Source organism: Bos taurus, chromosome X (genome assembly GCF_002263795.3).
Source record: "Bos taurus isolate L1 Dominette 01449 registration number 42190680 breed Hereford chromosome X, ARS-UCD2.0, whole genome shotgun sequence".
NCBI classification, from domain to species: domain Eukaryota; kingdom Metazoa; phylum Chordata; class Mammalia; order Artiodactyla; family Bovidae; genus Bos; species Bos taurus.
The window spans coordinates 121,424,551-121,485,034 of NC_037357.1; the positions used below are offsets into that span (position 1 = coordinate 121,424,551).

At 39.8% G+C, this 60,484-nt stretch overlaps 1 protein-coding gene across 2 annotated transcripts; it reads right to left on the reverse strand.

Moving 5' to 3' along the window:
• Nucleotides 1-1,586: 1,586 nt before the first annotated feature.
• MBTPS2 (membrane bound transcription factor peptidase, site 2) lies at nucleotides 1,587-45,622 on the reverse strand. Of its 2 annotated transcripts, NM_001075981.1 has the most exons (11): nucleotides 45,453-45,604; nucleotides 42,235-42,383; nucleotides 40,068-40,272; nucleotides 29,609-29,712; nucleotides 27,529-27,656; nucleotides 18,735-18,853; nucleotides 17,648-17,828; nucleotides 9,530-9,624; nucleotides 8,979-9,174; nucleotides 3,001-3,076; nucleotides 1,587-1,903 (listed from the first exon to the last, which is right to left on the reverse strand). In NM_001075981.1, the coding sequence occupies exons 1-11, from the start codon at nucleotides 45,525-45,527 to the stop codon at nucleotides 1,681-1,683; spliced, it is 1,551 nt and encodes a 516-aa protein (NP_001069449.1). In that variant the 5' UTR covers nucleotides 45,528-45,604; the 3' UTR covers nucleotides 1,587-1,680. The 2 variants fall into 2 exon arrangements, with proteins under 2 accessions (NP_001069449.1, XP_010820447.1); XM_010822145.4 differs by lacking the exons at nucleotides 1,587-1,903; nucleotides 3,001-3,076; nucleotides 8,979-9,174; ... (1 more) ...; nucleotides 17,648-17,828; nucleotides 18,735-18,853 and adding an exon at nucleotides 21,982-24,401 and having other exon boundaries at nucleotides 45,453-45,622.
• Nucleotides 45,623-60,484: the final 14,862 nt, after the last annotated feature.

Here is a 60,484-nt window from a genome sequence, read left to right on the forward strand (position 1 = left end):
ATTATATTCAATACACAATTTCTCTTCAAGAAGGCAGGCAGATTTATAACACAATCTAAAGTTTCCTTAAAAATGATTAAAAAGTTTTATTGCCTAAGAGCAATAAATCTGAAAGAGGTGAACCCCATGAATATCTCACTTAGTGAAAAAGTTGGATACATGACTATTGATGTTTTTGCGCATATGAGAACACAGATTTTTCATCATAAAAACAGCATGCTCATATAGTTTTAATACCAATAGCTTCACACTGGCCTACTGACTTCCTAGATCCTCCAGGGCTGCATCACCAGTCTGAAAGATCTCAAACTAGGCAGGGCTCTTTCAGGCTTGAGTCAGTTACCAGGCTCCAGCAAATCCACATTTGTTCTCACATGTAGCCATTCTCACTCTACTACCAAGTCTCTTGTGGACCCACAGAGGTAGCTTAGGGGAAAGGCAGAAAGGAAGAACTACGTATTTAATTCCCCAACAGAGAGAAATATGGAAGACACTGGTGAGGACAGAGTATGCTTCATGGCTTAGAGTAATTGCTTCTTGAAGACAGGGGCCTAGGAGCTAGGTCCAAGGTAGCCCCAGCAGCACAAGAGAAAATGTCTATTCTGGAGCGGTTCCAAGCTTTCAAGCTCGTAGAGAAAGGTAACCAGGACTGCAGAAGGTTCTGTGATCTGTCTTGTGATCTGCCGCAAGAGCCAGCTGGCTCAGTTTTGAGGTTTGCCCCTAACTGTTTCAAGCTCACATGCTGCAGGTAGGAAATACTTCCTACAGCTCATTCTGAATGTCAAGGCTGCTGCTGCTTTATGAGGATATTGGGGCATATTATCAAAGAGGCAACTCTTGGGTGGCAAGACACGTCTCATGATATTATTGAGTCTACTTCTGAGGTGTTCATTTACTGGGATCATTTAACAAAGATGTTCCCTTTTGCGTCGGCAGTTTCTTTTATAGAATTTTATTAATTGTAATCAGACTTCAGTTGTCAAGAGTACAAAACAATGTGTGTGTTAGTTGCTCAGTCGTGTCTGACTCATTGCAACCCCATGGACTGTAGCCCGCCAGGCTCCTCTGTCCATGGGATTTCCCAGGCAAGAATACTGGAGTGGGTAGCCTTTCCCTTCTCCAAGAGATCTTCCCGACCCGGGGATTGAACCCAGGTCTCCAGCATTGCAGGCGAATTCTTTAATATCTGAGCCACTGAATTTTTTTTTATCACTGAATTTTAAAATACTTTTCCAACAAGATTAAAGACAAGAAATATAGACCAAGAAAATGCTCACCTTCCCACTTGGCCAAAGTCTGGTCTTCTTCAAATCTGGATTAATGATGCTTTTTCAGGAAGTTTTTTCTCAATTAATCCTACCCAATTCTGTTTTCCTTTACAGTATTTCAATACAGTATATAGCCACACAAAAATGGTTTAACATGAATTTGCACTTGTTTCAATTGTTCCACAAGCATCTGAAGTTTGTAGGTTCAGTCTATAAAACTAGAATGTAATCACGGAATATGTCTTTCATTTCTTCTGTTTCTCCCCCGTCCCAGAGTTTGGATACGCTGAATAAAGAACTTAAAGTTGTTGGCTAAAATGCAATTTTAAGGAATCACTTTTTATTTCATACCAAGTAAGGTTTTCAGTATTATATATTGTAACTCAGAGATTCTATCAGATGAGTCCAAATATTACCGTGCTGTAACCATCCAGAGGCCCAGGGCCACATTGGCAGCCAAAAGTATACTGCCACCAAGCAAGATGAAAAATCCTATCAGATCTTTGACATCATTGTCTCCAATCACTGAGGTAAGAGTAGCATCTAGGAAAGAGTTTAAAATCCACTGTCCGTCCAAAGCAAAGCAGGGCACTGCATTAACAATTGCCAGAGCTCCCGAGAGGGAAATCAGGTACCTGGTTGCAATCAGTTAAGGAGCCTACTCAGGTCTGCATGCAAAGCCATTTCTGGGAGTCAGAAGTGTGTATTTTACGAGGAGTCGATTTGAGATTACAGGGGACTTCTCTCCTTTTTTTAAAATCTCTGCCCACCAGTAAATGCTATTGATTCTTAGATCTCTATTTAAAACAAATGATTTGTATTATTTCAAAGTTAGAAAAACTTGACAAAAAATGAAAGCCAACCACCTGTAAACTAAGGCAGTTTGTAACGAATTCCTTGAAAGACTTTCTCTTTAATGATACAAGAGAAAGGAATATGGAAAGAATAAGAAATGAGGGAAAATTTCTCTTCAATCCTTACAAAGTATTGCTTAGATTTATAAAGATTTTAGTCCCTTGAACTCTATTTTACTATCATCTGTAAGGTCATAGTGTAAATATCTCTGAGATAAAGCTGCAGTCTACAAGGTATAATTTTGACTATCCTTTTTTCAGTAACTCATTTGTTAACTAATATTTGCTCATTTACTTTCTGTCTCTGTTTTTTTGCAAATCATTAAAAAAGAAATTAAAGATTTAAAAGTGACAAAATAAAGAACCTTTTCAAACTGTTCAAATATATTCAAATTCTATATAATAACCAATTAAAAATCTCTTTATATGCAAACATAATATGCTAAAGAACACATGAGATTCTGTGGAGTGCTATTTCAGTAGCAGAAATCAGTTTGATGTCCCTTATGCATTCCTCCATTTGGTCAGAGTCAACAGGCTCAGGAGGGGTGGAACACATCGCCTCATTTAGTAGCTGAATACTTCATCCTTTATAAACATACTCAAAGGTTTTAGACCTCTAAACTTCAACTCTCAATTTGTCTTCTAGGTTCTTTCTCTTCCACACCTTAACCTTTCTCTCTTCCCAATCAATCTCTCTTTTCTGGCTTCTTCCTTCCTAGGTACAATCTGATCTTTCTCAATTTTAAAGTCCATTTTTTTGTGTGTGTTAGCAGTAGATTGATACTTCTAAGGTCTGTTCAAGCTCTCTAGTCAATGTAAAACTGATCAAGTTCCAAGTAGCACACTTTTAAAATCTTTCACATCAGAAAGGATACTTGACAAATGTCTCCACAACCACAGGCAGATCTATGCTTAGAAACTTGAAACGTGGGATAAAACTGGTGATGCTCACTAAAAAAGAAAAATAAGAAATAATTAATATTATTTATACAGGTAAGCAACAGAAAAATGAATTTTACTATGTGGGTATAGACTGGACTAGCCTATTAAACTGATTTGAGAAAGCCCTACTCAAACATATGCAAACAGGCTCGATGGCCCAACTATAAAAGTAAATCAACAATTCTAGAACATCTAATAAAAAGAGTGGGATACAGAAATTCATGTCTCAATGTACATTTATATTGTGAGGTGAGACTAAAATAAAAACTGATTATATACCAACTATGACTACCAAATACAGAGAATGACTTTACACTAGAATTTATATCAAGAGTCCTTATCTTTTCAAAGAGGTATAACCTTAAAATCATGTTCACTCCAACCATTATGTGACTTAATCTTTTTTGGTCTCAGTGTTTTCTTCATTGCTAAAACAAGGATTAACACTAGAGGATTTTTAAGATTTCCTTCACTTTGTGGATTCCATTACTCTGTTTTTGTTAAAACACTTAAAAACTCTGTTATAATTAAATAGAACTCATAGCACACATTTCTTGAAAATTACCTTGAAGAGGGTTATTTCTACATTTGTTGAGGATGTATATAATATCTGTACTCCAGAGACACCTAGTGTCAAAACAATAAATGAGAGAAATGACCCAAGTTGTATCTTAGGATATGACTGCAGAGCAATGAGAGAGCCTTTTAAAGAGTAACATAAAACCCACATGTCCATCAACTGATGGATAAATACAGAAAAGTAATATATCCATACAATGGAATATTCAGTTCAGTTCAGTTCAGTTCAGTCGCTCAGTCATGCCCGACTCTTTGCGACCCTGTGAATCGCAGCACGCCAGGCCTCCCTGTCCATCACCAACTCCCGGAGTTCACTCAAACTCATGTCCATTGAGTCGGTAATGCCATCCAGCCATCTCATCCTCTGTCGTCCCCTTCTCCTCCTGCCCCCAATCCCTCCCAACATCAGAGTCTTTTCAAATCAGTCAACTCTTCACATGACGTGGCCAAAGTACTGGAGTTTCAGCTTTAGCATCAGTCCTTCCAAAGAACACCCAGGGCTGATCTCCTTCAGAATGGACTGGTTGGATCTCCTTGCAGTCCAAGGGACTCTCAAGGGTCTTCTCCAACACCACAGTTCAAAAGCATCAATTCTTCGGCACTCAGCCTTCTTCACAGTCCAACTCTCACATCCATACATGACCACAGGAAAAACCATAGCCTTAACTAGACGGACCTTTGTTGGCAAAATAATGTCTCTGCTTTTCAATATGGAATATTACTTCACCATAAAAAAGGAATAATGCACCAACACAAACTACAACATGGATGAACCTTGAAAACATTATGCTAAGGGGAAGAAGCCAATCACAAAATATTCTATTTATAGGAAATGTGTGGAAACAGGCAAATTTGCAGAAACAGAAAGTAGATTAAGTGGTTGCCAAGGGATGGGGTAGGTGGGTGTTGAGAAGTAGAATAGGTTCCTAATGGGTATAGGCTTTTTGGAGTGATGAAAAAATACTGGAACTAGACTGTGGTGATGGTTCCACAACTCTGAATATATTAAACACTACTGAATTGTATATTGTAAAAGGGTAAATTATATGATATGTTAATTATATTTCAGTGAAAGTTATTAAAAAGGGAACATATAAAATCTTATACAACAAAATAAGTTAGACTATATGATCTTGTTCAGTTCAGTTGCTCAGTCATGTCCGACTCTTTGCAACCCCATGGACTGCAGCACGCCAGGCTTCCCTGTCCATCACCAACTCTCAGAGCTTGCTCAAACTCACATGTCCATCAAGTTGGTGATGCCATCTAACCCTCTCATCCTCTGTCATCCCCTTCTCCTCCTGCCTTCAATCCTTCCCAGCATCAGGGTCTTCTCAAATGAGTCATTTCTTTGCATCAGGTGGCCATAGTATTAGAGCTTTAGCATCAGCATCAGTCCTTCAAATGAATATTCTGGACTGATTTCCCTCAGGATGGACTGGTTGGATCTCCTCGCAGTCCAGTTCAGTTAGTTCAGATCAGTCGCTCAGTCATGTCCGACTCTTTGCGGCCCCATGAACCAGAGCATGCCAGGCTTCCCTGTCCATCACCAACTCCCTGTGAACTCTGGGTTCACACAAACCCATGTCCATTGAGTCAATGAAGCCATCTAACCATCTCATCCTCTGTTGTCCTCTTCTCCTCCTGCCCTCAATCTTTCTCAGCATCAGGGTCTTTTCCAATAAGTCAGCTCTTTGCATCAGGTGGCCAAAGTATTGGAGTTTCAGCTTCAACATCAGTCCTTCCAATGAATACCCAGGACTGATCTCCTTTAAGATGGATTGGTTGGATTTCCTTGCAGTCCAAGGGACTCTCAGGAGTCTTCTCCAACACCACAGTTCAAAAGCATCAATTCTTCGGTGCTCAGCTTTCTCCACAGTCCAACTCTGACATTCATACATGACCACCGGAAAAACCATAGCCTTGACTAGATGGACCTTTGTTGGCAAGGTAATGTCTCTGCTTTTGAATATGCTGTCTAGGTTGGTCATAACTTTCCTTCCAAGGAGTTCAGTTCAGTTCAGGTGCTCAGTCATGTCTGACTCTTTGCAACCCCATGAATCACAGGTGCCAGGCCTCCCTGTCCATCACCAATTCCTGGAGTTCACTTAAACACATGTCCATCGAGTCAGGGATGCCATCCAGCCATCTCATCCTCTGTCGTCCCCTTCTCCTCCTGCCCGCAATCCCTCCCAGCATCAGAGTCTTTTCCAATGAGTCAACTCTTCACATGAGGTGGTCAAAGTATTGGAGTTTCAGCTTTAGCATCAGTCCTTCCAATGAACACCCAGGACTGATCTCCTTTAGGATGGACTGGTTGGACCTCCTTGCAGTCCAAGGGATTCTCAAGAGTCTTCTCCAACACCACAGTTCAAAAGCATCAATTCTTTGGCTCTCAGCTTTCTTCACAGTCCAACTCTCACATCCATACACGATGACTGGAAAAACCATAGCCTTGACTAGACGGACCTTTGTTGGCAAAGCAACATCTCTGCTTTTTAATATGCTATCTAGGTTGGTCATAACTTTCCTTCCAAGGAATAAGCGTCTTTTAATTTCATGGCTGCAATCACCATCTAGCATGTGAGATGAGTGCAAGTGTGCAGTAGTTTGAGCATTCTGTGGTATTGCCTTTCTTTGGGTTTGGAATGAAAACTGACCTTTTCCAGTCCTGTGGCCACTGCTGAGTTTTCTAAATTCCAAGGAGTAAGCGTCTTTTAATTTCATGGATGCAGTCACAATCTGCAGTGATTTTGGAGCCAAGAAAAATAAAGTCAGTCACTGTTTCCCCATCTATTTTGCCACGAAGTGATGGGACCAGATGCCATGATCTTAGTTTTCTGAATATTGAGCTTTAAGCCAACTTTTTCACTCTCTTCTTTCACTTTCATCAAGAGACTTTTTAGTTCTTCTTCACTTTCTGCCATAAGGGTGGTGTCATCTGCATATCTGAGGTTATTGATATTTCTCCCTGCAATCTTGATTCCAGCTTGTGCTTCCTCCAGCCCAGTGTTTCTCATGATGTATTCTACATATAAATTAAATAAGCAGGGTGATAATATACAGCCTTGATGTACTCCTTTACCTATTTGGAACCAGTCTGTTGTTCCATGTCCAGTTCTAACTGTTGCTTCCTGACCTGCATACAGGTTTCTCAAGAGGAAGGTCAGGTGGTCTTGTTCTCCCATCTCTTTTAGAATTTTCCACAGTTTATTGTGATCCACACAGTCAAAGGCTTTGGCATAGTCAATAAAGCAGAAATGGATTTTTTCTGGAACTCTCTTGCTTTTTCGATGATCCAGCAGATGTTGGCAATTTGATCTCTGGTTCCTCTGCCTTTTCTAAAACCAGCTTGAACATCTGGAAGTTCATGGTTCATGTATTGCTGAAGCCTGGCTTCGAGAATTTTGAGCATTACTTTAATAGCATGTGAAATGAGTGCAATTGTGCGGTAGTTTGAGCATTCTTTGGCATTGCCTTTTTTTGGGATTGGAATGAAAACTGACCTTTTCCAGTCCTGTGGCCACTGCTGAGTTTTCCAAATTTGCTGGCATATTGAGTGCAGCACTTTCACAGCATCATCTTTCAGGATTTGAAATAGCTCTACTGGTATTCCACGCTTGCAGTCCAAGGGACTCTCAAGAGTCTTCTCCAACACCACTATTCAAAAGAATCAATTCTTTGGCGCTTAGCTGTCTTTATGGTCCAACTCTCACATGCATACATAACTACTGGAAAAACCACAGCCTTGACTATACGGATCTTTGTTGGCAAAGTGATGTCTCTGCTATGCTGTCTAGGTTTGTCATAGCTTTTCTTCCAAGGAGTAAGCGTCTTTTAATTTCATGGCTGCAGTCACTATCTGCAGTGATTTTGGAGCCCCCCAAAATAAAGTCTTGTCACTGCTTCCATTGTTTCCCCATCTATTTCCATGAAGTGATGGGACCGGATGCCATGATCTTCGTTTTTGGAATGTTGCATTTTAAGCCAGCTATTTCACTCTCCTCATTCACTCTCATCAAGAGGCTCTTCAGTTCCTCTTCCCTTTCTGCCATAAGGGTGGTATCATCTGTGTATCTGAGGTTATTGATATTTCTCCCTGCAATCCTGATTCCAGCTTGTGCTTCATCCAGCCCAGCATTTCACATGATGTACTCTGCATAGAAGGATGACAATAAACAGCCTTGACATACTCCTTTCCCAAGTTGGAACCAGTCTGTTTTTCCATGCCTGGTTCTAACTGTTGCTTCTTGATCTGCATACACGTTTCTCAGGAGGCAGGTAAGGTGATCTGGTATTACTATCTCTTGAAGAATAGTTTGTTGTGATCCACACAGTCAAAGGCTTTGACGTAGTCAATGAAGCAGATGTTTTTCTGGAACTCTCTTGCTTTTTCTATGATCCAACAGATGTTGGCAATTTGATCTCTGGTTCCTCTGCCTTTTCTAAATCCAGCTTGAACATCTGGAAGTTCTTGGTTCATGTACTGTTGAAGCCTGGCTTGGAGAATTTTGAGCATTACTTTGCTAGCGTTTGAGATGAGTGCAAATGTGCAGTAGTTTGAACATCCTTTGGCATTACCTTTCTTTGGGATTGGAATGAAAACGGACCTCTTCTAGTCCTCTGGCCACCGCTGAGTTTTCCAAACTTGCTGGTGTATTGAGTGCAGCACTTTCATAGCATCATCTTTTAGGATTTGAAATAGCTCAGCTGGAATTCCATCACCGCCACTTGACTTTGCACTCCAGGATGTCTGGCTCTAGATGAGTGATCACAGCATCGTGGTTATCTGGGCCATTAGCCCAGATAACTTTTTTGCATAGTTCTTCTGTATGATCTTGAGCCATATGGACAAGCTATATGTTTAATCCAATCATGTTGTCACTGTTAAAGCGTTTACGCTGGTCTGATTCTGAAATTATATTCATATAAAATTCATGTGTTATTCACAAATTACTTTATCATCATTATCACTATGATTACTGGCATTCTCTGGCATATGCTACTCTTGCTACTGATTTGGGAGCTTGGAGAAATTTAATAAACACTCAGAGAATATCTGAGAGGTCATCTATGTGACTTGGACATAAATGGTAGTGAAGAAAAAATGTCTTTCTCCATAAGTAGACATGGGGTTAAGCTTCATCTTGCTTTATAAATTCAGATTATTTTCCTACTGCTTAAATTTCATTTAATGCTTAAGAACAAGTTAACAAGATTTTAAAAAGTGATCAAACAAATGAAATTAATGCAAGGTGTGTACTGAGTCTCTACCAGTGAGAATATAGGCCATTATAGCAATGTTCTGAGGGTCTACCACAATAAAACCCACCTGTGTAGTGAAGGTGCAGCGGATGTCCTACATATAACATATCAATTTGAGGTGGGTGTTTCACTTTTATTAAGCGCGTATGAGTTTCCAAAGAAGGTATTATACAGAAACTTGAACTTGAGCTTTTCTTACAGTCTTTATTGGTTCTACAAACTTGGGTGGCTTCAACTGCTTTCCGGGCAGGTAGACATGTATGCTAGGGACAGAACATCAATTAGTCCATACTAAAAATGATTCATTAACAAGCAAAACACCAAGTTAAATTCTTTCAATATCTTTCATGTCACCAACCATATTAGGAATGAAGTTCAATAAAGGAAATGCCATTCATGTATATCTACTATAAATTAGATTCAATTATTCTACTCTGGCCAAATAAGATATTATTATAAATGTTTTAAAGATTCTCAGATGAAATATGACATGTGAAATGTAGAGATCTTAATAAAATGGTATAAACCAAAAGGGCAATGTTTTCAAGGATTCCATTTTAGTTCTACATGATTATATAATTATATCAGGCAATCAAGACTGTTTCAAGGACAACTTACCAAACGCTTATTAAAATTATTTCTATAGGAAAAGCAAACATCTGTAAGGCTGTGATTGTTACAGCATTCAGTCGAACCGTCTAGCCGTTTGTACGCTTAAAGAGAAATGGTTTATTAAAATCTGTTATTAAAAGAAGTACACAATGCACAGAAGTACATTTGCTTCCAAGACAAAAAGAATTAAGTAAAATGCATATGAACTCAGAAACAACTGTATAACTGACAGTCCAGACTGTTGGCTACTTGCTGCAGAGTTTGATTTTACATTACAAAAAGAGATACATCCAATTTGAATCAAGAAGCAGCAATGACCACAGCTTAGTTGTCTTCACATAAACTTACCCACTCATAAAGCTGGAGTTTCAGGGTCTCAGTAGGTTTTGCAGTAACTCCAGCCGGTCAAGCACAAATACTTAATGAGCTACTTTTAGATGACCTAATGCTGTTGATCCAGTATCACTATAGAACTCCTGCACTGTGGTGTTAGCAGAGTGAGCAAGAGGAACCTAAGAGACTCTCATCCTGAAGGACATCTCTATCATATCAAATATCTATTCCACCTCCACGCTTATCTTCAGGTTTTCCCCACAGAACCGGGGCAGTCCAAATTGACCACACAGATGTGCACATATTTGCCCGCATACTAGTAACCCAGTTATTCTTGGAAGGCAATGGAAAAAGGGCAACCATTCCCATTAATCATTTATTTTTTCAAGTTCTTTGGTAGGCTGCTTCACTGTATCTAGGGGAGAATAAGGAAGTTAAATCACTCATACAGCTGGGACAGAATTTTTTTTCCTATCCATTTATTTTGGAAGGTTTCCTGCATTCAGCACATCAAACTTGTAGAGCAAAACTGATGTGTGGCAAGGGCCAATTAAGGGCTCCCCAGGTGGTTCAGTGGTAAAGAATTTGCCTGCAATGCAGGAGACGTGGGTTCGATCCCGTGGGGTTGGGATGATCCCCTGGAGAAGAAAATGGCAACCCACTTCAGTATTCTTGGCTGGAGAATCCCATGGACAGAGAAGCCTGGTGGCCTACAGTCCATGGGGTCACAAAGAGTCAGACATGACATAGCAACTAAACAACCACGAGGACCAATTAAACTCAGATTTTTATATACATACGACCATACTCAGATATGCTGAAGAAGAGAGAGTAATGTTATGTGATTTCCAATACTACAAAAAGCTTTCCTATTAACAAGTGTGTCTTCAGGAGTACTAGCATGAAAATGGTTGTTGATATGCAATTTGACTTTATAAGGATTTTTTATTTCAGGCAAAGATTTTTTGTTTTTAAATCTTTCTTTTCTAGATTATTTGATTAGATTGGATCTCCTTAAACATGAATTGTTGCCAACACCAAGAGCAAAACACAGGTGAAGTAAACTAACAGATGCACCAATTTCTCCTCTGCAATGGCCGGCTGTGCGGGTGGTTTTGCTTTGTCTTCTTACCATAACTGAATGGGTATTTAAATTCTGGGTGATGAGTAATATTTAAAATATGAAAGCAAACTATGAGCATCTAATGGCACAAACTCGTGCCTATAATCACTCATCAGCCCTAATGGTAAACTCTAAGGTAAAAAGGTGTTTAGAATTAAAAAAAGAAATCAATCCAGGCAAAAGTCCTCAGTATGCTCTCTAATCAGTTGCCAAGTCACACCAATATTTACCTCATTATTCTTCTCTTTATCTATTCCCACTAAAGGGTAGACTTCAATTCTTTCTCACTTGACCCATTTGAAGAGAATTTTAATGCAACTATTTTACCACCTACTTCATTTATAAACTTGTCCTAGATACTGAATGCTTCAGATTAACCTTCCAATGTAAAACTCTGAGAATGTAGCTCTTCTATTTAATAATTTAAATTTTCAAAGACCCTGCATTGCTTCCAAATAAAGTCTAAACTTCATAGCCTAAAACAAAGAATTCTACTTTTTTTTTTTTTGATCACCTTATCTCATACTCTTCTCTTGCTGAACCAAATCATTAGCAGTTCCCTGATCTGTGGTGCCAAGATTAATTTATAACAGTCTCTTGAAATTAAACTCACTGTTGAGGACCAGCTTAAGAGTTGCTGCTATGAAACCTGTCCTCATCTTTTCAGTCAAGACCAAATGCCATCAACTCTCACAACTCCCAATATCTCTCATCATTCTTTATATTTAACCTTGTACTGTAATGTGCACATGGTCTATTTCTTTGACTAGACTGTAAGGTCTATGAAGGAAAGGTTTCTCAGTATTTTATGTAAGGTGGACAGCTCAATATGCACTGAATACATAGATGATGTTCTATACTACTTGCCTTTGTATCAGTAATGATTTTTAAAAATTTACCTCTGATGCTTGATACTTAGCTTTTCATGGAGGAGTGTCAGCAATAGAGAATTGAAAGTCAATAATTTGATATCACTGTTGATATGGCATGTCTAATAACAAGCTTAAAGGGGCCAAGCAAGTATCAAATATATTAAGTGGATAGTATGTGGAAAAAATTGGAAATGGTGGGGACTGTGATGAATTAGAGAATACATACCCTGTTCTAAGTAGGGTACGGAGACAGGCCACTTCACTTGGGACTGAGGGTCAAGAGATGATCCATTTTATTTCAAGAGAAATACAAAGTCTGGACTTTCATGAGAAACTTCTTTCTTTTTTTGGCTGGGCTTCAAGGCATGTGAGATCTTAGTTCCCTGACCAGGGATTGAACCCATGCCCCCTGCAGTGGTAGTGTGGAGTCTTAACCACTGGACTGCCAAGGAAGTCAAATCATACACATTTGCCAAGGCTGGATTTGGCCTCTACGGTATCACTAATATGTGACCTCTGGGTTAAGGCTTCTTCTTATGGTGATTAATCCAATCAAAACACAAATCAATGGCTGTGGCTGCCCTGACAAGATGAAGTACCTCCTGAAATATGGAATTTTCCATTTAAAGAGTTTAATAGTTTGTTATCATGTGAGAAGTAAACTGTGACATATCTGTTTATTAATTTAAAAAATACATATGTTTAAAAATATTTTTTATTTTACAATCTTTTCTACTGGGTCACATTAAAGGACAAGTCACTTAATTTTTGTGACTCAATTCTTAACCTATACGACAGGGATGCCAAAGGTAATTTTCACATTACTATACTGCTATCAACATGAGGGGCCTTCCAGGTGGCTTAGTGGTAAAAAATCTGCTTGCCAAGCAGGAGACATGGGTTCGATCCCTGGGTTGGGAAGATCCCCTGGAGAAGGAAATGGCAACCCACTCCAGTATTCTTGTCTGGGAACTCCCATGGACAGAAGAGCCTGGCAGGTTATACTCCATGGGGTCGCAAAGAGTCAAACACCACTGAGCATGCACACACACATCAACACGAGAGACTTATTCAATTCTACATTGGAAGGCACATTCAAGACTGCAGTGGGGGGACTTCCTTGGTGATCCAGTGGTTAAGATTCCGTGCTTCCGTTGTGGGCGGCTCAGGTTCAATCCCTGACTGGGGAACTAAGATTCCATAAGCCATGCAGCGCCCGCCCCCCCCACCCCCCGCCAAAAAAAAAACGAGAGAGAGAATGCAATGGGAAGTCCCAGAAGCTTTCTTGGCTTCAATTTAACTCTAGGAGATTAGAATTGTCCCTTAAATCTCCCCAGATGGGGAAACAACTAGGAAAATTAAGTCCAGATTAGTTTCACAATTCCACTACAGGGAGAACCTGTATATTTTGAATGTACCCTAAGATACTTGTAGATATAGTCTAGTCTTCAAAGGATGGTCTAAACCAGAGGTTATTTTGGAATAAGGTTGGAAGGAAGAAACTTTTCCAGTCTATAGTTAACAGTCTTCACTACTTTCTACATCACTAAAATGAACTGAACAATTTTCTTACCCTAGTTTAATAAATATTTAACTGTAACTAGAGTTCCAATATAGGCAGGCAAACCTATTTATTCTTAGTTTTATAGTAGAATTTATACCAGCACCACCTAGTAAAAAACAGTTAAAAAAATTATAAACACACATACACACACTCTCTCTTTTCAATGGATAAGAGCAAAGAAACCTTGACCCTACCTTGATACTCACAATGGGAGAACATATACTTTTTCTCCGAACATGAGAGATTTGGGCATAAAAACAATCTGGGTACTCAAATTGTATGGAAAAGATTTCCAGAGTTTTCCTTACATTATCTTAAACCAGGTCAGGAATGGTCTTTTCTCACTTCAGTTAAAGATGCATAATACAGGACAACACTCCCTTTGCCAGGCAGTTATACGTATATGCCCTCACCTCCTCTGAACAGGAATATAGGTTATTCAAAGAGGCTGCAGGAGTCTGGGCTCATAGATTAATTTTAGGTAGTAGTTGCCTTTAGTATTCAATCTCACGCTTTTTAAAAATGCAGCTCAAATGCTGGACTTAGTAGCCTTTCTTACTCAAGACAACACTTACAAAAAAGAAAAAATGAACTTAGCTTTAGGCATATATGAAGAGTGTCCCCTCAAACTAAACAAAGAGAATGTAAGCTACTTGTTAGAAAATAGTCCAAAGGGACTTCCCCGGTGGTCCAGTGGTGAAGACTCTGTGCTTCTACTGTAGACAGTGCGGGTACAACTCCCGCTTGTGGAACTAACATGCCATAGAGTGAGGCCAAAAAATATGTCCCCCAAAAGAACCAAACTAGTTCTTGTCTGTAACTTTTAGTTCCATTCAAATGGAACTAATGGCATATGGATACATGGCAATCCTAAATTAAGCAGAGGTTTGAACATGAATTGGAGAAGGCAATGGCACCCCACTCCAGTACTCTTGCCTGGAAAATCCCACGGACAGAAGAGCCTGGAAGGCTGCAGTCCATGGGGTCGCTGAGGGTTGGACACGACTGAGCGACTTCACTTTCACTTTTCACTTTCATGCATTGGAGAAGGCAATGGCAACCCACTCCAGTACTATTGCCTGGAAAATCCCATGGATGGAGCCGCCTGGTAGTCTGAGTCCATGGGGTCGCTGAGGGTCGGACACAACTGAGGGACTTCACTTTCACTTTGAATATGAATAGGGGAAAAGTTTGTTCTGTTCTGACTCAGAATGAAAGAAGAGATCTATTCTAGGTACAAAGATCTCCAAGCCCTCACCCAGTGTCCTTTCTGGGGCTTCCTGGAAAGGCCATTCAATCTCTAAGGAGTGTATGGGACAAGCTCATTAGGCTTACTCCATGCACCAAGGGCAGATGTAGAATAAAACCAGCCTTGGCTCTGTTGATGCCGCTCCTAGGTTAGCAGGTTAATGTTTAAAAATAAAAAAGGAAAGGATCGACCGAAGAAAAACAGAAGGTCCCAACAATTTCATAAAATGAATGGTCATTTCATGTAGGTTAACCACGTTTTTAAAAATTTGCCAGAAATCCACCTGTTAACATTTAAAGGAGAACATTTAGTATGCTTAATATCTTAGGGAATAGCTTTAAAAATCTAATAATACACCTAGGAAAGTCAGGGTATGAAGTAAGGCCAGAAATGATTGGCTGGGACAGCTTATGGGCACTTTTAGGGTCAGATCTTTTCCAAGTGGCTTTACTGTTTTGAAGTGGTATAAATTCTTAACATTTTAATTGTGCATACCTAATTTTATTCTAAATTGAGTATCAATTACTTTTGGAATATAGGTTATCTTATATTACCATATTTGGCTATATTTATGCTCTCAATTATAATGTATGGTAACAAATGTACCTAGATACATGTAAAACAATATCAATCCATAGCTTTCTTAAATGTCCATAGCTCCAGGGGTCAAACCTGTCATTTAAATTAATCTAGTATATTATTTTAAGTTATATTTACAGTCATTAAGATTTCTACAATCTGGCTAAGTATAGGCACTCCATTAAAAAATGATTAAATGAAGGTACAGGTTTATCAGATACAGTCACAATATAAAATCAACAAGTATCCTAATACAGTCACTTCTAAGGAGATGAAATATATACTGAAGAACTATTATTTGGGGATTGATTTTTTTTTTTATTAGTGTGGGAGTGTGGTAAGAGTAATACCTGCTTTGGGTTTTTAAGTAAATACCTCCAAAATGTAGCATAGGATCCATAATAGTGAAATACTCAAAAAATTAATAAGGAAAGAACTCTGGAGTATTTCAAGAAAAATTTCACTTCCATTCTGTCTGCCAGGAAAAGACTAACTATAAACATTGAAACACAGATATCCTAAATAAAACGATTCTATTGGAGAGAAATTTTATTTGATAACAATGTCATTTTGGCTTTGGTAATTCAATACTAGTTATACCAAATTTAGACAAACTTGAGGAAAATGATAAAGGACTTAAGTATGAAATAATGGATTCGTCTCTTACAGAAGAAGATACTGTGGATTACATACCCATTTGAAAAGATGCAATACATGGAAAAACATGAGATGCAATTTGAAGTACTGAGTGCTACCTAGGTATTTTTGCCCTTGTCAAAAATGGATGCTGAGTCTAATCAAGTCTCTAGACCTAACTACCTCCTATAGGAAATGTGGGGGATACTTGAACATGTTAATGATAAATTTGACAAAACAAATGACTCAGTTTCTTTAACAAATGATTTTTTTTAAAGTGTCAGAGGGAATTGTTATAACTTAAAAGACATACCATCCAACCGAAACCAACTGTAAAAAAGAAAAAAAAAACAGGGAAGAGTGAATACCAATTAGATATTAGGAATTATTGTTAATTTTGTTAGGTGTAATAATAGTACTGTGGTCATGTCTAAAAGGTCATCATCTATTAAAGATATGCTAAGGTTTATGAATGAAATCACAGGATACCTGGAATGTGCTTTCAAATATTTCCTTTAAAGGTGGACAGGCTGGATGAAAAAATTGGCAAAGTGTTGATAATTGCTGAAGCTGGGAGAAGGATGCATGAGGTTTCATTTATATTACTCTCCCTCTTTCTTTTTGCCCTTACAGCAAGACATGCAGGATCTTGGTTTCCCCAACAGGGATTGAACCCACATCCTCAGCAGTGAAAGCATGGAGTCCTAACCACTGGACCTCCAGGGAATTCCCTATACTACTTTCTTAACATTTATTTATGTGTGAAAAGTTTTTGCAATAAAAAGAGCTCTTAAAAATGGGTAGAGGGACTTGGTGTTTCAGTGGCTAAGAGTCCAAGCTCCCAGTGAAGGGGTCCCGAGTTCAATCTCTGGTGGGGAAACTAGATCCCACATGCTCCAACTGAGTTTGCATGCAGCAACTAAAGATATTGTGTGCCACAACTAAGACCCAGTGTGCCAAACAAATAAAAATTAATCTTAAATAATAGGTTATACATGGAAGATTACATATGAAAAAAAATTTAAACCAGTTCTTACTACTTTGCCACTTTGCACATGGCACTTTAATAAAATTATTTTAAATAATTAATCATATTTCTTAACCCCAGTAGATATGTAAAAGTACTCAAGCATTTCTTGATTTAAAAATGTGAGTATAATTTGTGCTTTCCAACACTTTCAATGATTTGGATCCCCAGGGTTTTGTATTAAGAGTTGGGAGACTGATTTTCCAGAGATGGAAGAGCTAAAAATACATTTGGCAGCTTCTGAAAGTAAACTTGCTTCACCCTGTTGCCTATTAGACAGAACAACAGATCTGACTTCAGGAAGTATTTTTGGACATCAAGATGATTTTCTCTGGACACCTGCCACACGAAAAAACCATATCCCAAATAGCTTTGGACATGCCACCATCCACATAGCACAAGGGTATTTAATTACTGAAATTTAGTTAATTGGTTATGTTTGAGCTTGAATGCTGACTAAACACAAGTGTTATCTAAATGCTGAATTAGATCCTAGAGTTCTGAAAATCAAAGATGAAATTCGTTAGAAGTTCAACAACAAAATATAATAGACAAAACATACATATTATTATCTAATTTACCAAGAAGGATGTTTACTCGTTTAGGCCTATTATTACTTTACTGATTTGTTTTAAGGAAGTTAGAACAAAATAAATCTACACATATAATCTAAGAATTAATGAATGGCAAGGACTACTGCTTGCAGTCCTAAATTATATCATACTGAGAAAATATACATACCTCTAACTGGGAAGCTTAACTGCTGCAAAGTTGATGCACTTATACAGTAACCAATTTGGGGCTCATAGGTGATGGTATCCAGACATTCATTCCAGTCTTGTACATTGGTAACAGGACAATCCTGTAGATGGGTGACAAGGTCTCCCACAAAAAGGCCTCTAGGTCCAATTGCAGGTGAGTCCTTGGTAAGAGGGCAGAACCAAATCAGAAAATGTGTGAAGACAAGCTATGATTAATCTGAGCAAATAATAAAGACACTGAATTAAGTAGAAAGTTTTGAATAATGCAAAAACAATCCAGCTTTGAATCCATGATGCATAGTCCTAGAAAAATAACAAAATAAAACCCAACAATTATACTTTTCGTACTTGACTAAGATTTTGAATTTTTTGCAACTGAAAAAACAAACAAACCTCACTCACCAACAGTTAAGATTAAAATGACAGTTTTTCCCAAGCTGCTAATTAAAATTTTTTGTGAAAGTGGTTGCCAGAATGCCTTCATTTTCCTATGTCACCAAGGGAGAAAATGATAAGACAAGACCTTATCTAAACAGTCCCAAATATGCAGACAATACTGTCAGCACAGTGAGTATATCAGTATGTGAGTCAGTTGCTCACAAACGTAATTTTTCTCTTCCCAAAGTGTGAAGAGATGACTTGATACCATCATAGTAGTCTAAGGGAGTGAAAGACAGAGTTGAAGACATTAATAACTTAAAACCCCCATGAAATGTTCTGGCTGGCTAGCTTAGGTTTCATCTTTCTTACTTTTTAGGAGTAAAGACATTTGACTCAAAAGCACAATTATGAAACAAACAGTAAAGGTAAATGATGCATTTTATCAACAAATTACAGGTAGAAAATCTTGATATCATTCTTGTAACTCAGAACAGAAACAATTTTCAGTATTTTAAAAGAGCCAGTGTGTTTCACAAAACTATTTCTTCGAAAGGATTACCGTAATTTCTTTAGGAAAAACTGAACATTCTGTGCATGAGAGGAATTTGAATAAAAGTTCCTGACATAAAATGCTAAGTGTTACTTCACAAAATCTGGTGGAATACCCCAGACAACTTATCATTTACCTCAGCAACTTCAGTGATAAGCACCCCAACTCCAGTGTAGTAAAACGGCAAGAGAATTACAGGAAGGAGAATAAGAGCTAAAATACCCAGGAGTGCAAGGATGAAATTATGCCAGATACCTGAAAAGAGGGAACAAAAAGAGTAAGTTCAACCAGGGGCAGGGTAGTTGTATTTCATTACACCTAGGCATTCTGATATATTAGGAAAGTCACCAGAAGCAGCTGTGAGGCAGATAGATCAATTTATTAGTACAGAAGACATGTTCAGTTATAAGCTTCTTTAATTTCAAATACTGAAATCTAAAATGACTATGTTAATTCAACACTAGGAAGACCACATGCTAATACGATTTAACACTGTTAGAGTCTACATTCTCTCTCAATATATATACATTTATTACCTATGTAAAGGGGTGTGTATGTGCATATACTGAATAGAGTATCTTCTACTTACCATAGCTTTTTTTCAGAAAATGTTATGTATTCATTTAAACATACTTGTGATCTTTGAAAGGAACTTTAGAGCTATCAAATAAAAGTTATGATGCAGTAAAAAACATTCTTGCTGAACTGGGGTATGTATCTTACATCAAGACTATAAACTATCTCCACCATCTCTATAGAGATCGGAGAATTGAGTGTTGTGCTGGAGCCTGCTCCTACCAGCTTGCCACAGCTGACGGGGCCTCTTTAACCAATTCCTCCACTAGGAGGCACCACTTGGTGCCTTCGAATTGGCCATGGTGGGAGTATTTATACTACAGACATGAGCAAATGCTGGTTTATCAGAGGTTTCCACCCTTCCCTCCGGGGCTTCCCTGGTGGCTCAGACGGTGAAGCGTCTGCCCGCAGTGCGAGAGACCCTGGTTCGATTCCTGGGTCGGGAAGATCCCCTGGAGAAAGAAATGGCGATCCACTCCAGCACTCTTGCCTTGAAAGTCCCATGGACGGAGGAGCCTGACAGGCTACAGTCCATGGGGTTGCAAAAGTCGGACACGACTGAGCGACTTCACTTTCCACCCTTTCCTTTGGGCTATATGCTAAACATTCACTAGCATACCACCGGGTAACAGCCCCTCCCATACCAATCCTCGCTCTCTAGTACAGTTTTTCTTATGGGGCAGGGTGGAGGAAATATCAGCTCTCTGGGCAGTGTGATTCTTAGGTGTGCAGGTCTTGCCCCTTACAATACAGGATATATATCATATATATGTCACCGAGACAACCAAACAACGTCCCCCACCCCACACATTCCAAACATCCCTAGGAGGCTGACAGCACCAGTGTCCTGTAATGATAGAAATGTAACTTAAAGATATCGCCCAGATCTAAGGGGACTGTGGCCATATGACTGTACTTCAGCAAAAGGATGCGAGCAGAGGTGATGGGAATTGTCTTACTGGCTGGAATGTAGCTATAATGGAGCTAAACTTGAGTGTACGACATAGAAGCTGCACACGGGAAATCGTAAAGCTAAGATAGAAAGCGCTTCGGTCCTCCAGATCATAGAATTACCATTAGCAGCATTGAACTACTTACATCTCTAATGTTTTATGAGTGTTTAAGTCACTGTTATTTTTAGGTATTACAGCAGCCAGATTTCTAGCTAATAATATATGTTTCATGTACATTTCAAGATGTTCCTCTAGCCCAAGACATAATTGGGTAAACAATCCTTTCTGTTTTATACACAGAGATGTTTTAAAAACACCAATGAAAAAAAAAAAAGAAAATAAATAAAAAATAAAAACACCAATGGTATCAAGCTATTTATCTGAAACTGTGTTTTGCTTTTTCATTTATATACTTTTGACTTTTCCCTTATCTGCACATTCATATCTAACCTATTCCTTATATCCACTACAGAGTAATCTATTTTTTAAAAAACATATTGACTTATTAATAAGGTTCCCTACTAATGATCACTTAGGCTATCTTAACTTTTTCACACAGTGTTGCAACAACTTTGCTCATGATGTTATGCATCTGATTAAGATCACATCTCTGAAGGTATGGACAATTATACAAAAATGGAATTGTTGGGTCAAAAATATATGCATTAAAGTTAACCTCCAAGTCTGCATTATATTCTTATAATTGTCATGTTTCCCCACCCTCTAAACAACACTGGATGCTATCATAATTTTAGACTGTTATCTGCCAGGTGAAAAGTAAAATCTTTGTTTTGATTTCTATTTCTTTAAATATGAATGAGTTTGTACATTTTTCATGGTTATTAAATGGTTATATTGTTGTTTGAGAATTGCTTACTTTTATCCATTGTCAGTTTGCATTTTTTGAATTTTTAAAAAAACGAATTGATATGTATTATTATTTGTAATACATACATTGAGGAATTTGGTCTTCTATATGAGGTATTTTGATCATTTCCTCCAGTTTGTTTGGCTAGGTTTATAGTTTTGCCTATGCATATATTTTAAATTTTGGTGTGGTCAAATGGCTCCTTTATTCCCAGTTCAAGATTGTAGAAGATCTGTGTTCTTTTGTATTGCTTTCATAGATCACTTAAAAAACAAAATTAAGACCAAACAAACAAAACCCTCTGATTCTTTGACCCACTGGAATTTACCCTAGTGAAACTAATTTAGGAATACAGCTATTCCACCCCTCCCACCACCCCACACCCTGTTGCTAGTCCCACAATTTCACAAAAATCCATCCCCACTGATTAGATTTGCCACCACTACCATGTGCTATATTCAGCTTTCTCCTCACGATGGTACAGTCCAACAGAACTCCCTAAATGTTGTACCCTACCTCTTCTTTATCAGGATGACCCCACCATACAACCCTGGCTCTTCTCATCCAAGCAACACTCAGAGGGGCACATAGCAGCACTGATTCTTTGACCCTCTGGGGAGCCTCCTATCTCTTTTCAGGGATGCAGCTGGTACCAGACCACCCTGCTAGATTTCAGATTTCCAGTGATGGCTAAGTTGCAATGTGGGTACCTTTATTTCCTTTGTTTAAACAACCTCTTGTTCATTAATGATTTGCTTTTCAGTGCACCAAATGAATTTTTGTTACCGTTTTTGCTTTCTCTGGAGCCAGGTTTCTCAACAGTGGCACTACTGGCACTTTGGGCCAGATAATTCTTTGTTGTAGGGGACTGACCTGTGCGTTGTAAAATGTTTAGCAGCAACCCTGGCCTCTACCCACCCACCAGATGCCACTTAGCACCCTCCCCATTTTCTCTATTTTCTAGCTACAATACTTATAAAGACAAGTTTTTTTCTTTAGAACAGGTATTTTTATTTTTTGCTTTGTCTATTATAAAGGATTTACACACCAAATGGTAAGAGTCATTACGTACACAATGTATTCCACAGCTGAGCACCATTCCCTAACTGAACAGGCAAAGAAAGGACTAAACAACAGTACCTGGCAGTATTTGGGGAGCGGGGGGAGTAAAAAGACTAAAACAGGTTTAAACTGACTACTACAACTTACCTAATATTCAAAACTACTAATTCAATGCAGTTAAAACACTGTTATGTAACATTCATTAATGTCAAAGAATACAACCAAAATTAAGATAGCAAACAAAACCTATATAAGTTTTTTTCAGAGAAGGCAATGGCACCCCACTCCAGTACTCTTGCCTGGAAAATCCCATGGATGGAGGAGCCTGGTAGGCTGCAGTCCATGGGGTGGCGAAGAGTCAGACACCACCGAGCGACTTCGCTTTCACCTTTCACTTTCATGCACTGGAGAAGGATATGGCAACCCACTTTCTTGCCTGGAGAATCCCAGGGACGGGGGAGCCTGGTGGGCTGCCGTCTATGGGGTCGCACAGAGTCGGACACGACTGAAGCGACTTAGCAGCAGCAGCAGTTCACTCATTTAAAGAAAACCTGCAAGCAAAGTTATCTACTTCCAGAAAAACTATACACAGAACTACTAAGCATATTCTTTTTTTTTAGTACTAAACATATTCTTAAAAAATATAAACATGAACATTTAGAAAATACAGAACTTCAAAAATTCAAACAATAGGCAAAACTTCATTTTAAAGTAATGTGAAAAGTCCCATTTTTATCACAGTTGGATAAAGAACAGTCTTTTCTTTTTTTAAAGAACAGTCTTTTGATGTGAGATCCACGAGCAAGCATTACAAAATCCTATTTTTCAAGTGGTATTACAGAACAAGACAAAACTACAGAACAAGACAGAACTTCTTAACAATGTTATATGAAGAATTACTTTTTTTTCTTTTCTTTTTTTGTCCTTTTTTTTTAACCTTTTAATTTTATTTTTACTAAATCTATCAAAACTTAACCCTTAGATATACTGGAGTCAGTCACAAAATTCTTTTCTAGAAACAGTCTACGAAAGAGAGGCATATTCATTTTCAATTACACAACTGGAAGACACTTTCCGAGCCTGAGAAGAGTCTTCCCTTCTTTTTACTTCCTATTTTTATTCTTAGTATGTGTTAAGATATGAGATTTCAGGTTAGTTGACTGAGAAAACCTTCTATTACAGCAACTGAAAGGGCACACGTAGGGCCTATCTCCGGTATGGATTCGCACGTGGGTGCGCAGGTTGAAATCTAGGGAAAAGCGTTTTCCGCAGCCTTCAAAGGTGCACTGAAATGGCTTCTCTCCGGTATGCACCAGTTGATGACGTTTCAATTTTGAGCCTTCAACAAAAGCTTTGCCACATTCTGCACAGACATGAACTCTGGGACCATGGGTGTGCATATGTTTTTTCAAAGCAGCTCTATCCCTGAACATCTTCAAGCAGCCTGTGTGAGGGCAAGCTACTGTTCTCGGCACATCATCTTTAGTATTTTTAGGTTTCATTTTAGCAAATTCGGCCAGTTGTTTGGGATCTGAGAGATCAATACCAGGAATTCCCTCAGGAGGCAGTTTTTTACCCGTCAAGTACTCTGAATAATCAGGAACTGAGTTCTCAGTCTGTCCAGCCTCAGGGTCTTTCTTATTGGTTGCGGACCACATGGTGACAGAGAACTGACCCTCTAGGGTTTGGATCTCGACCTGCTTCTGCTCCCACTTCTTAGGGCCTCCCTTGGAGCTGCTTCCCACCGTCGCCTCACTGCCCGGGTAACCCTTCTTACCGTCGGGTTTCTGGCCGTGGCCGCTGGGCTTCCTGCTGAAGTTGCAGGCTGAGGAAGACGTGGAGCCTGACAGAGGAGACAAGGTCTGCTCAAAGTAGCTGTCGTCGAGGCCTGGGATGAAAGTCTGGTCACTGGCCTGAAGGCTTTCGGTTTGGCAGCAGGTCACAACCTCCTCCCGCGTCTGCACCACGACCATTTCTTGGTCACGGTCCCCTTGGGCTGGACTGCTTGTAAAAAGAGGCTGCAGCGCAATCAGAGGTGGATAGTGGTGGCCACCATGGAACCAATTGCCGGTGACATCCTTGTATTCCATGATTGCCTCCGTCCCCATGGTCTCCACAGAGACGGTCTCCTCACAGACGGTCTCCTCATAGACGGTCTCCTCACAGACGGTCTCCTCATAGACGGTCTCCTCACAGACGGTCTCCTCATAGACGGTCTCCTCACAGACGGTCTCCTTACAGACGGTCTCCTCACAGACGGTCTCCTCGTAGAGGCTCTCCTCAGAGACGGGCGCCAGCTGCACCTGCTGCAGCCCCACGATCTCTGGATACAACTCCAGGTCCTCTGTGACATAGAATGACTCGTGGGAGTCCATGGCTGAGGGCTCTTCAGAGGCTACTAATCAGCGGACTGGTGACCAAAAGGCCGCGGAAAAAAAAGCCGAAAGGAGAAAACCTCGTGCTTTGCAAGAAAGTGCGCGCGGTTGCAGAGCACGACGCGGACGAGGCGCAAGTGCTCCTGGGTTGGCAGCGCGCATGCGCTTTGGGGAACCTTGCGCATGCGCTTTGGGGCACCTTGCACATGCGCTTCTAAGCTGAGGCGCCCCACAGTTGTACGTGCCCACAGTCCAGTACGTGCCCACAGTTGTACGCTCGCACATGCGCCATCTCCCCCACCCCCGTACCCGCGCTGCTTAGCGTGCTAAGCAAGTGTTTCTTTTGAGTATAGCAACCAGGCTCTGCATAATTTTTTGTTTCATTTTCATTGATTTTCATTGTCCCTCCCCTTCTACTCCACCACCTGTATGAGTATGGCGGGGATAGGGGGGAGGGAGGAGAAGACCTATCCTTTTCTAATATTTATGCTTTTTTTAAATTTAATTGCACTAAAAAAATTTTTAATTGCACCGACCCACATTTATAGACCGTTTAACAATATCAGTGATAGTGGGAATGCCTGTCTTTTCCTTTAATACAAGGTGCTGGGCCATAGACTAGCACTGGTCCATCACTTGCATTACCATTTGAACCATATCCACCCCTCAACCCCTGGTTTTTGTCTTCCACAAAACTGGTCCCAGGTTCCCAAAAGGTTAGGGGCCAGTGCTTTAATAGAAATGCTTTTAAGTTTTATACCATTAGTAAATATCCAACTATTTCCACTTTTTCTAAAGATTTTTGTTTTTTAAGCATTAATGGATATTGAATTTTATTAAATACCCATTTCAATATCTGCTGAGGTTATATTTTTCCCTTAAGGGTAATCAGTGTTTACCACATTCACATATAACATTTCCTAATGTTAAGCCATCTTTGTGTTGTTTACATGCACCAACTGTCTATAGAATTTTTTTGTGTGCTTTACAGGATACAGCAGTGTTAGTACACCAACTTTAAAAAAATTCTTGGCTTCCTTCTATATGTAATCTGGAAAGTTTATGCTAAATTGGAATTGAAAAGAAAAATCTTTTCTTCAAGATTTGAAATAATTCTACATATTGAACTTTCAGGACCATTCTTCAACTTCCTTAATTTCTTCTGTGGTAATCATCCTATTTATAATTTTTTTTTCTATTTCTGCTGGGGTTAATTTAGGCTATTTAAAAAATAATTATCCAGGTTTGTGAAAATTTTTTGCAGATGAAGAAAGAACACTTTTATAATTGTTTAAAATTTCTCTGTATCAGTTGTCATTCCCCAATCTGACTGCTAATTCTGTCTATAAATGTTTTCTCCATTGCTTAATCTTTTGTTCTTCCAAGAACTCTTGAATTTAAAAGTTTTTTTTTTCTAATTTATTACACTTTTTGTGTATTTTCATACTGATTATGGGGCTTCCCTAGTGGCTCAGATGGTAAAGAATCTGCCTGCAATGCAGGAGACCGGGGTTTAATCCCTGGGTTGGGAAGATCCCCAGGAGAAGGGAATGGCTACCCACTGCAGTATTCTTAGCAGATAAAGGTCCATCTGGTCAAAGCTATGGTTTTTCCGGTAGTCATGTATGGATGTGAGAGTTGGACTATAAAGTTGAGCGCGGAAGAATTGATGCTTTTGAACTGTGGTGTTGGAGAAGACTCCTGAGAATCCCTTGGTCCCATCACTTCATGGCAAAAAGATGGGGAAACAATTCAAACAGTGACAGACTTTATTTTCCTGGGCTCCAAAATCATCGAAGATGGTGACTGCAGCCATGAAATTAAAAGACGCTTGCTCCTTGGATTGCAAGGAGATTAAACCAGTTCATCCTAAAGAAAATCAGTCCTGAATATTCATTGGAAGGACTAATGCTGAAGCTGAAACTCCAATACTTTGGCCACCTCATGCGAAGACTGACTCATTGGAAAAGACCCTGATACTGGGAAAGACTGAAGGCAGGAGGAGAAGGGGACGACAGAGGATGAGATGGTTGGATGGCATCACTGACTTGATGGACATGAGTTTGAGCAGGCTCTGGGAGTTGGTGATGGGCAGGAAAGCCTGGCGTGCTGCAGTCCACGGGGTCGCAAAGAATTGGACACAATTGAGTGACTGAACTGAACTGATGCAGTATTCTTGCCTGGAGAATTCCACGGACAGAGGAGCCTGGCAGGCTACAGTCCATGGGATCGCAAAGAGTTGGACACGACTAACTGACTGTATCTATCTATCTATACTAATTACATCAATTCTTACCTATTTCATAGTTCTTTTCTCATTTCTTTAGTTGACTGCTTAACTGATATACTTTCATTTCTTATTTCATAATAACTGCCTAAGGTAGTGACTTTTCATTTTAGCAAAACTTTACACATTACTTCATTACCATTTAAAAAAATACTGCAATTATGATTTTGAATTTAACTGGCCAATTTTTATTAGTTTCCTGGGAACTTGAAAATAAACTGTCATGGTATAGGGTTTGACATAACTATTGACTTTTATCTTAGTAATCAGAGCTTCAACAATAAAGACTTTTTCGTACATAACTGCCATTTGTTGAGAGACAAGCCTCCTTTATTACGTTTGTGTTTTTTCCTGGTACTTTTTTCTATTTTTGTTTTGATGATTTGTTTATTCAGTAAGACGCATGATTACATTTTCATCATGGATTATATTCCTTATGATTATTTAGTGACCTCCCATGTCTGCTTCGGATGAAATGGTTGGATGGCATCACAGACTCAATGGACATGGGTTTCGGTGGACTCCAGGAGTTGGTGATGGACAGGGACACGACTGAGCGACTGAACTGAACATGTCTACTTCAATGCTTTATCCATATTTTCATGGTATGTTCTGCTCATTTTACTTTTAATCTTTTAAAAATAACTCATGTTAAAAAATGGGGTAAAAAACTGCAATGTAAATTATTTTGCTCTACTACTTTGAACTTAAAGTCTTATAATCTGAGTTTATCAACCACATTTGTGATGTGAGTACTTTCCATAAAACCACTAATCACACAGATATATAAAGAAATTTAAATCTTTTACCTGCACAAAATATCCTTAGCTGTTGGACTGGTGATATAAGTTGCAAATGAGTGGTGAACAGATCAACAAATGCTCCAGGATAAATAATGAAGAGAAAAATCCCAAAGCCATTAAATCGAACTTGTTCCCTAAGAAATCACATAAGAAAAAGGAATTTACTACTAGTATCACATTTTTCAAATTAATAATGCATGTAATCATAAAACTCCCCAATGTAATTCAAATTCTTGTTTAAAATACAAGTCTCTCTGGACAAAGAATTATATATGATATACATGTATATCATAATTTTATAATAGCATACAGATTTAGTTATCAGTGAAATTATGTTTTGTAAAACAGGGCATTCTGAAATAGCTTATAACTTCAAAGTTTTTAGAAACCAATATGCTGAGCAAATAACTTAAAATTAGTCACAAATACAAAGCAATAATATTTCTGTGAGAAACTAAAAAAAAAAAAACATTTTTATGGTTTACTCTGAATTATTTTCAGGGAAGGAGATGGTAGAAAATAGAATTCAAGTATTAATAAATAATTTAAATATTTATATTTGTCTTAGCTATTATAAGGATGGCATTTTATCTAAATGTATTATTGCTGAATTAATGTTAAGTACATTTTAAAATACATAATGCTCAGATTGTCCTCAAGATAACTGTTTTTTTATCAACTCATTCTCTAAAAATGGAATTACATTTAAAAGCCTCAAAAGACCACTCAGCTACTCTGACAAAAAGTATCATCTAAATATTTTGTGCTGTCACCTAGCATTAAATATCTAAGATGACTGTAAAATTCACTTTTTCTCAGCAACTGGGATTTTATAAAAAATTACCCATACTATTTCATAAACATATTATGAATTATTAAACTGTTAATAACAATGCTTTTCTATGTAAAACCCTAAAAGCTACAGAGCTAAAGAAGAGGAAACAAAGATGAAAGAGAGAAAAAAAACTAGCCGCCCATTTAAACCACTACATGGCACACCTGTGTAACAGTATATGCTCTGTCAAGATGAGGGTCAAGACTCTCTGTCAAGATGAGAGTCAACAGACTCTTTTCATAAGCAACTGGAAAGTAATAAGAAATGATTAAATCTTCTCCTTTAAAACTTTTTATGTGGTCCACACACCCAAAGGATGAAACACATTCCCATCAGTATGTGTGTTCATTATCAGGAATAAAGGGGAGTTGTGACTCACTCTCTCCCCTATCACGATTTCACACATTTAGGAGACTTTAAAATGCTCAGGTATAATTACAATGATACACTTGGAGAGTCAAGACAAGAACAGGGCATGATACTTGAAGCAAGTCCCAGGTCTCATCCTCCCTTATCTTTTCCCACTTGGTTTTCTAGACAGGCTATGATATTTGTTAACAAACCCAGAGCTTTCAGTGTTCTTGCTGTAGGCAGCAGAGGCCATGAGTAGAAGCAGGAAAGTATTTCAGATGATGAGCCAAAGTAAGTACTAAGAAGGCAGGTGGATGGGATTTGACTGCAGTGGTTATCATTCTGATCCAATGATGAATATAAAGATTAGGTTTCGGGATTGGATGAAAATAGTGATGCACTATGAGGATATAACCATGCTGGCAAAGGACAAAGGACAGAAAGTCCCAGATTATAGATGTGCACAATTAACTAAGCATATTCATCAATATATTAATGTCTACAAAAGAGAAGGTAGCTTAAAGTAATAATGGTGGATATGCACTGGGCAGTAGTCACAGAAAGAAAAAGTATCAAATGTAGCAGATTTTAGTAATGTGTGAGTGGTAAGTTGCTTCAGTCGTGCCCGACTCTGCGATCCCATGGACTGTAGTACGTCAGGCTCCTCTGTCCATGGAATTCTCCAGGCAAGAATACTGGAGTGGGTTGCCTTTCCCTACTCCAGAGGATCTTCCCAACCCAGGGATCAAACCCGTGTCTCTTATTTCTCCTGCATTGGCAGGTGGGTTCTTTGCCATTAGCACCACCTGGGAAGTCCCAGATTTTAGTAATAAGTCCTTCTAAATGAAATGCTTTTTTTGCATCCCGTATATATATAGAGAAAGAGGGAAATATCATTACCTAATAGCTGCTATTCCATGTCCAATTTCATGTACAACACCGCTAATGAGGACTGCAGCGAAGAAATAGGTCAGTTGGTTGACGGGTAAATTAATGCCAGGAACCTGTTCATAGAAACAATGACAAATACACATTTGGGCACCAAGAGACCTGGATGTTCACTCTGTACTAACATCTAAACTTCCAAATCCAATGTTCTGTAAGCTAAAAGTAATATAAACACTGATGGTCCACTTCTCCATTTCCATCACAATAAAAATAAAAACACCAGTTTTTTTTTTTTTAACTAAGCACATCAATCTAAAGAGAATAGGAAACACCAGATTAAAAAACTGAAATATTAGCTTCCCAAACTCTTTACCATGGGAAAGAATTAGGGAACCTGGCAAAGTGCCAGGAAAGTCAGAGGGACAGTGAAGGAGTCAGCAGCCGATTCATTCTTAAGGGCTGGAAGCCCGATGTGGGAATTCTTGTTACAATTCCCAGTCCTTCTGCCAAAGTGTTATTGCAAGGTTTCAAGTACTTATGTGAGTGATACAGGAAGTCTCCACCCCCTTTTCAGTCAGTTTCATTTTACCACTATCAAGTTAAATGAGAGTTGATCATTAAAGGCAGCATAATAAAAGTGCCTTATTGGTGTAGGAGCACCATGCCTTTCATTTTTTCTATTTCATCAGTTTGTCTAGTACACTGGTGATAAAAGCACTATCAAAATGACACATAAATATATAAAAATTGAAGTTTAATGCAAAAAGAAAGCCATATGGAACATCAGTTCAGTTCAGTTCAGTCACTCAGTCGTGTCTGAGTCCTTGCGACCCCATGGACTACGGCATGCCAGGCTTCCCTGTCTGTCACCAACTCCCAAAGTTTACCCAAACTCATGTCCACTGAGTCGGTGATGCCATCCAACAATCTCATCCTTTGTCGTCCCCTTCTCTTCCCGCCTTCAATCTTTCCCAGCATCAGAGTCTTTTCCAGTGAGTCAGTTCTTCACATCAGATGGCCAAAGTATTGGAGTTTCAGCTTCAGCATCAGTCCTTCCAATGAATATTCAGGACTGATTTCCTTTAGGATGGACTGGTTTGATCTTGCTGTCCAAGGGACTCTCAAGAGTCTTCTCCAACACCACAGTTCAAAAGCATCAATTCTTTGGCGCTGACTGAGAAAATGATCTGAGCCACAGTCAGTTCCTGGTCTTGTTTTTGTTGGCTTCTCCATCAGCAAAAGAGCTTCTCCGTATTTAAAAACTATATTTTTATTATAAACATGGTTTTGAAATCTGCCCCTTTCATAAATGTATTACAAACATTTTCCCATGAATATTTTCTGGTTCAATATGATTTTTAATACCGGCATTGTATTCCATGGAGTAGACTGTTGGGCATTTCAATTGTTTTGAAAGGTTTCTGCTCTTACAAAATACTGTGATAAACATATTCAGTCTTAGATACATAAATATCTAGGGGATAAACTGTTAGGCAAGCATGGTTGGTTCACACTCTGGTGACAACATCAGGTGTGTCTGATGTTCTGGCTCCATTATACTATATAAGGAACCTTGAAGAAGTTTGGATTATTCCTCCAACACTTCATTTTCTACATCATTAATATGGAAATAACCATGTTATTTACCTGAAAGGGTGATTCTGAGGATTGCAAGAGATAATCCTTGTCTACCGTTTATATCATGCCTAACAGAGAGGTAATAAAATCAATTATACTTTAAAAATTTTGACACAGATCAAACTGCTCTCCAAAAGCAGACCCTTCCATAACCTTGGGCAAACTCATTTTATTCAAATCTGCAATTTCAGAGGAATAAAAAGCATCCCATTGTTTGATTTCTATTTCTTTGATGCTTATTAAGTTGAACACCCATTCTCCGACTTTTTGACCCCTGGGATATCTTTTGTGAGATCTCCTGACTTGTCCATTTTTTTTTCTCCTTAGAGTATTGTGTTTTCTTATTGACTGTAAGATCACTTAAAATATCAATCATCTGTTTTCTGTGATTCCTGCCACAGATGTAGTCCCAAGTTTTTTGTCTTTTTATTTTGCTTTCAGTTTTTTATACACAAAAATTTTTATGTGATCAAATATATGGTTTTGCCATTAATTTTATGCATGTCTTTCTCATTCTGTGTTCCTATAAACAGAAACCTGATTTTTCTCCTTTCAAGGTCTTTTTTAATTTCACAGTTTAATTTTAATTCAGTTACAGTTTCTTTTTGTGTTTAACAAAGGGATTTCACTTTGAAGCCTTTTTTAGTAACTGAAGAAGAGATTCAAACCATGCTGCTTGGACTGCTTTCTAAATTCATTGATTCTAAGAGTCCTTTCTCTAGTTAAGAAACTAGCTTTCATAGTCATCATTTTTAATGTACTCATAAAATTACCCTGAATGACAATCCCATAATTTAAGCAATCCTCAATTATGTATTGTGGTTGTTTCCAATTCTTCATAAAGGTTAGGATAAAAAGCTTGATAAATACGACATTTTCTATAATTTGGAAGTATTTCCTTAACCTAGAGCCCCAGAGGTAGAAGTAAATGGTCAGAGGATATGTACATTTTTATGATGCTCATTATCTGAAGTTCTCTCTACTCAGACCCTATTAAGCAACTCTTTCCAAGAACATCACTTCAGTTCAGTCGCTCAGTCGTTTTTGTGACCCCATGGACTGTGGCACCCCAGGCCTCCCTGTTCGTCACCAACTCCTGGAGTTTATTCAAACTCATGTCCATTGAGTCTTTGATGCCATCCAACCATCTCATCCTCTGTCATCCCCTTCTCTTCCCGTCTTCAATCTTTCCCAGCATCAGTCTTTTCACATGAGTCAGTTCTTTGCATCAGGTGGCCAAAGTATTGGAGTTTCAGCTTCAGCATCAGTCCTTCCAATGAATATTCAGGACTGATTTCCTTTAGAATGGACTGGTATGATCTCCTTGCTGTCCAAGGGACTCTCAAGAGTCTTCTCCAACACCACAGTTCAAAAGCATCCATTCTTCAGTGCTCATCTTTCTTTATAGTCCAACTCTCACATCCATACATGACGACTGGAAAAACTATAGCTTTGACTAGACTGACCTTTGTTGGCAAAGTAACGTCTCTGTTTTTTAATATGCTGTCTAGGTTGGTCAAAACTTTTCTTCCAAGGAGCAAGTGTCTTTTACTTTCATGGCTGCAGTCACCATCTGCAGTTATTTTGAAGCCCAAAGAAAGATTCTCACTGTTTCCATTGTTTCCCCATCTACTTGCCATGAAGCGATGGAACCGGGTGCCATGATCTTAGTTTTCTGAATGTTGAGTTTTAAGCCAGTTTTTCACTCTCTTCTTTCACTTTCATCAAGAGGCTCTTTAGTTCTTCGCTTTCCGCCATAAGGGTGGTGTCATCTGCATATCTGAGGTTATTGATATTTTTCCTGGCAATCTTGATTCCAGCTTGTGCTTCATCCAACTTGGCATGTCTCATGATGTACTCTGCATATAAGTTAAATAAGCAGGGTGACAATATACAGCCCTGACGTACTCCTTTCCCAATTTGGAACCAGTCTGTTGTTCCATGTCTAGTTCTAACTGTTGCTTCTTGACCTGCATACATATTTCTCAGGAGGCAGGTCAGTTGGTCTTATATTTCCATCTCTTTAAGAATTTTCCAGTTTGTTGGGATCCACACAGTAAAGGCTTTGGCATAGTCAATGAAGCAGAAGTAGACGTTTATCTGGAACTCTCTTGCTTTTTCTATTATCTAGCAAACGGATGTTGGCAATTTGACCTCTGGTTCCTCTCCCTTTTCTAAATCCAGCTTGAATACCTGGAAGTCCTCAGTTAACATACTGTTGAAGTCTGGATTGGAGAATTTTGAGCATTACTTTGCTAGTGTGTGAGATGAGTGCAATTGTGCGGTAGTTTGAGCATTCTTTGGCATTGCCTTTCTTTGGGATTGGAATGAAAACTGACCTTTTCCAGTCCTGTGGCCACTGCTGAGTTTCCCAAATTTGCTGGCATATTGAGTGCAGCACTTTCACAGCATCATCTTTTAGGATGTGAAATAGCTCAGCTAGAATTCCATCACCTCCACTAGCTTTGTTCATAGTGATGGTTCCTAAGGTCCACTTGATTCTGCATTCCAGTCTGGCTCTAGGTGAGTGATCACACTATCGTGATTATCTGGGTCATGAAGATCTTTTTTGAATAGTTCTTCTGTGTATTCTTGCCAACTCTTCTTAATATCTTCTGCTTCTGTTCGGTCTATACCATTTCTGTCCTTGATTGTGCCCATTTTTGCGTGAAAAATTCTCTTGGTATCTCTAAGTTTCTTGAAGCGATCACTAGTCTTTCCCATTCTATTGTTTTCCTCTATTTCTTTGCACTGATCACTGAGGAAGGCTTTCTTATCTCTCTTTGCTGTTCTTTGGAATTCTGCATTCAAATGAGTATATCTTTCCTTTTTTTCTTTGCCTTTCACTTCTCTTCTTTTCTCAGCTATTTGTAAAGCCTCCTCAGACAACCATTTTGCCTTTTTGCATTTCTTTTTCTTGGGGATGGTTTTGATCACTGCCTCCTGTGCAATGTCATGAACCTCCATCCATAGTTCTTCGGGCACTCTGTCTATCAGATCTAATCCCTTGAATCTGTTTGTCACTTCCACTGTATAATCGTAAGGGATTTGATTTAGGTCATACCTGAATGGTCTAGTGGTTTTCCCTACTTTCTTCAACTTAAGTCTGAATTTGGCAATAAAGAGTTCATGATCTGAGCCACAGTCAGCTCCTAGTCTTGTTTTTCTGACTGTATAGAGCTTCTCCATCTTTGGCTGCAAAGAATATAATCAATCTGATTTCAGTATTGACCATTTGGTGATGTCCATGTGTAGAGTCTTCTCTTGTGTTGTTCGAAGAGGGTGTTTGCTATGACCAGTGCGTTCTCTTGGCAAAACTTTATTAGCCCTTGCCCTGTTTCATTGTGTACTCCAAGGCCAACATCAGTGTACCTTTTTCTACATATCTGTTCCTTTCCCATGTTGCCAGGTATCTGTCTATTCAGACCTATAGTTTCCTTATTTCTGATACCTCTCTAAAATACTTAAGATTCTAATACATTTCCTCTATATCATAAATTATTCAGGTTATCTTACCTTTATTTCAAATAAATCAGTAGGCTTGATCCAATAGGATATTGATTCCTTTTCCTTTTTACATCAATGGGTTTAATAATGAAATAAGGTAAGGATTTGAGTATGTGAATATATCAACAGATGGTAGGTCTTATTTGCTGGCAATGGTACTTGACTGTCCATCTGTCTCAGCCATGATCACACAGGGCATTAGATGTACCAGAATACTGACCTCTCAATAACACAGAGTGTCAGGTTTTTGGGAATTAATACTGAATGAGGCCATAGATAATTACAGAATAAACAGAAAGTTAGTTCTTTGAGCTACAAGCACTCATATCAAAGTCAGGAGATATAACAAACCTAAACAAAAACATGCCAGGTAGATACACAGAGGGTAGTGGACTTCTTAATGGCTCCAATGCATGGCTCTCCTAAGAGAGTCAATATTTTGTGAGCTCTATGAATAAGCGGAAAAGAAAACAAAATAAATAATTTCTTCTCTAAATATCACTTTGCTATTCAGGTAATGACTTTTTTGGACATGACACCAAAAGCACAAACAATAAAAGTAAAAATCAACAAATGAGATTACGTTAAACTCAAAAGCTCCTGCATAGTGAAAGAAACAATCAATGGCAGCCTACAGAATGTGAGAATATTTCTGCAAACCATGTACTGGATAAGGGGTTAATATCCAAAAGATATAAACAACTAACAAAACTTCATAACAAACAACCCCTTCCCAACAATCTGATTTAAAAATGAGCAGAAGTACTAGTTCCAAAGAAGACCTCAAAATGGCCAAAAGACACGTGAAAAAATGTTCAACATTACTACTCATCAGGGACATGCCAATCAAAACCACAGTGGGATAACACCTCACACCTGTTAGAATGGCTATCATCAAGCAGAGAAGAGGGATTTCCCTGGTGCTCCCAGTGCAGGGGTTCTGGGTTTGATGCCTGATCAGGAAACTAGATCCCGAAAGCAGAAACTAAGATCCTATATGCCTCAGGTAAGAACTAGCACAGCCAAATAAATTAAAAAAAAAAAGAAAGAAGAGACAACACATGTGTTGGCAAGGATGTGGTGAAAAAGGAATCCTAATGCACTGTTGGTGGAAATATAAATTAGTCCAACCACTATGGAAAACAATATGGAGGTTCCTCAAAAAGTTAAAATAGATCTAACATATGATCAATCAATTCTACTTCTGGGTATACACCCAAAGGAAATGAAAATATTTTGATGAGGTATATGCATATCTATGTTTATCACTTTATCACTCTGGCCACCTGATGTGAAGAACTGACTCATTTGAAAAGACCCTGATGGTGTGAAAGACTGAAGGCGGGAGGAGAAGGGGACGACAGAGGATGAGATGGTTGGATGGCATCACAGACTCAATGGACATGAGTTTGAGTAAAGTCCAGGAGTTGGTGATGGACAGGGAAGCCTGGCGTGCTGCAGTCCATGGGGCCGCAACCAAGCGACTGAACTGAACTGATGTTTATCACAATAGCAAAGATTATGGAAATGACCCAAATGACCACCAATAGATGAATGGATGAAAACAATGTAGCAATATACATACATAATAGAATATTATTCACGTATGAGAAAGGAAGCTATCCTGCCATTTGCAACAACATGGATAGACCTTGACCACATGATGCTAAGTGAGATAAGTCAGAGAAAAACAAGTACTAAATGGTATCACTTACATATGGAATCTAAAAAAGTCCAATCTGTTAAAAAAAAAAAATAGCGTAAAATGGTGGTTACCAGAAGATAGGGGGTGCTGATAAGAATGAGTGTTTAAGGGTACAAAGTTGTAATGAGTAGCAAATAAGCCACGGAGATCTAAAGCACAGTATAAAGACTAAAATCAATAATACTATACTATAATAATATAATCTAATAGATATTGCTCCAATGGCAATATTACAATAAATAAATGTATGAAAGTAACATGCTGTATACCTTAAATGTACAAATTGTAATATGTAAAATTCATCAAATAAAAAACTAATTTAAAAAGCCTGTTAGCTTCTTTTTGCCTGTGGATGACGCCACGTAAGCATCACTGAAGTCTCCTCCACTACAGTCAAGTTTAAGTTGGAGTTTATCAAAGAGCCCAGAAAGCCTGTGGAAGCTCTTCATCAGAGGTCTGAGCTTTGAAACAACCAATGTGAGTCTGAGGAGCCATTCTGAGCTTTGGGGTACACTCAGACTGTGTGGTAAGGAGGGATCCAAACACCAAGCACTCCAGAGGCTTTGGGTTTGTCATATACACCACAGTGGAGGAGGTGAATTTGATTATGAATGGAAGACCACACAAGGTAGATGGAAGAGCTGTGGAACCAAAGAGGGCTGTCTCAAGAGAAGATTCTCAAAGACCTGGTGTCCACTTAACTGTGAAAAAGATTTTTGTTGGTGGCATTAAAGAAGATAATGAAAACAGTGCCTAACATGTTATTTTGAACAGTATGCGGGGAAAAAAGTGACTGAGGCAACAGCAAAAAGAATGCCTTCTGTAATCTTTGATGACAATGACTCCATAGACAAGACTCATTCAGAAATAGCACACTGTGTATGGCCACAACTGTGAAATAAGGAAAACCGTATCTAAGCAAGAGATGGTTAGTGCTTCATCCAGCCAAAGAGGTGGAAGTGGTTCTGGAAACTTTAGTGGTAGTCATGGAGGTGGTTTTGGTGGGAATGTCAACTTTGGTCGTGGAGGAAATGTCAGTGGTTGAGGTGGCTTCAGTGGCAGCCATGGTGGTGGTAGATATGGTGGCTGTGAGAATGGCTATAATGGATTTGGTAATGATGGAAGCAATTTGGAGGTGGCGGAAGCTATGATGATTCTGGCAATTACAGCAATCAATCTTCAAAGTTTGGACCCACGAAAGGAGGAAACTTTGGAGGCAGAAGTTCTGGCCCCGATGGTGGTAGAGGCCAATAATTTGCCAAACCATGAAACCAAGGTGGCTATGGTGGTTCTGGCAGCAGCAGTAGCTATGACAGTGGGAGGTTTTAATTACTGCCAGGAAACAAAGCTTAGCAGGAGAGGAGAGCCAGAGAAGTGACCAGGAAGCTACAAGTTACAACAGATTTGTAAACTTAGTCAAGCACAGTGGTGGCAGCGCCCTGCTGATTCGAAGAAGACATGTTTCAGACAATGCTCATATGTATGGGCAAAAAAAACCCTCGAGGAATGTATTTGTGACTAATCACACAAACTATTTTAGTTTCTAATCTGTGGGAAGTGTAAAGTATTTCAACACAGAGTTTTCACATAGTTTTTTTGTACCCATGCTGCTGCTGCTGCTAAGTCACTTCAGTCGTGTCCGACTCTGTGCGACCCCATAGACGGCAGCCCATCAGGCTCCTCCATCCCTGGGGGTCTGGCCCGTGCTACTGATTGCCAAGTGTAGTAGTCTGATTATGATGCTGAATAAATATCTTTTAAAACAAACAAACACCCCCCCCCAAAAAAAAAAACTCGTTAAACTAAAATAAAACTAAAAAGCCAAAGGAAAAAAACCCAAAAAACCTTTTCCTATTCTAATTCTAGAAGTCACAGGCCAGTGATGGTATTTCCTCTAAGCTTGCTTCTTTCTCTACTATCCTCTTCCTTGGCAAACAATAACCAATCATGTAACCTGAGAGTCATCCTCAACTCCTTCTTCTCCCTGCAGCCTCACATTCACTTAATCACTGAGGTCTGAGAACTCCACTTCAGAAGATCCCTTGAATCCAGCCCTTTATTCTTCTTATCATTAATTTAGTTTAGATCTTTATAACTTCTGACATGAATTATTCCAAATGCCCTCTCAAATGGCCCCCTCATCTTCAGTGAAACCTTACTCCAGTCCATTTTGCATAGACTTGTTATATACAGATAAAATCAAAACTTCTTAGAATGGCCCTTCATAAACCAGACCCTGCTTTTATATCCCATCTTAGCTCCTATACCTTATACCTTCCACCATATATCTCTTAGATACAAGTCAAAGTTACTTTATAGTTCCTTGAGAAATTATTGGTCTTTCTTAAAGTCAGTGGTGGGTGAGTGATGGACCCATCATTTACTAGTTGTGACCACAGGCAAGTGACTTAACAGCTCTGTGCCTCGGTTTTCTCATCTGTGAATGAGGGATAACAACAATACTTATTCCTAGATTGCTATAAGAATAAAATACTGAATCACTATGCTGTACACCTGAAACTAACACAATTGTAAATCAACTATACTTCAATTTTTAAAAGTCACTAACATTCTGCTTCATTAAAAATGTAACATCCATGATTCATGGAAATGGAAACTGTTAATGAAACAAATTTTAAATAAAAGGTATTTGGTAGTAAAGGACCCTTTCAAACTCTGGAAACATGAATTGATAGGGTATAGGTCTACACATGTTCTTTAAAGTGGGAATTATAATAAGTAGCTTACAGTCAAAGAAGTACAACTCAGCATATCATTCTTCACATCAAGAAATCACAGTGATCATTTAAAAGGTCTTTTACCTTTAATTAAAAGGATATTATTGCTTACAGTCTGAAAGCCATGAAGAATAAAGGGTAACACTTCGCATAGGATTAAGATGCAATTTATTTCTACATTAAAGAGACTTTAAATCAGTATGCTTATTCCTTGACAGTAACAACACTTATTCAACACTCAAAATTATTCAACACTTCAAGAAGACAACATGAATTACTAACTAGGTATAAAATAAGCTACAAGGATATAATTTACAACATAGGGAATACAGTTGATATTTTATAATAACTATAAATGGAGAAGGAAATGGCAACCAACTCCAGTGGTCCTGCCTGGAGAATCCCAGGGACGGGGGAGCCTGGTGGGCTGCCGTCTATGGGGTCGCACAGAGTCGGACATGACTGAAGCGACTTAGCAGCAGCAGCATAAATGGATTACAACTTTTAAAAATTGTGAATCACTGTATTGCACATCTATAACTTATATAGTATTGTATGGCAACTATATTTCAATTTAAAAAAACAAATCTGCACTGAAAAAAAACATGAATTAAATCTAACACTTGTGTAATTGTTCACAGTCTTGCTGGCAGTTCATTTGTTCTATTATTACTATTCCTACTCTTCCTCCTACTACTACACATTGCAACAATTCTTTGCTATATTCTTACTAACGATTTTGTTTAAGCAACTAATTTGAGAGATTGTAAGACTTTTGCTATATTTTCACATTTATATTATGGATAGGAATTATGCTATCCAGAAGAAATATATTATATCTATGTTTCAACAAAGCTACTTAGAGCAGTAATAAGGCACTTACCACAACTTGGAGCACCTGTTCATTGTAAAGTGAGGAAGAGGAGGAGGAAGAGGAGGAAGAAGAGGAAGAATGGGAAGAGGAGGAGGAGGAGGAGGAATAAGAAGAGTCAGCCATCATTTGGCCTAAAGTCTGTATCAGCGTTTTCCCCAGAAGAAAAAAAGAGCTGAACATGGCAATTACGCCAAACACCATTCCAAAATTGAACCTGTCAAGAGGAAAAAAAAAAAAAATACATAAATGTACGATCCCTCACAATCCACGGACTAAAAAATATGTTAACCAGCCACATTTCATAGCTTCAAAACAATGTCTAAAAACGTCAATAACTCTTGCTTCTTTTTCCTACCTGAACTTCAGATACTTGACTGAAGCACAGGTACTTGGCTCTTTAAGCAGTTCTAATTTACAATTCTCTCATAACTGAAGGGGGCTTCCCTGGTGGCTCAGTGGTAAAAATTCCACCTGTCATACAGAAGACGTGGAGTCAGTCCCTGGGTCAGGAAGATCCCGTAGAGAAGGCATGGCAACCCACTCCGGTGTTCTTGTCTGGAGAATCCCCATGGACAGAGAAGCCTTATGGCCTACAGTCCATGGGGTCACGAAGAGTTGGGGACGCGACTGAGCAGGCACAGCATGGCACGTAACTGAAGAGGCTGAATGTTGTTCCCAATAAAATGTTGGTTTCCATTCATATTGTTTTTCTCATTTACATAGCATTGTTTTTATCTTATTCTCACATAGTTATGAAAGCTCTTTGACATTACAGAAATCCATTCTTTTTCATCTACTGATTCTACTGTTTGGATTTTATTTTAGTTGAATTTTGTCATGGGCTTAAATAGTAATGTGGTAAAACTTAAGAACAGTTTCTTCTACTGTTAATAATTACAAGTCATTCTTCTATAGTTGGGAATAATCGATTACATTTTCTAACTTTTTGATAAGCTGTGTTTTTTCAAGGAACTTGTCCATTTCATTTAAATTGTCAAATTTATATGTATAGCACTGTTCACAATAGCTTCATCTTTCAAAATGAGTCTCACTCCATGCTGTCATTGCTAAGGGCCTGGGTTCAATCTCTGCTTGAGGAACTATTAATAAAATTCCACAAGTTATGTAGAACAGTCAAAATAAATAAATGAGTCTCAGAATCTATAGTAATATTTCTTCCTCCAATTCTGATTTTTAGTTGTTTTCTTTTTTTGTTGATCAGTCATGGTACGGGTTTATCAATTTTACTAATCTTTTCAAAGAATCAGCTTTTGGCTTTGCTGATTTTCTCTACTGTATACTTCCTATTTCACTGATTTCTGCTCTTTATTATTTATGTTTTGTCTGCTTTGATTTGCTCTTGCATTTTCTGCTTTTTGATGACCTCATTATTGATATTTAGCTCTACTCCAGCTGGAGCTAAATTTTTAACAAAAAGGAATTTAGACAAAGGCCCTCTACTCTCATACTAAAAATTCTTCAGCTACAGAAACTGTCAGTCTCTAGGGTGTCCTGGAGAGCATTATAAATCCCCTAACCATAAACACTATAAACTATGATTTTTAAAATATTTTAAATTAAAGGGATAGGCCTAGCATAGCCAGGGAGTCCAGGACCCTGCTGCTGCGATCTGGCTGGCGTTGGTTTGTGCATATGCTTTATAGGAGGATAAATATTTTAAATATCCTTCCTCTGGATGGTATTTACATACATATGTACGTAAATACATACACACATATGTATACGAAGTACAGAGGAAAGCCTGCAGACTTTTGGAAGCCCTACTACTCCCACACCCCTTGTTTCTATGTGTGATGATGGAGAGAATTTTCTAAGATTGTTTTCCTGGTGGAAAATGCTCCACGTGCGTTTTGCTTTTCCACTGATGTATAACTTCCATGGTAAAATGTGTAAGTCTGAAGCGTACTGCTCACTGAATTCTTATGTATGTACATACGCCCATGTGTCCACCACCCAGATCAAGACAGAATCTTGACTGTGAATGTGTGCAAAGCACGATGATGCAATCCCATACATTTATATAAAGCCAGAAAGTTTTTACATGGTCAACATTTTAAACTCAGTAAACTGAAAACAATGGAAACAGTTCATTTAACACGTATTTCTCAGGATCACAATTACTAATCCAAACCAAAAAAGAGAAAATGAAGAATACCACTGGTAAAGCATCCTTGCTTTCCGCCGTCCCCAACTATAAAAGGCACGATTGAAAACAGCAGTCTGCCATCTTATGTGAAAAGGGGAGATGCTCAATCCGTTGTTTTCCAGCCAGTCTTCATAAGAATGCTTAAAATATACAGATGACTGAGAGAGAAAGAAAAGTTCCACATCACTCAATTTGAAGAACAATTTATAATGTTTAAGAAAATTTTGAAAAAGCAGTGTTTTCTACAGGAAAGCAAGATAGCAACTAATCAAATGTTTATAACTTTTAAAGCTTTACATTTATCTATTTTTTCAGGATATTAAAGTATAAGTCTTGGACTAGCTGGTCTGCTGAGGTCAGGGTCCGGCAAACTACGGCCCATGGGCAAAAAATGTTTGCTTAGAACAGCACTGTCCAAAAGAAATATAATGTGAGCTACAAGTGCAAGTCACATGTGCAATTTAAAATTTTTCAGTAGCCAAGAAAATTTAAAAGGCAAATAGAAACAGATTAATTTAAAAGTATTTTTAACTAAAAATAACCAAGATATCATCATTCAAAATATAATCAATATAATTATTGAAGTATTTCACATTCTATTTGTTTTCTTACTTACTTATGCACTAAGCCTTGGAAATTCAATGTCAACTTCACACTTGAGAGCACATCTCAGTTCGGACTAGCCCCATTTCAAATGCTAGATGGCCACATGTAGTTAGTGGCTACCACACAGGACAGCACAGGGCTAGAAACCCTGTTACACAGCAAGAGGTCTTGCGTTATAATTAAAAAGACCCCCAGCCGATCCAACAGAGGGGACAGGTTATTTGGAATCAGTGCTTTCTATACTCTTTTGAGCAACTACCCTAAGCACTTACCCTGGATTTGACCATGTAAAAATACAAAATTTATCGAAAGTCATCTTAATCTCAGTGACTCCTTAACATTCTTTGGGGCTGGGGAGACAGCTGCTTATATGCAGCTCAACAAACAGTTTTATCATTAGGAAAGTTTGAAGTCCTTGAGTAATGTAGGATTTTGGACAATATAAGGCTGTTTTATATACACTGCTACTGACCTCTTATCTGTTACAGTAAGTATGGTAAGTATTTTGTCATATAGATGCCCATCCATTTGAGAAATTTCTCTGTCTCTAGAAGGATATTTCAGTCTTATCAGTCATAAATATGATCTGAATGTGAATATAGGTATCTGTTTGCCTTTGGATCCATAATGTTCTCTGCTCTCAATCTTCAGGTGAAGTTTTAAACCTGTTTATTTTCTAGGACTTGGAAAAGGAGAGTGACACACCCTTCCAGGTGTCTACTGAGGAAATCCTAGACAACTATGGGTAGAACAGCAGACCAAGCTGGGAGCAGAGAAGCTAAAGGTGCAGGCTCCTAAAACCCAAGATTTCTCCATTCCCCAGGCAGATACTTTGAATGAGAGTTAGGTCTTCTGCTCAAGGAACAGGGCTCTCTTAGGGAGTTAAGGGCTGTTACTGAACTTAAAGTGACATCCTGATCACCTCATACACTGGACTAGACTATAAAGGTTTGAAAAAAATTACTTTTATTTTGGATTTCTGTCATATATGCAACACGAAATCATGAGTTTGTTTTTTCCAAACAACAAAATCACTGTGTAAATAAGCACTGGCATGTACTGCTTATGACATGCTAAGCACTATGCCAAGTGTGTGCAGAGGAAGCACCTGGGGTTCTTACGAGGATGCAGATTCTGATTCTGTGGGTCAGGAATGAGGCCTAAGAGTCTACATTTCTGACAAATTCCCAGATGATGCAAATGCTGCCAGTCCTTGAATCTCAGCTTGAGTGGCAATGGGCTCTACGTGGATGAATAACATAATCCTCTCTATAATATCAGGAGGTCTTTACAACTATTACACCTATTTTAAAGATGAAGAAATAGAGGAACAGAGAGAATTTTTGCCCAAGGTCACAATGGTTAGGAAGTGGCAAAGCCCAGCCCCGTGCTCTAAGGATTCTACTGTATTATCTTTTCACTTTGCAAGTTTTGTTTCCCTGGTGGCTCAGATGGTAAAGAATCTATCTGCAATGTGGGAGACTCAGGTTTGATCCCTGGGTGGGGACGATCCCCTAGAGAAGGGAATGGCTACTCACTCCAGTATTCTTGCCTGGGGAATTTCATGGACAGAGGAGCCTGGGGGGCTACAGAAGTCAGACATAACTGAGTGGCTAACACACTTTGAAAGTTTAAATGCAACAAAGTAACATTAAGTATCATTTCATTCTAACATTAAACTTAAAACACACACACTACAGTATTCTATTTAAAACGGTATTCATAACATGAAGGTTTGAACTAGTCATAATTGGAACTTTCATTAAATATTAGAGAAGTTACATGATTTCATTCCTCGCATACAGTACCCCCGCCCCCAATATGCAACTTCAAAAGGCTGCTTGAAGCCTGTGGTCAGACAATTGTTAACATCCGCTACCCAAGTAACTTAAGAATGGGCTGCGTACGAACGGTCTGTGGCAGTGGAGGGGGACGGGTATTAAGTGGGGCGGGGGTGGGGGGGGGAGGTTAGCGTGAAGAAACAGCGTATAAGATACAAAGTAGAATTCGAGTAGTTAATAGTTATCTAAATCCTCACTACTTTTAAGTGAGGTCAGTTAACTAGCGGCATTGGCAGCAGTTAGGAACGGGTTAGAAATGCAGAATCTTGGGCCCCCGGCCTAGATCTGCAGAATCAGAATGTGCTTTTTAAACGGAACTGCAGACGATCGTATACACTTTAAAGTCTGAAACCACTGATCTAAATCACTTTGATTTAAATTCATTCCAATACCAGACTCTCTGGAGAGTCGCGACCTTAAAGACGAGGGCAAACAATGCCTTTCTCAGGCAGACATTTTATTTTCCTCTCAGGTGCAGTGTCGTGGGGTTTGGCGAGCCCTCCCGAGCCCACTACCGGCGCCTCCCGGGCAGGACCCGAAGGCTGCGGGGCCTACGGAGCCCCGCAATGCGACTGCGGCTGATGCGCAGGTCACCACTCCCTTCCCGCAGCCAGCCGTACTTTATTTACTCCACCGGACCGCGCTCCACGCGGAAGGCCGCAAGTGGACACCGGCCGCACGGCTTCCATTCCGGGAGGCACAGGGCAGGGGAAAAGACCTCGGATCCCGCGCCCTGACCCTGAGCACCACGGGCTTGGGCCTTAGGCCCGAGGCCCTCACCTTCAACACCAAGTCGGTCAGGTAGACGGCAGTCCAGCCGCCCACCACCACTACCACCAGCGATACCGGAATCATGGCAGCGGCGGGGGCAGCGCAGGGAAGGCGAGCGCCGGCGTCCTCCCTGCGAGCTGCAACCAGCTGACCGCGCGGCGCCTACAGCCCCAGCATCTGAGTAGGGACCAAGCTGCCACGGGTTCCTTTCTCGTAGTGGCCTCGTTTCCTTCCGGATCCTTCTGGTGGGACACTCGGCCCGCAATGCTCGCACCGGAAAAGTGGGCGGGGGCTTATTTTCGCGGAACACTTAGGCGTCACAGTCCAGGCATCAGCTAGCTTACGGCTTCGAGCCCTCTAGAGATTTCTTAGTCTTTGGCCCTCCCTGCTGTCTGGTCTCCATTCTCTCTGGTTCTGGTCTGGGGTGTGTAGTTCCTTTTAATCTAGTGAGAGTTTGGGGTCATCCGAAATAATAATCGTCTCCGCCACTCAGACGTCTTAGGTATCCAGATTTAAATTATGTTCAATCGTTCTTTTTATTGAAACGTTATTTACACATAGAGAAAACATAATACAGATTTCAACTGTTTCGATGAGTTTTGATAACTATATATCCATGTACCCTAATCAAAATAGAGAACGTTTCCATCTCGGGAATTTTCTTCGCTCGCTTCTCAGTTAATCCTCTCGTCCTCTGCCCATTCCTACCCCTCGTTTTCTTTGTAAAAACTTTGTGTAAATAGAATCATACAATAAGTACTCTTTTGTGTCTGGCTTATTTTGTTCAACATATTTTTGAGCTTTAGATTCATTTCTCAACCTTTTCCATTATAAAATTTGAGATTGGTGCTGCATTAAAAAAAAAAGTTCTAATAAACACCCTTACATATTTCTGTATGTTGACATGTACTTGATTATATATTGGCCTGGAGCAGTAGTTCTCAACCTTGGCTGTAACATTAGGATCACCAGGGAACTTTAAAAATTCCTGATGCCCGTTGTGTAGCTTAGACCAATTGAATCAGAATCTCAGAATGGGACGCAAGCCCCCGTATTTTTTAAACAGGTCATTCTACTTTGCAGGCAAGATTGAGAACCAGTCAACTGGATGATTTCTAATGGGAAGGAAAACTAATATTTATGGAGTTGTGTTTTTTCTTTTTTTGCATTCTCCTAATGCCCAAACCTTTAAAAGTTAAACTTGTTTTAGCTCTCTGGAAAAGCATCAGCAGCAATAGTAATACTAATCCGAAATATTGAGAATACCATCTTAAGAATAAGTATCCCACAGAGAAGGCAATGGCACCCCACTCCAGTACTCTTGCCTGGAAAATCCCATGGACGGAGGAGCCTGGTAGGCTTCAGTCCATGGGGTCGCTAAGAGTCGGACACGACTGAGCAACTTCACTTTCACTTTTCACTTTGCTGCATTGGAGAAGGAAATGGCAACCCACTCCAGTGTTCTTGCCTGGAGAATCCCATGGACGGGGAAGCCTGGTGGGCTGCCGTCTATGGTGTCACACAGAGACACGACTGACGTGACTTAGCAGCAGCAGCAGCAAAGTTCCTAACCCGGTGGGTGCTCCTGCTCAGTATTACTGGAGACATTTGGAAATAGACATTTCCCATTTAGCTGTGTTTCCTCCCAGATGGGTTGGAAGGAGATTGGCACATATGCGCCTCCTGGGCCTTGAAGCCTGATGTTCACTTTCTCTCTCCCTCTCGTTTAAAAATATAATTAAAAAAAAAAAAAGAAAAAAAAAAAGAATAAGTATCCCAAATAAAAATGCCCCCTCAGCCTCTTGCAAAGTAAAAATATAGTGAATACAAGAAACCTGTATGAGAGATACTGCTACTCATTTGCCTCACTCTCTCATACTTTTCCTAAAGTTTTAATAATTCAGCACCATTTCTTCCAAGCTTCAAGAAACCTTATGATTCAGTTTTACATCTTCTTGCATATATGTGTGTACGTGTTGTTATAAAATGTTTCAATTTATTTTGAACAAGTGAAGTTGCTCAGTCGTGTCCAACTTTTTGCGACCTCGTGAACTGTAGCCCACCAGGCTCCTCCGTCCATGGGATTCTCCAGGCAAGAATACTGGAGTGGGTTGCCATTTCCTTTTCCAGGGGATCTTCCAGACCCAGGGATCGAACCCACGTGTCCCGCATTTCAGGCAGAGGCTTTAACCTCTGAGCCAAACAAAGCTGGGTATAATTATAAAGTTTATATTCAAGCACCCTGTGATGTCACAGTTTTCCATGTACAGGTATCCCAAAAGTCTGTATGCAGTTTTAGGTTTTGATAATTTCAGAAGTATAAATGCTACAAACTTGAAAAAGCATCACTTGAAAATTTATTTATATTTCTTTTACAGTTATTTAACTTGGAGAATTTTGAATAATTTTAAATTTCAAATTTTTTAGTCCAGAGGAAGGCAAACATTGACTGAAACAAAAAACTGAATTATATTTACTGTTCAAAAATTTCTGAGACCAAAGAAACATGAAAGAAATTTAAATAATTTTATTTTTCAAGTGATGTTATGTGTAAGTTCATAGAGTTTGTATTTCTGAAGTTATTGAAGCTTAAAACTACACTAAGACTATTGCTACACTATTGTATTTGAACTGACTTTTGTTTGCTCTTGTATAATGACTGTAGTTTTTAACTGTTTTTTCCTATGATGAGAAAATTAAGAAATAAAGTGCTTCTCTTTTGTTAGCCTGAAGCCTTGTCTGGACCACTTGCTGGGACGAAAACCAGATATTTTGTGGCTATCTGATTATACAAAATATGTAGGAAATGAGTTGATTGTGTTTTTCTGTTCCCAACCTAAATTTTTACTTATTCAACTGACTTGATGTTCACATTAGGGATCCAGCAGTCAAACAGAACACTGAATAGAATCCTGCTGGTTTCTGGAATTTATCAGTCATGGAAGGCAGCTGGTGGCAGCAGAAAAGACAAGATAGAGGATGCAAGGTGGCAGTAAAAAAAAAACATCAGTATTCCAGAAGATCAAGGTATTCTCTTTAGAATAAATGTGATCTACTTTACAAATAGTTTCAGGTTTTTGTCAAGTAACTGTCTTAAAGAATGCACAGTCAGGCTTTTATTCATATCATTTTATGTAGCATTTATTTTTAGAGGGGCACCAAGTGTACATTTTGGCTGAATGGAAAATGCTACATATTAGGGACCTCCATGGCTGTCCAGTGGTTAAGACGCCACACTTCCACTGCAGGGGGAGTGGATTTGATCCCACTCCCCCTGAAAAAAAACACCTACATGTTAAAAATCAGTATTTGGCTAAAGCAGAATATCACTATCATATAATAAACTTCTAAGATACCAGGATCAACATGAACTATAAATATTAGATAATACTAATTTTAAAATACTACAATTTTGTTGTTAAAAATATAAGTATTCAGATTTTTAGAGTTTGATGTTCCCTTCAAGAATATTTATTTCTCATCAAACTTCTTGGGTCATTATACTCTACATTTATGACACTAACTTATATCAGCCAAGATAAGCTTGGGAAACCAGCCCTAAAATCCCATTGGCTTAAAATGATAAAGATTTATTTTTTGTTTGTGCTACATATCCAACATGAATTGGTAGACTGATGCAGATTCCATTTTATCATGCCCAGTTCTCAAAGTGAGGCTCAGGATTTAATGCAGCAGAGAAAGAGGACTAGAGTGTTTATCACTGGCAGAAAAATCCTATGACCAGACATGCACACATTACTTCCATTTCTGTTTCATGAACCTAAAGTAGTCAAATAGATGTGTCTCACTTAAAAGGCAGAAGGAGTATAATCCTCTGTATACCTAGAAGTAGAGAAGAATATACCTGGAAGTAAACATGAGTGTCACCTACGACATAAGTAGATGCTCTCTTTCATGCAATTGGCTTTCAATAAACCAGTCATCTGGGTTTTTCTATCTCTGTTTCAGTTTCGTTTCATGTAGACTAATATCAGCATCTTCCTGGAGTAGAATAAGAGAATCTTTTCAATCACTACCATGTAAGAAATACTTGTACTCTGAAAAGATCGATTTGATTTCTTCTGCCTCAGGTTCCTGGAAAAGGTCAGTTTTCATTCCAATCCCAAAGAAAGGCAATACCAAAGAAATGTTCAAGCTACTGCACAATTGCACTCATCTCACATGCTAGCAAAGTAATGCTCAAAATTCTCCGAGTCAGGCTTCAACAGTATGTGAACCATGAACTTCCAGATATTCAAGCTGGATTTAGAAAAGGCAGAGGAATCAGAGATCAAATTGCCAACATCTGTTGGATCATCGAAAAAGCAAGAGAGTTCCAGAAAAACATCTACTTCTGCTTTATTGACTATGCCAAAGCCTTTGACTGTGTGGATCCCAACAAACTGGAAAATTCTTCAAGAGATGGGAATTCCAGACCACCTGACCTGCCTCCTGAGAAATCTGTAAGCAGGTCAAGAAGCAACAGTTAGAACTGGACAGTTAGAACAGACTGGTTCCAAATCAGGAAAGGAGTACGTCAAGGCTGTATATTGTCATCCTGCTTATTTAACTTATATGCAGAGTATATCATGTGAAATGCCAGGCTGGATGAAGCACAAGCTGGAATCAAGATTGCTGGGAGAAATATCAATAACCTCAGATATGCAGATGACACCACCCTTTTAGGGCAGAAAGTGAAGAAGAACTAAAGAGCCTCTTGATGAAAGTGAAAGAGGAGAGTGAAAAAGTTGGCTTAAAACTCAACATTCAGAAAACTAAGATCATGGCATCTGGTCTCATCACTTCATGGCAAATAGATGGGGAAACAGTGAGAGACTTTATTTTCTTGGGTTCCAAAATCACTGCAGATGGTGAGTGCAGCCATGAAATTAAAAGGCGCTTGCTCCTTGGAAGAAAAGTTATGACCAACCTAGACAGCATATTAAAAAGCAGAGACATTACTTTGCCAACAAAGGTCTATCTAGTCAAAGCTATGTTTTTTCCAGTAGTCATGTATGGATGTGAGAGTTGGACCATAAAGAAAGCTGAGCACCGAAGAATGGATGCGTTTGAACTGTGGTGTTGGAGAAAACTCTTGAGAGTCCCTTGAACTGCAAGGAGATCAAACCAGTCAGTCCTAAAGGAGATCAGTCCTGAATATTCATTGGAAGGACTGATGCTGAAGCTGAAACTCCAATACTTTGGCCGCCTGATGTGAAGAACTGACTCACTGGAAAAGCCCCTGATGCTGGGAAGGATTGAAGGCGGGAGGAGAAGGGGACGACAGAGGATGAGATGGTTGGATGGCATCACCGACTCGATGGACATGAGTTTGAGTAGACTCCAGACATGAGTTTGAGTAGACTCCAGGAGTTGGTGATGGACAGGGAAGCCTGGCATGCTACAGTCCATGGGGTCGCAAAGAGTTGGACACGACTGAGTGACTGAACTGGACTGAACTGCCTCAGGTTCCAGAAAGTATTTTCTCTGCAAGCAGTTTGAATAAGATACATTGTTTTCACCTAAAAAGCATGTTATTTTGGTTTTGTTCTAGATGGCTTTTATACATTTAGTAGCTGCTATTCCATCTTCTTTAAAACATCTTGTTAAATATATGACAAAGTTATTCTAAAACCTTTGGACATCAGGCATTTTTGTCTTTGACTGAAGTATGATGTAGTGGCCCACTATCTTTCTGCTTACAGACAGTTATAATTGCTTTTGGATTACATTACTGAAGGGTATATGAACAAGACATTGTATGCTTATGATTCCTAAATCACTGAGCCTTTACCATCTTTGTTCTATAACAATTGACATGTTTTGAAACCAATTTTCCATCCTGTGAATAGTTCTTCAATCAGAATGCAGTATGTTGAGAGCTGTGTGAAACAACAATCTCTCAACAATTGAACAGAAGCATAGTTGAATTTACCATACTGTTAGACTTGGTGTTGGAAAAGACTCTTGCGAGTCCCTTGGACAGCAAGGAGATCAAGCCAGTCAATCCTAAAGGAAATCAACCCTGAATATTCATGGGATGGATTGATGCTGAAGTTGAAGCTCCAATACTTTGGCCACCCGATGCGAAGAGCAGACTCACTGGAAATGACCCTGATGCTGAGAAAGATGGAAGGCAGAAGGAGAAGAGGGTGGCAGAGGATGAGATGGTTGGATGGCATCACTGACTTAGTGGACATGAATTTGAGCAAACTCTGGGAGATAGTGAAAGACACAGAAGCCTGGCGTGCTGCAGTCCATGGGGCTGCAGTCAGAGTGGGAGTGCCTGAGGCCAGGGTGCACTGCATGACCTTTGGCATCGGTTTCCTGTTTGTCATTTTCCTTCTGACGTATCTATCTCCTTCAGATATCTGGTTATTTTGGCCTATGAACTCATATTCCCATGGAGGTACTGGCTACTTGGCCTGGTAGTATCTATAGGTAATGGCTGAAGGCCAGCCCCTAATCTGCGTCAACTCCAAAGTTCAAGAGAAATAGCAAAAAAGTACTCCCTGTAAGCAAAACCTCAAACAAGGCAGTAACTCAATTATGTGCTGGGGCCAGGATGTGAAATAGAGTCTTCTGTTAACTCTTGTCCCAGGAAGCAAATTCGTGGGTCAGGGGTACACCTTTGAACCCACTTGGAGAAGGCAGCCTCCATAAGCTCTAAGGATCTGAGGGAGCACAGGCAATAAATAAATAAACAAATTTAAAAAAGCAGTGTGCCAGCCTTATAGTACTACATCCAGCTTTATAAGAAGAGCCAGCAAAATTTTCATTTATTTAGCACTGCTTCGCTTGCTGTTTTTTTCTTTAAACAAATTTTATCTACCTATTCTACTCTTTTGTATTGAAGCATTCCACGTGGGAAGGCCCCAGGGCCTTGATGGAGTGAATTCCACTTGATGGAGTGAATTCCCTACAGAGGTTTCATAGAGACCCAAGTGTGAATCAAAAATAAGGGTGGAGGGAGGGGACATATGTTTACCTATGATTGATTTAAGTTGCTGTATGGCAAAAACCAACACAATATTGTAAAACAATTATCCTTCAATGAAAAATAAATACATTAAAAAAAAAAAAAGAAACAAGGGTGGCCAGCAATGGAGCCCTAGCAAAAAACAGGGTGAGCAGGGAGATATGGGCAGTGCCTTTCTATACACTGTCCTGAGGAGACAGTCTGTAAAACTGACTAAATGAAGCACACTAACTACATGACCAAGCTCTTTCTGGTTAGCAGTGTTCAGGATGAGTAGCCCACCGTGCCTTCAGGCCAGCTGCAGCCTGTGTACTCTCAGTACACCTTCAGTTCTGGAAGTTTCAGTAAATACCCCCAAGAGGCCTGACACTTCATGAAATTAAATCAGGTTAGGAAAACCTAATTGTATTTAAACTCTCTTTCTTTGCTCCAATTCCATATACCTCAAGCCACCTTCGGATAAATAGACACACCATGTAGCTTGTTTAAAGGAAAAAGCATAGTGATCAGACAGTTAAGAATAGACAAGTCCACAAAATAGTTATTATTTCTCAATAAAAATTAATCATGATGCATATTCGTATGTATGATTTCGTCTGTTGTGGTTAGTGTGAATCAGGATCTCTGAGAGAAAGTTCACAGACGGGAACAACAAAGAGCCAGACTTGGACCACGGTGGATTCATTAAGCCCTTCTCAGCTGTGTACCTTCCTTCCAGCATCTACAGTTCATATGGTGAGTATGCGGATCCCTACTGATGGAGAACGTAAGACCACAAGCAGCAGGATGAGGACACTTGAAGTGTGGTTTCCTATCCCAGCACTCTCTCAAAACTCTGCCTCAAAAGTCAACAGCAGGGACTTTCCTGGTGGTCCACTGGTTAAGACTCTGCCTTGCAATGTGGGGGGATGCGGGTTTGATCCCTGTTGGGGAACTAAGATTCCTCATGCCAAGGAGCAATGGGTTCCACGTGCAGCAACTACTGAGCTGGAGTGCCACAACTAGAGTCTGTGCCCTGCAAGGAAAGATCTCACGTGATACAACTAAGACCTGGCACAGCAAAAAAAAAAAAAAATTTTAAAGTCAGTAGCAGTTTCCTGGTGGCTCAATGTGATGTCTTCTCAGTCTTCACCCTACACTCTCTTTGTTACTCAAAACTGTTGACCACCACCTGGGTTCCCGGGAGTGCTACCTGAGGTAGTCCAGACTGGAAAGAGATGGGAGGGTGAACTTGAGCCAAAGTTGGAAAACTATGCACAGAAACCAAATGTTTATTAATCATCTACTAAATATGGGTGCTAGGCATATTCTTTTAGGTATCTGACATATGTTAGTGAATACAAGAGACAAACCCCCCTGCCCACAGGAATGAATATAAGTGACTCCAGGAACATTAATAAAGGACTGTCCTCTACATTCCTGTAGGGGTTTTTTGTTGTTGTTGTTTGTTGGTTTTTAGTTATGCTGGGTCTTCATTGCGGTGCATGAGCTTCTCTCTGGTTGCGGCCCACAGGCTTCTCTAGTTGTGGTGCGTGGGCTTAGTTGCCCTGCAGCATGTGGGATCTTAGTTCCCTGACCAGGGATAGAACCCACATCACCTGCATTGGGAGGCGGATTCTTAACCACTGGACCACCAAGGAAGTCCTGTTTCTATAGGTTTTATTCTCACTTTTATTATAGTACTTCCAACATATTATTGCAATTACTTGTTTCTATGTCTGTCTTGCCTTCCCGTACTGTGGGCGTTGGTATGGCAGGGATGTCATATCTTATTATTCTGCCACACAGCAGGCATTCAACAAATGCCAGTAGAATAAATACCTGAATGAACAAGTGAAGCTGAACTGCTAAACAGGCTGTTGAGTTCTAATGTCTTAGAGAGATTATGCTTATCTTGGTCTTAGAGGAAAATAGGTTTTATGTTAGAAAGAAAAAACCTCACAAAACAAAAACACTGCACTAAAGGAATACCAAACAGCTATCAGCGCTTCTCTCTGTTCTTTCCCGCTGACACCCTAGGCAAGGCCACCACCATTTCTCTCTGGATTAACAACACCATCTCCCAATTGGTCTCTCCAGCTCTTCTAACCCGTCCTCTCTCTTTTAGTCTCTTCTCTATAATGGAGCCAGGGAGCATTCTAAATTATAATTATGACCATGTAACTCCCCTCTAGAAAATTGTGCCACTGTTTTGTATTTTAGTCAGGTTTTGCCATATAACAATCCCAAGTCTCAGTGACTTTACCAAAAGAAAAACTGTTTTCACGCTTTCGGGTCTGTAGGTTGGTGGCAGTTCAGCTGGCCAAGGCTACATTCAACTGGGTAGGACCCCAGACTTCTAGTTGGATTTAGGTCTAGTTCATCAAGTATCTGGAGAAGGCAATGGCGAGCCACTCCAGTACTCTTGCCTGGAAAATCCCATGGATGGAGGAGCCTGGTGGGCTGTAGTCCATGGGGTCGCTATGAGTCGGACACGACTGAGCGACCTCACTTTCACTTTTCACTTTCACGCAGTGGAGAAGGAAATGGCAACCCACTCCAGTGTTCTTGCCTGGAGAATCCCAGGGACGGGGGAGCCTGGTGGGCTGCACAGAGTCGGACACGACTAACTCGACTTAGCAGCAGCAGCAGCAGCAGCATCAAGTACCTGTCGTCCTAAGCTGAAGGGGCAGCAACTACATAAAGCATATCCTTTTCATAGCTGATCTCAGGATCACAGGAGGGGGAGTCCAATTGAATGAGCTCCTTCAAGCTTCCTCTGGCCTTCTCTGCCAACTTTCCATTGGCCAAAATGAGTCACATTGCTAAACCCAAAGGCAGAGATGTACACTCTGCCTACTGTGAAGCCATGGTCACTTCTGTAGTATGAATGAAGAACTGAGAATAACAACTAATCCTACTTTTCCTTGACCTCAGGGTCAAGCCCAAATACCTTCACAATTTTTTTCTTGCTTTTCCACTTTCTTCTCTTGCAACCTCTCTACCTCCTTCACTGTATTCTTCTCACTCTATTCGCCTGACCATATTTCAGGTCCAATTATAGGAAATACTATCTCTCACTTTCAAGCCTTCTTCCATGCTCCTGCCTTGTCCTGACATACTCTTCTTTCTCCCCTCCCTACATCTATCTTTCCACCCCTATTTACTCCAAAGGTATCTGTCTCTCCCAGACATCAATGTAAATATCACCTCCTATAGGAATGAATTAGTTGCTGCCTCTCTGCATTGCCAAAGCTCCAAAACCTGATTTTATCGGAGTGTTTAGCACAGGCATTGTTTTTTTTTTTTTTTAATTTAATTGACTATCTTCCCTCATAGGCTATGTGTGACCTTCATGAGGTTGCAACTGTGACTCTATTTCACCATTCCCAGCACCTAACATCATTAGTGCCTTCCAAAGAGAGAGTACTCATTTTGTTTTTATTGGGTTGGCCAAAACGTTCATTTGGGGTTTTCCATAACAGCTTACGGAAAAACCCTAACAAACTTTTTGGCCGACCTAACACTTAATGAATGTATACATAAGTGAGGACAAACAACCAAGAATGCAATTTGGTTTGAGGATCTGCTCATAATAATATAGTTTGCAAAGTCCACTATATATGTGTGTGTGTCCGGAAGACTTATGGCAATCAGAAATGTGCAAAGCCTTTGTATTTTTCAAAGCCCTCTGTGCTGTTTATTTTCATCACACATGTCGTCCCTTTGTTAGACTTTTATCCACACGCTACATTGCAAGACAGCCTACAGGTTACCCTAGTAATTTGAAGAGAGGCTTTACCCTGTGGCGGTAATAAAAAAGACAGAACTGGGCTGATAATGTTTGCAACAATTCAGAGGATGCAGCTGGAATACTGATCAGCTCTGGTGGCCAATTGGACGTCCAGGGACAAAGGCATATCTCCCTTAGGAGGGAGTGGTCGGATCTGCCTTTGTGAGATACACCGCTCCAAGTTATTTATAGCCAGGAGACTAATTCTTAACAGATGAATTTCTAAGTGAAGAGACCCAGATGTTCCTTGCTAATTTTCCTTTTTAGAGGGTGTCAATTTATGTAGTCTGGCTTGAGGGCTGGGAGGGTCTATCAGTCACACCTGACTAGCTGTTCTGCATGAAAATTTGAACAGTATTGTTTTGTCTTCGGAATTTGAGGAAGAAAATTTAATTAAAGACAGGAACCACTCCCAGTCCTCAATAAAGAGCAGACAGGAAGGCTGATTAAGGATTTGAAAGTGATTGGTTAGAGGGTGGTGTTGGGTGGGAGGGTAGGCGTGTGCATAGAGGGGTTGGGAAAAGTCATGGAAGAAACCCAAATCTTCCAGGGTCCCAGCATATGGATTTGTTTACTTCAAGAGGTAATTGCCAGCTGAGGCCCATGTTCTTGAAGCTCATTTCAAATTCTGATGATAGAGAAATCATTCCTTTTTCTGATGATGAGAAATCTGATCCAAGTTGCATAGGCTTAGAAGCATCTCTGGTAGTAATTTGCTAGATTTAAGGATATAGGATTTCACAATTAGATTCTCATTTAAGAGAAACCATCTTGCTTATTTAGAAAATTAGTCTTTTATTAGTCAAAATGGATTTGCTTCTGAGGCCTAAACTACTTGGACTCATTTCAGGCAAATGTTTTCTAAGAGCTGAGTTCCTAAATTGAAAGAGAAACATAAGCCAACACAATAACATATTTAATGAACTGCACAAATGCACTGGAAAATTCCCATCCCAGCCAAACAGTGGAACAGAAATCACAACCAAAGGTGCCAAACCGCTTCTGTTTTTCCCAAAGGCCCAAATCATCCTGGGGCATGGTATTGACTCACACACTTATTGATTTTTTATTTTCTGAACTTCTTACATAAAGCCTGATCCTTTAAAAACATGGACTGGTTTTTCTGGGCATGATTGGCAACACAGAATTGATTATTTCTCAAATGAGATCAGTAATCCCTTTGGGAAGAGTGTGTATGTGTATGTGTGTGTTTGTGTTTGTGTTTGTATTGGGGGGGTTGGTGGGAGATGGTTATGAAGAGACTTTGGAAACTTCACTTTATATGCAGGAGCAGGGATGTGGAGACCCTCTAGATTGTATGATTAGCCTCTTCCTAACCCTGGTAGCTCAGTGGTAAAGAATGTGCCTGCAATGCAGGAGATGCAGGAGAGCCAGGTTCCATCCCTGGGTTGGGAGGATCTCCTGGAGAAGGAAATGGCAACCCACTCCAGGATTCTTGCCTGGAGAATTTCATGGACAGAGGAGCCTGGCAGGCTACAGTCCATATTGGTTGCAAAGAGTCGGACACGAATGAGCATCTAAACAACAAATGTACAATATCTCCCGTCCTTTGTGCTGTGACTCATCATCTCCCAATTATCTCAAAGGTTACCGTGAAACTCTCAGCATAGCTGCTTAATGATGGCCTTGGAGAACTCTGCCCACCTCCTCACCCACAGGACACTGAACATCCCAAGTGGAGATGAGAATTGATCTGGTGGCCAGAGAGAGAAGCCCAGCAGGGCAGGCCCTGGGTGAGGGAGAGCAGGCTGGAGGGAGGGGCCTGTTCTGGATCTGGAGTCCTGGAGGATCATCATCTACAGGGTGAGGAAATGACTTCTGAACACACACAGTTCTGAGGTTCCGGGGAGAAGCCCTGGAAGGAGTGTGTACATGGATGGATGATCTGCTGCCCACGCTGTTCTGACTCAGCCCCCTACATATGACCTCTCCTTGTGCTTCTCTCCCTAGCATTCTTTGAGCCCTTGTAAATCAATTTATGCCACTGTCGCTGCTCAGACATCACCAGGTTCTTGGGTTAATATGGGAAAAGACTTAGTGATCAGAGTCACATGAGCCTCCTGGATCTCCTCCCCAGCAAGCAGACAGAAGATCACTGTCAAAGCACGGTGCAGACCCAATTCTGCCAAACACACAAGTACTTAGAGCCAACAGTCCCCAAACAGGCAGCCTGTTCTATGAGTTAACCTGTCAGTTCCCTAGTTATTCCTACAAGCACCTGACCTCAAAGGTTTAATCCAGGGTGGACCTGGCACTATTCTGAAGACCGGTGAGTAGGTCTTTTAGTCAGATTAGGCCCCACTGTTCTTTCTGAAGGCAGCAGGATACCAGAATGCTGTGCCCACATGTTAGGCTGCTGGGTATGCTGGATTCCTGTTCTTTCACTACTTAAGAGTTATGAGCCCCATTCAGTCTTTCCAGCCCATCACGTATCTTGAACATCTCTCATATGACCATTGGGAAATTTTTTCAACACCCTTTCAGTTAATATAAAAGCCCCAGGGCAGATTCAGATGGCCATGTTTGCACAGCTACCTGCTGAGGGTGGATTACTGATTAGAGCCCTTCAATGTTCACTAACTGCCCCTGGAGTGTACATTAAAGTATGTTTTCACTCACAGATTTAGCAATTTCTGTGCTTGCCCTGCACTAATCCCCATAAGTGATATTATATATTCATCAAAAGAAAATAACTCAGTAAAACTGCTGCCACTCAGTGTGATGCAGTACGCAGGTTATTAAGCCATTGTTTCTCAACTCCAAACTCTTCTTTGTGATGCTAGGGTGGGTGGGGATTCCACAAACGTGTGCTTTGCCAGCTGTCAGCATTGGGCTCTGCCCAAAGGGGCACTGGAGAGAGACTGCCAAGCTGGGAGACAGAGAAGGGATGGTGCCGTCTGTGTCTGGCATTGGCTGGCAACTATACTTTATCAGTAGCCATGGCTTCCAGCACCAATTGGTTCCACTTTCCAGGTTGTTTATAGTCCTCTTGGAGCCAGCTCATCATCCTCTCCTCAGTTCGGTGAGGCTGTCTTCTCACGCCTCTGAGGCACCAGCCGAGCAGCTCACCCCTCCAGGGTCTGGGTCTCGGCTCCATCCTCTGGGGTCTGGGTCTCGGCTCCATGGGGTCCTTTCTCTGAGCTCCGAGGCTCCAACAACTCTGATTTCTTTCCTTTGCTTCCTCAGTCCCAGGGCCGGTACCTGCTTCTTGCAGTTACTGTCTTTGTCTCATGTCAGTGTTCCCCTTTGGCTTTTCCAACCCTCTGACACCTGCTTTACGAAACCCGTATATTAAATTTTTCCTGTTAAAACAACTGATCTGGGCTCTATTTTCAGACTGGACACTAAACAGTATAGTCAGGGTCTAAAAATAACAGAAGCAGAGAAAATATTCTAGGAGCTTTATGAAGAAAATTTCAAACCAAAAAGTTGGTTTACATGGAAAAGACTAGTGGAATATGATTATCTTTGGATAGCCCGAGATCTAAAATGTCAGTATGGTATGCCTGTATGAATAATTATGAAGATTTTCCAACATTGAGGTATCACAGTGATCTGACAGCAGATACTGGGGAGGTCGGCACGAAGCTCCTAGGAGTTAAAGACACTGTGCTAGCTAGTCTCCCAAAATGGTCCCAGTAATTCCTTCTCTCTATGCACATGCCACTCTTCATATCAAGGGCATAACTTATTTCCCCTTCCTGTAAATCTGGGCTGGCCTTTCAACTCACTTTATGCTGATATTCTTGGAATTCTGAGCCCAGTCATTAAGAGAACTGGCAGTTACGCTTCTGCTTCCAAAGTTTCTCACTCTTGAGACACTCCATTCTCATAACCCAGTCACCATGCTGTGAGAAGCCCAAGGCACATGAAGAAGCCATGTTAAAGGAGAACTCAGATATGCTGGTCAACAGCCCTAACTGAGATCCCATTGGACAGCCAGTATTTACTGCAAGCCTCATGAATGAGACATCTTGAGGGTTTCAGACCTTGGGCCCCCAGATGACTGCAATCCTATGTGACATTATGTGGAGCAGGAGAACCATCCAGCTGAGCTCAGTCCACCAAGCGATTGGTGAAAGAGAAAGAAGTGGTTATTTAAGCCCCTGGGTTTTGGAAAGTGTGTTTGCTGCAAGAGAGAACCAGGACAGGCAGGAAGCCCAGTTCCCAGATACTGGGAAACTGAGGTCACTGATAGGAAATTTGGTGACACAGTTACTAAGGTTGCTCAAACCCATCCTAGCAGGAGTATTTGTACTTCTACCGAAT

Bases quoted from the DNA above. Each gene is read 5' to 3' on its own strand.
- MBTPS2 (XM_010822145.4), bottom strand. From the start codon at position 45,527: ATGATTCCGGTATCGCTGGTGGTAGTGGTGGTGGGCGGCTGGACTGCC. The intron at 29,713-40,067 runs GTAAGTGCCTTA...TTCTATGAACAG, and splicing joins AACAGGTGCTCCAAGTTGTG to GTTCCTGGCATTAATTTACC. The intron at 24,402-27,528 runs GTAAAAGATTTA...TCTATGTCACAG, and splicing joins GCTAAGGATATTTTGTGCAG to AGGACCTGGAGTTGTATCCA.